Genomic DNA, 54595 nt, shown 5'->3' with positions numbered 1-54595 from the left:
CATAAGCAAAACAGAGTTACATTATTATTATTATTATTATTCATTATTATTAGCATTAATAAGATTCCCCTTACATTGCTAATAGGAAAGACATAAATGGATGTAGGGAAGAAACATGTTTACAATTTAAAGTGTTTTAGAGATGTTGTAAGTATGTATGTGAAGGGTACAATGGGGCTAATCCCACAATGATTTAAAACAATTTGACAAATTCAAATAAGAGGCTGAGAAGGATGTTCAGCTTCAGCAATCGGCTCTCGTGGGGTCTAATTTTGCCATTTTTTGCCTTTCTTCTGTTTCCCATGCGTTGTCTGCAGGGGCACCTTCACCACATTGCCATTTGATGTGGACACCTTCACACTGCCTGCTTCGAGATCATTTATGTTGAGGTGTTCCACTAATAATTTGTCCACTTTAGTTTCAGCAATGTCCCAATTAACAGCATTCAGCTGGAATTCACTGTCTACAACTTCTATCTCCAAATCCATCATTTCCAATTCAAATACTGAATTAAAACCCCTCTCTGCAGTCTCCTCCAATTTGACTTCTCCAATTTCTATTCCTACAATTTCAAATTTACCATTACTTTGATTTACATCATCAAGCTCAAACTGGCAGAGGTCGACCAATACGGCTTCTATTTTCAGCCTGTCTTGGTGGTCGTCTGCAGGCTTTATGGAGACTGTCCTTTCATTTAACACAAAGACCTCTAACCCATGCACGTCTAACCCCTTATCCTCCCCAGGCTGGTTGGTGGGTGGAGTTGCTGGGGAGCACTCTTTTGCTTCACCCCAGCAGATGATTTCATCCCATTTGTCCCAGGCTGCCCAATACACATCATCCGTCCAGCTAACTGCCTTGGCAATTGCCTTTCGGTTGTGTCACACGTTCAAACTGTCAGCCTGGTCAGAGGGTGATTCTGCTGGGGAGCACAGCTCTTCCTCATCTCCCCGGTCAATCACCTCTCCCCACTTGTCCCATGTTGCCCAGTACTGGTCATCACTCCAGCTGACAGCTTTCGCCATTCGTCTGATTCTGAATGAGGAAAAACAACATACAGGTAATGCAATGGAGCTGTCAGTCACTCCTGACACATGGAATACAGGTCAGGACTGATTGGCTGAAGAGTCCTCACACCTGGGTTTGAACAGCTGACCTACAGGTTATCCCAAAAACCTGCATACACACCGGCCCTTTGCGGATAAGATTGGTCACCCCTGTTTTAGGGGTTAGGGTAAGGATTTTAGGGGGTTTTTTGGGGCTAGCGTTAGGGCTATCTATTAGCACTATCCTCCTGACTCTCAGGCTTTTGTTTGGTGTGCATGTGTTATTTACTTTAGCCATTTAGGATTAGTAGGACCTCATAATCATAAAAACCAAACATTTTTTTGAACAATTAATAGTTTTAAACAAAAATGATGTCCTTATATGAGGACGTAGGGTCTCAGGAGGTTAAGGTAGCCTAACTCGACAAAGTACTGTAGCTCAACTCGACAGAACACCGGAACCATCCGCATCTGAATGTAACATGAAAGCGCAGGAAAGCACATGCAGAAAACTTAAATATCAATACGAAACTATATAGCTAACTTGCACATAAAATTTTGATAGAATTAACGCAGTAGCCCGAAACAGTAAACATATTTTAATATACATGCAAGTTTGACAGATACTAAATAATAAGATCATTTATACGATAATATGGGAGCAGAAACTTAACGTACCTCGCCATCTTGGTCCAGAAATGGAAGTGAGGCTGCGTGTTTCAAACTGGCAGCGTACGTCCCACATGCCATATGATGCCTAATACGTAACCAAGCAAAGCGGCCATAATGTGATTAAATAATAACATACCAATAATTCGCGTTGTTATGTAATAATAAGAACAGAATTCTATAAGATGAATTTTAAAGATTAGTATACAACAGCATAAAAATGATGACACTGAAAGTTTGATTAATCACACGATCAGCTCTGGATAATATCAAACAATGACTTAAAGAGACACGTGAAATGAAGTGATAAATACACGTGAAATATAAAGTGATATCGGTATGTCAAAACGTTATGTTACGCACACCGCCCAACAATTCAAGAAGCTGTAGCTAGATTAAGGCCGTATTCACAATTTACCCGTGTGCCTTATACTGTAACCGAGCACGATTATCCCCGGCTGGTCTGCACTCTCCACATTGCACTTAATGATCCTGGCCTGAGCGATTTTTTGTGTTGAAGAAAACGAGCGAAGGGAAGTGCTGTGGCATAACTGACTGAAATTCATGATTAATGCCTTTATTTTACGGCTTATCTGGAGTCGTTTTGAGCACGATGTCACACATAGATTAATTGACTATGCAATGCAGCGATTTTTATTTATTGACATTTACCAAAGAGTTTTTGCAGACTAGCTGCATGTTATACCGCCATTGAAAAGGTACCATGCTACCGCATTTTTGAAAGCTGTTGTGTATTACATTTCATTAGTACAGGTGTTTTGACATTATAGCATACCTATCAGAATAGCACACTCTCAGTTAAAGCGCATGCGTAGAACAGAATTACATGTCCGCTAGCTCATAAATGTAGCATATTGCTGCAAGAATTTTCGACAGAAAGTAAGCAATTATGCTTTCCGGTTATTACGTGCAGTTACAGTTATAATAATAATTGATACTTTTATTGATCCCTGTGGGGAAATTGTCTTCTTTACACCTCCCTCAATTTGCTCTTTATAAATCAAGCACTATGTGAAAGACAGTCACCTGTGTGGGCCCCCAGGAAGCTGGGTGTTAAGGGCCTTGCTAAAGGACGTGCTGAGGTTGGGTTTGGACCGGTGACCTTCTGATTACAGGCACAAGGACTTAGCCCATGTACTGAGCCACACCCCCCCCCCCCCCCAGTTGTGTATTAGTAGCATTTATGATGTTTCTCTAATGTGAGCTAGTACATAACCCAGCTAGTACCAACCGTTGCAACAATACTCTAGTTTTCTGTCATACTCATTGTTTTATTTTCTTGCATTGTCCATTTTTGTTCATAGTCTTTAATATTCCAAATAACGACAATTTCAGATAACTACTGGAACAATGAGTTCTGGAGGGGAGCAAGCTCCGTTACATGCTATAGATATGTTGATCTGATACCTTTCCGTATCAGATTGTTACCACTGTTAAAAACCACAGGTATTTTATTCTGATTGTATGTATTTCCTTATTAGGACATAGGGCTGGACAATAATGCGATATCAATATATATCGCGATAGAATTTTTTTCAATAACGGCGATACGATTTTTAAACACATTTCCAATATTTCGATATACATTTGAATATACCAAATGTATAGAGGGAACCGCCAAATTCCCCTTTGTCTTAGCATTTTCTCATCGGTTATGTCGATTCTTTTATGTCGCCGAACCCTAATATCTTGAGCACAAAAGAGGGCCAAAATCGCCACTTAACATCGGTTATCTCCATCCCCAGGACGATTCGCCGGCTTTTAAAAATGTATCACAAGTGCTAAACAGCGCGTATTCAAATCGCATTTGCATGGTAATTTGCTGAACAACGCAGCTGTGAAACGCGATCCAGGTAAAACTTTTTTAGACAGCATAAATCATATTGAAGCATTTGTTTTCAAGCAGACTGTTAAAAGCAAAAGCAACAAAGCATTTTAGACTTTGTAAAGAAACCATAGTAACCCCGTGTATGATACTTTTCAGAGCTGTGTCAGAGGGAAATGACTCGTGAATTTAATTTTGACACTGGTTAGCTTTTTGTGAAAACGACAAGGCTAAGTACACCCCGCAGGTTTTTTGTGATTTTGTGAGCGATCTTTGTGTTTTCAATGTTAGAGAATATAATTAAAGGTTTGTATCTAGAAACAACGGTGGTTTTTATTGTATACTGGTAAATCTCTGCTGTTAGTTGGTGCACATATGCCTTTTGTTAAGCAATGTATGTCGGGGCCGGCTCTACACTGGGGCAAGAAGGGGCAACGCCCCCTTAAGCAAACGTCCTGCCCCCTTAAATCAAACTTTTAGAAGTTGAGGAAGAAAATAATAATTACCCACAAACTGAATATGGACAAGATTTACTACAGTAGCTGAAAAATCCATTGAAAAAGGCACAAACGAGATGATAAGTTTCACTTCTTGTTCGCTCTTTCCCTCCGCGTTCTGTTTGTGCGCGGGCTCACGCGGCACTCGGCAGAGATCCCCCACTCACCCTCCCCCCAGCTAAACATCCAATCACTGTTAGTATGCAAATGAGCCAGTTTCTCAGTAGGCAGGGCAGAGCGAAATGAGCTGCGCGATTGCGGGAGGTTTAGAGGAAGCAGCAATCTCTCTCGTCAAAATCATCATTTTGTCTATTTGGGGGGGGGGTCTTGATCGGGGGGTACTGTACTGATCGGGGGGGGGGGGGGGGGGGAGGTCTTAACATTTTTCTTTTTTTTTTTTTTTAAAGAAAGAACCTCACCTTGTAGGAAAATTTTATTTAAAACGATTTCAGACACCCCTAGTGTGGACCGTACCATTTTAACCACCTCGGTAACCCTAAGAGCTACACCAGCAGAAGCTTAGCCTTCAGGTGGGACACCCAAGTTGGACAGGTCTTAGGGTAGAGGCCTGACAAAGTGCAATCCAATTACATGACAAAAACAGTTATCCAGAGCACCACCCCACCCCTTTCCCGCCTTTGTCGCCACCATGTGCCCCCTTCACATTTCTGTCTGCCCCCTCATATATGCATGTCTAGAACCGGCCCCGATGTATGTACATATTTATAGCATGCCGATCGCGTCAAACAAATCGCGGCAATGCCAAAAACACCAAAAACCCGTGCATGTACATCCTCAGTTATTAACGCACATAAATAAATTTCAAGCACATGCTAATATATTGCTGCCATATTGGTTTTCGGTTATCTCGATCATCGGTTATCTCGACACTTTTTGGCAACCCCCTAGGCCAGCGACATAACCGGGTTCGACTGTATATGAATAATCAGCCTGTTCTAGTTTAAATGGAAATATATTATTGTTAATAAGCTGAGTCTGAGAGTTTTATTTATCTGATAGTTTATTTCACATTTCTTTTTTGTAAAGGCTAAATACAAATAAAAATTGAACCTTTTTTTTTGTACTGTTTTTATAAAAAAAAAATGATATAATTTTAATAGGAGGAGCCCGGAGGTATTATAGACTTTGCAAATTCAGTTTGCAGACATCCATTGTGTGTGTCCTCGGCAGTTTTTTCCTGAGGCTTTTTAATATTGTCCATATCGATATCGGAATTATATCGTATCGACCAAAATTAAGAAATATATCGTGATATAAATTTTTGCCATATCGTCCAGTCCTATTAGGACACATTAGTTACTCCTGTTAAAAAATCAGTTTATTCTGACATTGTAAATTTCCTGAAGAGTTTACCCTCTTTAAAATGATGGAGTTCCACTTGTGCCAAAAATATGCTGATATGCATATGAGCTTTCCGTTTCTGCCAAAAATATGTAAACAGCACACAGTCCATGTCGGCTGAGCATGTGACAAAGCATTTTTCTGTGACGACTCTATTTTGTCAATGAGTTTGTCTGTGGAGCCCCTGAAGGAACCAAAAGGTGTCTGCTAATTAGATACCCAGGAATAAACTGTGTGGCCCCTGCCCAAGCATTGCTGCCCAAACAGCAGTCTCCTCCTTATGCCGCCGAGGGAGGAGTAGCAACTGGTTCCCCTGCCCCTTCCCCTCTCCCCCCTGCAGATGAGGATCATAACCATTCAGCGCCCGACTCCACCTCCTTATCAGTGACGACGTGCCGCGGTCAAAAACTCAGGCAGTAGGACGAGGCAGAAAAAATTCTTGCCCCTATGTTGTTATTTACAAATCCTCAAGAGGGAGATAACTTTGGTCATCTGACACTGTAGATGAAGGAGTTGAAGGACATTGTCAGTGACCTGCTGGATCCCAGGCAGAACAGACCTCGCTATGTGGCAGCCCTTCTGATACAGGTCGCCCCGCGCATGGACTGGATGATGATGCATCAGTTTAAGCAGGAGCCTAGTAAATCCTGCGAGTGCTACACCGAACGACTGATGGCAGCTTTCTCCAACTACAGTGGGATGGACCGCCCAGCGAACCAAGAGTGTATGTGATGTAAAATACACTAAGAGAGCTCAGTTCCTTTAAAGAGAGGTACTTATAATACTCTGTATTAGTTTTCGTGAGCTGTCCTCTTAAAAAGTACAACACCAGTACTCCATATTCAAATTGTCCCATGAAAAACTACAACCTCCAAACATCAAACTACATGCTTCTATGTCACCTACACTTCAGACTTCATCCTCAAAATCAAAGCAGTATTAACACAAGCAACATCCATCACTTAAAGCCAATATAAGTCTGCTACAACTGGACTTATATCTAAGCAAAACAAACATTTTATGTTCAAGTTTTCTTAAAACTACTGAAACAAATAAATGGCTGCCCTACAGTTCCGCTGTTTTGTTTGTCACCCTGAATTATGTCCTTCATAGTGTGGAAAAAACCGAAGGCTGAGGAATGTTACGTAACACAGCTAGAATGCAATAACTCTCTCTGGTGTAATTCACTGTGTGGTCTTAAGTGTGGTGTCTTCTTCATAACACTCCCTAACTCTTGTATTCATGACCATGAGATAGGGTGGGCTGCTTTTCTTCCTTGCTTTGGCTAGTATTCCTCCCTTTCCTCCCCAGCCTTGGTTGGTGGTTCAGGCAGCATCACCTTGTTTTAGTAGACCCAGGTGCCATACATTTTGAAAGTAGGCTCAAGTGCACAAAATGTTCTAGCAGAAGTCTTAGACAAACTCTGAATTACAAAGTAATCTGACTCCTTCTGAAGCTGTGAGAAATTGTTCATCTGTATTTGCTGCATTGTCACTTGTTGATCTGCGTGTGCCCTGCTCCAGCAGTAAAGGGGAGATCGCGTGCAGAGCTGGTTTTCTGTAGGTCTGAGTAAAAATAAAATATCCTCTTCATACAGGAACCAAGTCTATGGCTGGAAATTTCTGCAACAGAGCCATTTAGTTATTTCTAGAAAAACATATAGAGCCAATGAAGGAACCTGATGTCATAGTAACACAGGTCACTATCCGTGGTGCTGAATTCTCTACTAGATGGGCTGGTGCTGAATGAATAGGACAGCTGGCCAACGTGTCTGTGTTCTTCCACTGACTGGCACCCTGACAACGAGGGGGAAAAATTCATACAGTAAATTAGTTAACAATAATTAGTAATCACCTATAGTTCTCATTTATCATGATGTAAAATTCAAAAACCATTTCTGACTATTAATCTGCACATTTTAATAATTTAATTAATATTACCTAAATTGTTTATCATTTTCTGCAATCACTGTGCGTTAAAGCAAGTTTTAAAACTAGCTGTGAAATTGTTGATGCTGTTGTTGATCTGAATGTTGCTGACGGAGCCTTAGGATACGTCTTCATACAGATGAGTGAGGGGATGGATGCACTATTCTATGGAGGCCTCTGAAGAGAAAAAATTATCCCAATTTTATATTGAGAGGGATGGTTAATTCCATTTTAATGCAGACTGCGTTAAAAGTCCCAGTTCTGCCGTTGATCTTTTGCATGCATGCTATCATGTATTAGTTTACTATGTATTTTGATCACATGTCAAACTAAAGAATTTTTGGTCGTATTTTTGTTCCTAATTTTGAAGTAATTGTAAAATAAAAATGTTGTTCTTTTCCGCCGCCATGCTTCGTCTTACTTGTGAAGGTTATGCTTGCATTGAACTTGCTTTGTAGACAGTAAGATCCTGCCGGCATTAATTCTGCACTGTGTGGTAATTTTGAGAAATTGCGCACGTTTCTTATCCCGTCAGAATCGGTATAACTAACGCCATGCGAATGTGTCTTAGCGCAGAGTTTAGAATATTTACGGTTTCCGGTCAATGAAGGCAGTTTGAAATAAAACAAAAACGTTTAAACTTTCTGGATGCGCAAACTCTCGCTCTTGGCAAGATGGTGCAGATAGTCGAGATAAAGGACTGTTATTCGATGAGAATTCGAATCCATCACTCCTTAAACATGGAGAACATGGATCCAGAAGGTATTAATGATTATAATGATTAAATGATAATAAAGTTGTAGCTCCTGGTATGTGACAAACGAAATGAACGGCCAAGTCTGCATTGGCCTAATGCTTGTTAGTTTTGAGGTAAAGCTGATAAGTAACACATTTGGTTTTCGAGGTAAAATAACCGACCGGTTGAATAATTCAAGTTTTATCTACAGAAATGAATGTATTTAGAACTGCAAACGGATACATTGGAAGCGGAGTTTTAAAATGAGAAAATGTAACGATGTGATAGGAAATGCCGTTCGTTATACTCCCCTTCTGTCTCCCATTCTTGCTCATCTTGTTTAAATAATAAGAAAATGAAAAGCAAGATCACTGTTAGTGACAAAAGTGCAGGACTAAATGTGTTTCATTTAATATTTATTCATTTGGATATGTGTGAGAGTAAGCGTATGCATGGATGTTGTCTTCTGGTTTAGCTTTCTTAGCTTTATCGGTAATTCACATTATTTCATTTATCTGACAATCTGAAGCCCATGGACTAATTTTAAACGGATTTTGTAGTAGAGTATTTATCCAGTTATTGTCATGTTCTTATATATCTCTCTGTGTTCCATTTTGTCCCAGTTCATGAGTTTTTGGAGGACAAGTTCATCTCCATTCTGGTCGTGAACTTCGAGAGGAGCCCACTGACCATGGAGAACTTGCAGTCTCTGGCCCTCAGTGTCCCTTCATTTTATTGGCGGCTCACTGGGGAGGAGCTGGATCCCAGCCTATTGCACGTAGCACCTGCACGACTGCAAGTGGTACATCATGGTACAGAGACTGGTGTCCAGCATGGGGATGGAGAATCACCAGCTGAGGAGGATGACCATTACGGACAGGAGCTGCCATCATCCAGCTCTATAAGGGAGGCTTCCCCTGCAGCTCCAGCATCCACGACTGAGGATACTAATGGGCTTCCTGAGGCTCTCCCCTTGGCCTGGGGTGAAGATGAGCCCTCATCTCCATCCTTATCTGTGCCTTCTGACACTCAACCTGGAAGTCAGATTGAGCCAGAACATTCTGAGCCCTCCAGCTCCACCTTCTGGATCCCTGTGGGCCCTAACAGCACGTGGCAGCAGCTTGAGATCGAAGGCCGCAACTACCTGCGGAAGCTGGATGAGCTCAGCATCTCCGATGGACTCTGGAGCATTACGGACTACGGTGATGATCACACCGTGGTCATGTCCGTGCATGTCTCCGTGCATGTGAGCAGTTCTCTGCGAACATGGGGCGTGAGGCAGGAGGAGAGGCCTCCTCAGAGGCCCGCTGGCACCAGACAGAGGAAGCGCAAGGCCGAGCCCGACGACACCAGCGGCTCAAGTTCTCCTCCACCGCACAAGAGGCCCATGCGCTTCTGACTTGATTCCATGTTTTTACGCTGTAAGTTACATTTTTATTTCAACATAATTAGAAGATCCCGCAGGAAAATATTAGTCAGTTACTTAATAAATGACCAAAAAGTAGTTGAATAGGACAGCTGGCCAACGTGTCTGTGTGCTTCCACTGACTGGCACCCTGACATATAATGATTTTTAACAACGAGGGGGAAAAATTCATACAGTAAATTAGTTAACAATAATTAGTAATCACCTATAGTTCTCATTTATCATAATGTAAAATTGAAAAACCTTTTCTGACTATTAATCTGCACAATTTAATAATTTAATTAATAGTACCTAATTTGTTTATCATTTTCTGCAATCACTGTGCGTTTAAGCAAGTTTTAAAACTAGCTGTGAAATTGTTGATGCTGTTGTTGATCTGAATGTTGCTGACAGAGCCTTAGGATACGTCTCTATACACATGAGTGAGGGGATGAATGCACTATTCTATGGAGGCCTCTGAAGAGAAAAAAATTATCCCAATTTTATATTGAGAGGGATGGTTAATTCCTTTTTAATGCAGACAACGTTAAAAGTCCCTGTTCTGCCGTTGATCTTTTGCATGCATGCTATCATGTATTAGTTTACTCTGTATTTTGATCACATGTCAAACTAAAGAATTTTTGGTCGTATTTTTGTTCCTAATTTTGAAGTAATTGTAAAATAAAAATGTTGTTCTTTTCCGCCGCCATGCTTCGTCTTACTTGTGAAGGTTATACTTGCATTGAACTTGCTTTGTAGACAGTAAGATCCTGCCGGCATTAATTCTCCACTGTGTGGTAATTTTGAGAAATTGCGCACGTTTCTTATCCCGTCAGAATCGGTAAAACTAACGCCATGCGAATGTGTCTTAGCGCAGAGTTTAAAATATTTACGGTTTCCGGTCAATGAAGGCAGTTTGAAATAAAACAAAAACGGTTAAACTTTCTGGATGCGCAAACTCTCGCTCTTGGCAAAATGGTGCAGATAGTTGAGATAAAGGACTGTTACTCGATGAGATTTCGAATCCATCACTCCTTAAACGTGGAGAACATGGATCCAGAAGGTATTAATGATTATAGTGATTAAATGATAATAAAGTTGTAGCTCCCGGTATGTGACATACGAAATGAACGGCCAAGTCTGCATTGGCCTAATGCTTGTTAGTTTTGAGGTAAAGCTGATAAGTAACACCTTTGGTTTTCGAGGTAAAATAACCGACCTGTTGAATAATTCAACTTTTATCTACAGAAACAAATGTATTTTGAACTGCAAACGGATACATTGGAAGCAGAGTTTTAAAATGAGAAAATGTAACGATGTGATAGGAAATGCCGTTCGTTATACTCCCCTTCTGTCTCCCATTCTTGCTCATCTTGTTTAAATAATAAGAAAATGAAAAGCAAGATCACTGTTAGTGACAAAAGTGCAGGACTAAATGTGTTTCATTTAATATTTATTCATTTGGATATGTGTGAGAGTAAGCGTATGCATGGATGTTGTCTTCTGGTTTAGCTTTCTTAGCTTTATCGGTAATTCACATTATTTCATTTATCTGACAATCTGAAGCCCATGGACTCATTTTAAACTGATTTTGTAGTAGAGTATTTATCCAGTTATTGTCATGTTCTTATATATCTCTCTGTGTTCCATTTTGTCCCAGTTCATGAGTTTGTGGAGGACAAGTTCATCTCCATTCTGGTCGTGAACTTCGAGAGGAGCCCACTGACCATGGAGAACTTGCAGTCTCTGGCCCTCAGTGTCCCTTCATTTTATTGGCGGCTCACTGGGGAGGAGTTGGATCCCAGCCTATTGCACGTAGCACCTGCACTACTGCAAGTGGTACATCATGGTACAGAGACTGGTGTACAGCATGGGGATGGAGAATCACCAGCTGGGGAGGATGACCATTACGGACATGAGCTGCCATCATCCAGCTCTATAAGGGAGGCTTCCCCTGCAGCTCCAGCATCCACGACTGAGGATGCTAATGGGCTTCCTGAGGCTCTCCCCTTGGCCTGGGGTGAAGATGAGCCCTCATCTCCATCCTTATCTGTGCCTTCTGACACTCAACCTGGAAGTCAGATTGAGCCAGAACATGCTGAGCCCTCCAGCTCCACCTTCTGGATCCCTGTGGGCCCTAACAGCACGTGGCAGCAGCTTGAGATCGAAGGCCGCAACTACCTGCGGAAGCTGGATGAGCTCAGCATCTCCGATGGACTCTGGAGCATCACGGACTACGGTGATGATCACACCGTGGTCATGTCCGTGCATGTCTCCGTGCATGTGAGCAGTTCTCTGCGAACATGGGGCGTGAGGCAGGAGGAGAGGCCTCCTCAGAGGCCCGCTGGCACCAGACAGAGGAAGCGCAAGGCTGAGCCCGACGACACCAGCGGCTCAAGTTCTCCTCCACCGCACAAGAGGCCCATGCGCTTCTGACTTGATTCCATGTTTTTACGCTGTAAGTTACATTTTTATTTCAACATAATTAGAAGATCCCGCAGGAAAATATTAGTCAGTTACTTAATAAATGACCAAAAAGTAGTTGAATAGGACAGCTGGCCAACGTGTCTGTGTGCTTCCACTGACTGGCACCCTGACATATAATGATTTTTAACAACGAGAGGGAAAAATTCATACAGTAAATTAGTTAACAATAATTAGTAATCACCTATAGTTCTCATTTATCATAATGTAAAATTGAAAAACCTTTTCTGACTATTAATCTGCACAATTTAATAATTTAATTAATAGTACCTAATTTGTTTATCATTTTCTGCAATCACTGTGCGTTTAAGCAAGTTTTAAAACTAGCTGTGAAATTGTTGATGCTGTTGTTGATCTGAATGTTGCTGACAGAGCCTTAGGATACGTCTCTATACACATGAGTGAGGGGATGGATGCACTATTCTATGGAGGCCTCTGAAGAGAAAAAAATTATCCCAATTTTATATTGAGAGGGATGGTTAATTCCTTTTTAATGCAGACAACGTTAAAAGTCCCTGTTCTGCCGTTGATCTTTTGCATGCATGCTATCATGTATTAGTTTACTTTGTATTTTGATCACATGTCAAACTAAAGAATTTTTGGTCGTATTTTTGTTCCTAATTTTGAAGTAATTGTAAAATAAAAATGTTGTTCTTTTCCGCCGCCATGCTTCGTCTTACTTGTGAAGGTTATGCTTGCATTGAACTTGCTTTGTAGACAGTAAGATCCTGCCGGCATTAATTCTCCACTGTGTGGTAATTTTGAGAAATTGCGCACGTTTCTTATCCCGTCAGAATCGGTAAAACTAACGCCATGCGAATGTGTCTTAGCGCAGTGTTTAAAATATTTACGGTTTCCGGTCAACGAAGGCAGTTTGAAATAAAACAAAAACGGTTAAACTTTCTGGATGCGCAAACTCTCGCTCTTGGCAAAATGGTGCAGATAGTTGAGATAAAGGACTGTTACTCGATGAGATTTCGAATCCATCACTCCTTAAACGTGGAGAACATGGATCCAGAAGGTATTAATGATTATAGTGATTAAATGATAATAAAGTTGTAGCTCCCGGTATGTGACAGACGAAATGAACGGCCAAGTCTGCATTGGCCTAATGCTTGTTAGTTTTGAGGTAAAGCTGATAAGTAACACCTTTGGTTTTCGAGGTAAAATAACCGACCTGTTGAATAATTCAACTTTAATCTACAGAAACAAATGTATTTTGAACTGCAAACGGATACATTGGAAGCAGAGTTTTAAAATGAGAAAATGTAACGATGTGATAGGAAATGCCGTTCGTTATACTCCCCTTCTGTCTCCCATTCTTGCTCATCTTGTTTAAATAATAAGAAAATGAAAAGCAAGATCACTGTTAGTGACAAAAGTGCAGGACTAAATGCGTTTCATTTAATATTTATTCATTTGCATATGTGTGAGAGTAAGCGTATGCATGGATGTTGTCTTCTGGTTTAGCTTTCTTAGCTTTATCGGTAATTCACATTATTTCATTTATCTGACAATCTGAAGCCCATGGACTCATTTTAAACTGATTTTGTAGTAGAGTATTTATCCAGTTATTGTCATGTTCTTATATATCTCTCTGTGTTCCATTTTGTCCCAGTTCATGAGTTTGTGGAGGACAAGTTCATCTCCATTCTGGTTGTGAACTTCGAGAGGAGCCCACTGACCATGGAGAACTTGCAGTCTCTGGCCCTCAGTGTCCCTTCATTTTATTGGCGGCTCACTGGGGAGGAGTTGGATCCCAGCCTATTGCACGTAGCAACTGCACGGCTGCAAGTGGTACATCATGGTACAGAGACTGGTGTCCAGCATGGGGATGGAGAATCACCAGCTGAGGAGGATGACCATTACGGACAGGAGCTGCCATCACCCAGCTCTAGAAGGGAGGCTTCCCCTGCAGCTCCAGCATCCACGACTGAGGATGCTAATGGGCTTCCTGAGGCTCTCCCCTTGGCCTGGGGTGAAGATGAGCCCTCATCTCCATCCTTATCTGTGGCTTCTGACACTCAACCTGGAAGTCAGATTGAGCCAGAACATGCTGAGCCCTCCAGCTCCACCTTCTGGATCCCTGTGGGCCCTAACAGCACGTGGCAGCAGCTTGAGATCGAAGGCCGCAACTACCTGCGGAAGCTGGATGAGCTCAGCATCCCCGAGGGACTCTGGGGCATTACGGACTACGGCGATGACCACACCGTGGTCATGTCCGTGCATGTCCCCGTGCATGTGAGCAGTTCTCTGCGAACATGGGGCATGAGGCAGGAGGAGAGGCCTCCTCAGAGGCCCGCTGGCACCAGTCAGAGGAAGCGCAAGGCCGAGCCCGACGACACCAGCGGCTCAAGTTCTCCTCCACCGCACAAGAGGCCCATGCGCTTCTGACTGGATTCCATGTTTTTACGCTGTAAGTTACATTTTTATTTCAACATAATTAGAAGATCCCGCAGGAAAATATTAGTCAGTTACTTAATAAATGACCAAAAAGTAGTTGAATAGGAAAGCTGGCCAACGTGTCTGTGTGCTTCCACTGACTGGCACCCTGACATATAATGATTTTTAACAACGAGGGGGAAAAATTCATACAGTAAATTAGTTAACAATAATTAGTAATCACCTATAGTTCTCATTTATCATAATGTAAAATTGAAAAACCTTTTCTGACTATTAATCTGCACAATTTAATAATTTAATTAATATTACCTAATTTGTTTATCATTTTCTGCAATCACTGTGCGTTTAAGCAAGTTTTAAAACTAGCTGTGAAATTGTTGATGCTGTTGTTGATCTGAATGTTGCTGACAGAGCCTTAGGATACGTCTCTATACACATGAGTGAGGGGATGGATGCACTATTCTATGGAGGCCTCTGAAGAGAAAAAAATTATCCCAATTTTATATTGAGAGGGATGGTTAATTCCTTTTTAATGCAGACAACGTTAAAAGTCCCTGTTCTGCCGTTGATCTTTTGCATGCATGCTATCATGTATTAGTTTACTCTGTATTTTGATCACATGTCAAACTAAAGAATTTTTGGTCGTATTTTTGTTCCTAATTTTGAAGTAATTGTAAAATAAAAATGTTGTTCTTTTCCGCCGCCATGCTTCGTTTTACTTGTGAAGGTTATGCTTGCATTGAACTTGCTTTGTAGACAGTAAGATCCTGCCGGCATTAATTCTCCACTGTGTGGTAATTTTGAGAAATTGCGCACGTTTCTTATCCCGTCAGAATCGGTAAAACTAACGCCATGCGAATGTGTCTTAGCGCAGAGTTTAAAATATTTACGGTTTCCGGTCAATGAAGGCAGTTTGAAATAAAACAAAAACGGTTAAACTTTCTGGATGCGCAAACTCTCGCTCTTGGCAAAATGGTGCAGATAGTTGAGATAAAGGACTGTTACTCGATGAGATTTCGAATCCATCACTCCTTAAACGTGGAGAACATGGATCCAGAAGGTATTAATGATTATAGTGATTAAATGATAATAAAGTTGTAGCTCCCGGTATGTGACATACGAAATGAACGGCCAAGTCTGCATTGGCCTAATGCTTGTTAGTTTTGAGGTAAAGCTGATAAGTAACACCTTTGGTTTTCGAGGTAAAATAACCGACCTGTTGAATAATTCAACTTTTATCTACAGAAACAAATGTATTTTGAACTGCAAACGGATACATTGGAAGCAGAGTTTTAAAATGAGAAAATGTAACGATGTGATAGGAAATGCCGTTCGTTATACTCCCCTTCTGTCTCCCATTCTTGCTCATCTTGTTTAAATAATAAGAAAATGAAAAGCAAGATCACTGTTAGTGACAAAAGTGCAGGACTAAATGTGTTTCATTTAATATTTATTCATTTGGATATGTGTGAGAGTAAGCGTATGCATGGATGTTGTCTTCTGGTTTAGCTTTCTTAGCTTTATCGGTAATTCACATTATTTCATTTATCTGACAATCTGAAGCCCATGGACTCATTTTAAACTGATTTTGTAGTAGAGTATTTATCCAGTTATTGTCATGTTCTTATATATCTCTCTGTGTTCCATTTTGTCCCAGTTCATGAGTTTGTGGAGGACAAGTTCATCTCCATTCTGGTCGTGAACTTCGAGAGGAGCCCACTGACCATGGAGAACTTGCAGTCTCTGGCCCTCAGTGTCCCTTCATTTTATTGGCGGCTCACTGGGGAGGAGTTGGATCCCAGCCTATTGCACGTAGCACCTGCACGACTGCAAGTGGTACATCATGGTACAGAGACTGGTGTACAGCATGGGGATGGAGAATCACCAGCTGGGGAGGATGACCATTACGGACATGAGCTGCCATCATCCAGCTCTATAAGGGAGGCTTCCCCTGCAGCTCCAGCATCCACGACTGAGGATGCTAATGGGCTTCCTGAGGCTCTCCCCTTGGCCTGGGGTGAAGATGAGCCCTCATCTCCATCCTTATCTGTGGCTTCTGACACTCAACCTGGAAGTCAGATTGAGCCAGAACATGCTGAGCCCTCCAGCTCCACCTTCTGGATCCCTGTGGGCCCTAACAGCACGTGGCAGCAGCTTGAGATCGAAGGCCGCAACTACCTGCGGAAGCTGGATGAGCTCAGCATCTCCGATGGACTCTGGAGCATCACGGACTACGGTGATGATCACACCGTGGTCATGTCCGTGCATGTCTCCGTGCATGTGAGCAGTTCTCTGCGAACATGGGGCGTGAGGCAGGAGGAGAGGCCTCCTCAGAGGCCCGCTGGCACCAGACAGAGGAAGCGCAAGGCTGAGCCCGACGACACCAGCGGCTCAAGTTCTCCTCCACCGCACAAGAGGCCCATGCGCTTCTGACTTGATTCCATGTTTTTACGCTGTAAGTTACATTTTTATTTCAACATAATTAGAAGATCCCGCAGGAAAATATTAGTCAGTTACTTAATAAATGACCAAAAAGTAGTTGAATAGGACAGCTGGCCAACGTGTCTGTGTGCTTCCACTGACTGGCACCCTGACATATAATGATTTTTAACAACGAGAGGGAAAAATTCATACAGTAAATTAGTTAACAATAATTAGTAATCACCTATAGTTCTCATTTATCATAATGTAAAATTGAAAAACCTTTTCTGACTATTAATCTGCACAATTTAATAATTTAATTAATAGTACCTAATTTGTTTATCATTTTCTGCAATCACTGTGCGTTTAAGCAAGTTTTAAAACTAGCTGTGAAATTGTTGATGCTGTTGTTGATCTGAATGTTGCTGACAGAGCCTTAGGATACGTCTCTATACACATGAGTGAGGGGATGGATGCACTATTCTATGGAGGCCTCTGAAGAGAAAAAAATTATCCCAATTTTATATTGAGAGGGATGGTTAATTCCTTTTTAATGCAGACAACGTTAAAAGTCCCTGTTCTGCCGTTGATCTTTTGCATGCATGCTATCATGTATTAGTTTACTTTGTATTTTGATCACATGTCAAACTAAAGAATTTTTGGTCGTATTTTTGTTCCTAATTTTGAAGTAATTGTAAAATAAAAATGTTGTTCTTTTCCGCCGCCATGCTTCGTCTTACTTGTGAAGGTTATGCTTGCATTGAACTTGCTTTGTAGACAGTAAGATCCTGCCGGCATTAATTCTCCACTGTGTGGTAATTTTGAGAAATTGCGCACGTTTCTTATCCCGTCAGAATCGGTAAAACTAACGCCATGCGAATGTGTCTTAGCGCAGTGTTTAAAATATTTACGGTTTCCGGTCAACGAAGGCAGTTTGAAATAAAACAAAAACGGTTAAACTTTCTGGATGCGCAAACTCTCGCTCTTGGCAAAATGGTGCAGATAGTTGAGATAAAGGACTGTTACTCGATGAGATTTCGAATCCATCACTCCTTAAACGTGGAGAACATGGATCCAGAAGGTATTAATGATTATAGTGATTAAATGATAATAAAGTTGTAGCTCCCGGTATGTGACAGACGAAATGAACGGCCAAGTCTGCATTGGCCTAATGCTTGTTAGTTTTGAGGTAAAGCTGATAAGTAACACCTTTGGTTTTCGAGGTAAAATAACCGACCTGTTGAATAATTCAACTTTAATCTACAGAAACAAATGTATTTTGAACTGCAAACGGATACATTGGAAGCAGAGTTTTAAAATGAGAAAATGTAACGATGTGATAGGAAATGCCGTTCGTTATACTCCCCTTCTGTCTCCCATTCTTGCTCATCTTGTTTAAATAATAAGAAAATGAAAAGCAAGATCACTGTTAGTGACAAAAGTGCAGGACTAAATGCGTTTCATTTAATATTTATTCATTTGCATATGTGTGAGAGTAAGCGTATGCATGGATGTTGTCTTCTGGTTTAGCTTTCTTAGCTTTATCGGTAATTCACATTATTTCATTTATCTGACAATCTGAAGCCCATGGACTCATTTTAAACTGATTTTGTAGTAGAGTATTTATCCAGTTATTGTCATGTTCTTATATATCTCTCTGTGTTCCATTTTGTCCCAGTTCATGAGTTTGTGGAGGACAAGTTCATCTCCATTCTGGTTGTGAACTTCGAGAGGAGCCCACTGACCATGGAGAACTTGCAGTCTCTGGCCCTCAGTGTCCCTTCATTTTATTGGCGGCTCACTGGGGAGGAGTTGGATCCCAGCCTATTGCACGTAGCAACTGCACGGCTGCAAGTGGTACATCATGGTACAGAGACTGGTGTCCAGCATGGGGATGGAGAATCACCAGCTGAGGAGGATGACCATTACGGACAGGAGCTGCCATCACCCAGCTCTAGAAGGGAGGCTTCCCCTGCAGCTCCAGCATCCACGACTGAGGATGCTAATGGGCTTCCTGAGGCTCTCCCCTTGGCCTGGGGTGAAGATGAGCCCTCATCTCCATCCTTATCTGTGGCTTCTGACACTCAACCTGGAAGTCAGATTGAGCCAGAACATGCTGAGCCCTCCAGCTCCACCTTCTGGATCCCTGTGGGCCCTAACAGCACGTGGCAGCAGCTTGAGATCGAAGGCCGCAACTACCTGCGGAAGCTGGATGAGCTCAGCATCCCCGAGGGACTCTGGGGCATTACGGACTACGGCGATGACCACACCGTGGTCATGTCCGTGCATGTCCCCGTGCATGTGAGCAGTTCTCTGCGAACATGGGGCATGAGGCAGGAGGAGAGGCCTCCTCAGAGGCCCGCTGGCACCAGTCAGAGGAAGCGCAAGGCCGAGCCCGACGACACCAGCGGCTCAAGTTCTCCTCCACCGCACAAGAGGCCCATGCGCTTCTGACTGGATTCCATGTTTTTACGCTGTAAGTTACATTTTTATTTCAACATAATTAGAAGATCCCGCAGGAAAATATTAGTCAGTTACTTAATAAATGACCAAAAAGTAGTTGAATAGGAAAGCTGGCCAACGTGTCTGTGTGCTTCCACTGACTGGCACCCTGACATATAATGATTTTTAACAACGAGGGGGAAAAATTCATACAGTAAATTAGTTAACAATAATTAGTAATCACCTATAGTTCTCATTTATCATAATGTAAAATTGAAAAACCTTTTCTGACTATTAATCTGCACAATTTAATAATTTAATTAATATTACCTAATTTGTTTATCATTTTCTGCAATCACTGTGCGTTTAAGCAAGTTTTAAAACTAGCTGTGAAATTGTTGATGCTGTTGTTGATCTGAATGTTGCTGACAGAGCCTTAGGATACGTCTCTATACACATGAGTGAGGGGATGGATGCACTATTCTATGGAGGCCTCTGAAGAGAAAAAAATTATCCCAATTTTATATTGAGAGGGATGGTTAATTCCTTTTTAATGCAGACAACGTTAAAAGTCCCTGTTCTGCCGTTGATCTTTTGCATGCATGCTATCATGTATTAGTTTACTCTGTATTTTGATCACATGTCAAACTAAAGAATTTTTGGTCGTATTTTTGTTCCTAATTTTGAAGTAATTGTAAAATAAAAATGTTGTTCTTTTCCGCCGCCATGCTTCGTTTTACTTGTGAAGGTTATGCTTGCATTGAACTTGCTTTGTAGACAGTAAGATCCTGCCGGCATTAATTCTCCACTGTGTGGTAATTTTGAGAAATTGCGCACGTTTCTTATCCCGTCAGAATCGGTAAAACTAACGCCATGCGAATGTGTCTTAGCGCAGAGTTTAAAATATTTACGGTTTCCGGTCAATGAAGGCAGTTTGAAATAAAACAAAAACGGTTAAACTTTCTGGATGCGCAAACTCTCGCTCTTGGCAAAATGGTGCAGATAGTTGAGATAAAGGACTGTTACTCGATGAGATTTCGAATCCATCACTCCTTAAACGTGGAGAACATGGATCCAGAAGGTATTAATGATTATAGTGATTAAATGATAATAAAGTTGTAGCTCCCGGTATGTGACAGACGAAATGAACGGCCAAGTCTGCATTGGCCTAATGCTTGTTAGTTTTGAGGTAAAGCTGATAAGTAACACCTTTGGTTTTCGAGGTAAAATAACCGACCTGTTGAATAATTCAACTTTTATCTACAGAAACAAATGTATTTTGAACTGCAAACGGATACATTGGAAGCAGAGTTTTAAAATGAGAAAATGTAACGATGTGATAGGAAATGCCGTTCGTTATACTTCCCTTCTGTCTCCCATTCTTGCTCATCTTGTTTAAATAATAAGAAAATGAAAAGCAAGATCACTGTTAGTGACAAAAGTGCAGGACTAAATGTGTTTCATTTAATATTTATTCATTTGGATATGTGTGAGAGTAAGCGTATGCATGGATGTTGTCTTCCGGTTTAGCTTTCTTAGCTTTATCGGTAATTCACATTATTTCATTTATCTGACAATCTGAAGCCCATGGGCTCATTTTAAACTGATTTTGTAGTAGAGTATTTATCCAGTTATTGTCATGTTCTTATATATCTCTCTGTGTTCCATTTTGTCCCAGTTCATGAGTTTGTGGAGGACAAGTTCATCTCCATTCTGGTCGTGAACTTCGAGAGGAGCCCACTGACCATGGAGAACTTGCAGTCTCTGGCCCTCAGTGTCCCTTCATTTTATTGGCGGCTCACTGGGGAGGAGTTGGATCCCAGCCTATTGCACGTAGCAACTGCACGGCTGCAAGTGGTACATCATGGTACAGAGACTGGTGTCCAGCATGGGGATGGAGAATCACCAGCTGAGGAGGATGACCATTACGGACAGGAGCTGCCATCACCCAGCTCTAGAAGGGAGGCTTCCCCTGCAGCTCCAGCATCCACGACTGAGGATGCTAATGGGCTTCCTGAGGCTCTCCCCTTGGCCTGGGGTGAAGATGAGCCCTCATCTCCATCCTTATCTGTGGCTTCTGACACTCAACCTGGAAGTCAGATTGAGCCAGAACATGCTGAGCCCTCCAGCTCCACCTTCTGGATCCCTGTGGGCCCTAACAGCACGTGGCAGCAGCTTGAGATCGAAGGCCGCAACTACCTGCGGAAGCTGGATGAGCTCAGCATCCCCGAGGGACTCTGGGGCATTACGGACTACGGTGATGACCACACCGTGCTCATGTCCGTGCATGTCTCCGTGCATGTGAGCAGTTCTCTGCGAACATGGGGCATGAGGCAGGAGGAGAGGCCTCCTCAGAGGCCCGCTGGCACCAGTCAGAGGAAGCGCAAGGCCGAGCCCGACGACACCAGCGGCTCAAGTTCTCCTCCACCGCACAAGAGGCCCATGCGCTTCTGACTGGATTCCATGTTTTTACGCTGTAAGTTACATTTTTATTTCAACATAATTAGAAGATCCCGCAGGAAAATATTAGTCAGTTACTTAATAAATGACCAAAAAGTAGTTGAATAGGACAGCTGGCCAACGTGTCTGTGTGCTTCCACTGACTGGCACCCTGACATATAATGATTTTTAACAACGAGGGGGAAAAATTCATACAGTAAATTAGTTAACAATAATTAGTAATCAAGTATAGTTCTCATTTATCATAATGTAAAATTCAATAACCTTTTCTGACTATTAATCTGCACAATTTAATAATTTAATTAATATTACCTAATTTGTTTATCATTTTCTGCAATCACTGTGCGTTTAAGCAAGTTTTAAAACTAGCTGTGAAATTGTTGATGCTGTTGTTGATCTGAATGTTGCTGACAGAGCCTTAGGATACGTCTCTATACACATGAGTGAGGGGATGGATGCACTATTCTATGGAGGCCTCTGAAGAGAAAAAAATTATCCCAATTTTATATTGAGAGGGATGGTTAATTCCTTTTTAATGCAGACAACGTTAAAAGTCCCTGTTCTGCCGTTGATCTTTTGCATGCATGCTATCATGTATTAGTTTACTCTGTATTTTGATCACATGTCAAACTAAAGAATTTTTGGTCGTATTTTTGTTCCTAATTTTGAAGTAATTGTAAAATAAAAATGTTGTTCTTTTCCGCCGCCATGCTTCGTCTTACTTGTGAAGGTTATACTTGCATTGAACTTGCTTTGTAGACAGTAAGATCCTGCCGGCATTAATTCTCCACTGTGTGGTAATTTTGAGAAATTGCGCACGTTTCTTATCCCGTCAGAATCGGTAAAACTAACGCCATGCGAATGTGTCTTAGCGCAGAGTTTAAAATATTTACGGTTTCCGGTCAATGAAGGCAGTTTGAAATAAAACAAAAACGGTTAAACTTTCTGGATGCGCAAACTCTCGCTCTTGGCAAAATGGTGCAGATAGTTGAGATAAAGGACTGTTACTCGATGAGATTTCGAATCCATCACTCCTTAAACGTGGAGAACATGGATCCAGAAGGTATTAATGATTATAGTGATTAAATGATAATAAAGTTGTAGCTCCCGGTATGTGACAGACGAAATGAACGGCCAAGTCTGCATTGGCCTAATGCTTGTTAGTTTTGAGGTAAAGCTGATAAGTAACACCTTTGGTTTTCGAGGTAAAATAACCGACCTGTTGAATAATTCAACTTTAATCTACAGAAACAAATGTATTTTGAACTGCAAACGGATACATTGGAAGCAGAGTTTTAAAATGAGAAAATGTAACGATGTGATAGGAAATGCCGTTCGTTATACTCCCCTTCTGTCTCCCATTCTTGCTCATCTTGTTTAAATAATAAGAAAATGAAAAGCAAGATCACTGTTAGTGACAAAAGTGCAGGACTAAATGCGTTTCATTTAATATTTATTCATTTGCATATGTGTGAGAGTAAGCGTATGCATGGATGTTGTCTTCTGGTTTAGCTTTCTTAGCTTTATCGGTAATTCACATTATTTCATTTATCTGACAATCTGAAGCCCATGGACTCATTTTAAACTGATTTTGTAGTAGAGTATTTATCCAGTTATTGTCATGTTCTTATATATCTCTCTGTGTTCCATTTTGTCCCAGTTCATGAGTTTGTGGAGGACAAGTTCATCTCCATTCTGGTCGTGAACTTCGAGAGGAGCCCACTGACCATGGAGAACTTGCAGTCTCTGGCCCTCAGTGTCCCTTCATTTTATTGGCGGCTCACTGGGGAGGAGTTGGATCCCAGCCTATTGCACGTAGCAACTGCACGGCTGCAAGTGGTACATCATGGTACAGAGACTGGTGTCCAGCATGGGGATGGAGAATCACCAGCTGAGGAGGATGACCATTACGGACAGGAGCTGCCATCACCCAGCACTAGAAGGGAGGCTTCCCCTGCAGCTCCAGCATCCACGACTGAGGATGCTAATGGGCTTCCTGAGGCTCTCCCCTTGGCCTGGGGTGAAGATGAGCCCTCATCTCCATCCTTATCTGTGGCTTCTGACACTCAACCTGGAAGTCAGATTGAGCCAGAACATGCTGAGCCCTCCAGCTCCACCTTCTGGATCCCTGTGGGCCCTAACAGCACGTGGCAGCAGCTAGAGATCGAAGGCCGCAACTACCTATGGAAGCTGGATGAGCTCAGCATCCCCGAGGGACTCTGGGGCATTACGGACTATGGTGATGACCACACCGTGGTCATGTCCGTGCATGTCTCCGTGCATGTGAGCAGTTCTCTGCGAACATGGGGCATGAGGCAGGAGGAGAGGCCTCCTCAGAGGCCCGCTGGCACCAGTCAGAGGAAGCGCAAGGCCGAGCCCGACGACACCAGCGGCTCAAGTTCTCCTCCACCGCACAAGAGGCCCATGCGCTTCTGACTGGATTCCTTGTTTTTACGCTGTAAGTTACATTTTTATTTCAACATAATTAGAAGATCCCGCAGGAAAATATTAGTCAGTTACTTAATAAATGACCAAAAAGTAGTTGAATAGGACAGCTGGCCAACGTGTCTGTGTGCTTCCACTGACTGGCACCCTGACATATAATGATTTTTAACAACGAGGGGGAAAAATTCATACAGTAAATTAGTTAACAATAATTAGTAATCACGTATAGTTCTCATTTATCATAATGTAAAATTCAATAACCTTTTCTGACTATTAATCTGCACAATTTAATAATTTAATTAATATTACCTAATTTGTTTATCATTTTCTGCAATCACTGTGCGTTTAAGCAAGTTTTAAAACTAGCTGTGAAATTGTTGATGCTGTTGTTGATCTGAATGTTGCTGACAGAGCCTTAGGATACGTCTCTATACACATGAGTGAGGGGATGGATGCACTATTCTATGGAGGCCTCTGAAGAGAAAAAAATTATCCCAATTTTATATTGAGAGGGATGGTTAATTCCTTTTTAATGCAGACAACGTTAAAAGTCCCTGTTCTGCCGTTGATCTTTTGCATGCATGCTATCATGTATTAGTTTACTCTGTATTTTGATCACATGTCAAACTAAAGAATTTTTGGTCGTATTTTTGTTCCTAATTTTGAAGTAATTGTAAAATAAAAATGTTGTTCTTTTCCGCCGCCATGCTTCGTCTTACTTGTGAAGGTTATACTTGCATTGAACTTGCTTTGTAGACAGTAAGATCCTGCCGGCATTAATTCTCCACTGTGTGGTAATTTTGAGAAATTGCGCACGTTTCTTATCCCGTCAGAATCGGTAAAACTAACGCCATGCGAATGTGTCTTAGCGCAGAGTTTAAAATATTTACGGTTTCCGGTCAATGAAGGCAGTTTGAAATAAAACAAAAACGGTTAAACTTTCTGGATGCGCAAACTCTCGCTCTTGGCAAAACGGTGCAGATAGTTGAGATAAAGGACTGTTACTCGATGAGATTTCGAATCCATCACTCCTTAAACGTGGAGAACATGGATCCAGAAGGTATTAATGATTATAGTGATTAAATGATAATAAAGTTGTAGCTCCCGGTATGTGACAGACGAAATGAACGGCCAAGTCTGCATTGGCCTAATGCTTGTTAGTTTTGAGGTAAAGCTGATAAGTAACACCTTTGGTTTTCGAGGTAAAATAACTGACCTGTTGAATAATTCAACTTTAATCTACAGAAACAAATGTATTTTGAACCGCAAACGGATACATTGGAAGCAGAGTTTTAAAATGAGAAAATGTAACGATGTGATAGGAAATGCCGTTCGTTATACTCCCCTTCTGTCTCCCATTCTTGCTCATCTTGTTTAAATAATAAGAAAATGAAAAGCAAGATCACTGTTAGTGACAAAAGTGCAGGACTAAATGTGTTTCATTTAATATTTATTCATTTGGATATGTGTGAGAGTAAGCGTATGCATGGATGTTGTCTTCTGGTTTAGCCTTCTTAGCTTTATCGGTAATTCACATTATTTCATTTATCTGACAATCTGAAGCCCATGGACTCATTTTAAACTGATTTTGTAGTAGAGTATTTATCCAGTTATTGTCATGTTCTTATATATCTCTCTGTGTTCCATTTTGTCCCAGTTCATGAGTTTGTGGAGGACAAGTTCATCTCCATTCTGGTCGTGAACTTCGAGAGGAGCCCACTGACCATGGAGAACTTGCAGTCTCTGGCCCTCAGTGTCCCTTCATTTTATTGGCGGCTCACTGGGGAGGAGTTGGATCCCAGCCTATTGCACGTAGCAACTGCACGGCTGCAAGTGGTACATCATGGTACAGAGACTGGTGTCCAGCATGGGGATGGAGAATCACCAGCTGAGGAGGATGACCATTACGGACAGGAGCTGCCATCACCCAGCTCTAGAAGGGAGGCTTCCCCTGCAGCTCCAGCATCCACGACTGAGGATGCTAATGGGCTTCCTGAGGCTCTCCCCTTGGCCTGGGGTGAAGATGAGCCCTCGTCTCCATCCTTATCTGTGGCTTCTGACACTCAACCTGGAAGTCAGATTGAGCCAGAACATGCTGAGCCCTCCAGCTCCACCTTCTGGATCCCTGTGGGCCCTAACAGCATGTGGCAGCAGCTTGAGATCGAAGGCCGCAACTACCTGCGGAAGCTGGATGAGCTCAGCATCCCCGAGGGACTCTGGGGCATTACGGACTACGGTGATGACCACACCGTGGTCATGTCCGTGCATGTCCCCGTGCATGTGAGCAGTTCTCTGCGAACATGGGGCATGAGGCAGGAGGAGAGGCCTCCTCAGAGGCCCGCTGGCACCAGTCAGAGGAAGCGCAAGGCCGAGCCCGACGACACCAGCGGCTCAAGTTCTCCTCCACCGCACAAGAGGCCCATGCGCTTCTGACTGGATTCCATGTTTTTACGCTGTAAGTTACATTTTTATTTCAACATAATTAGAAGATCCCGCAGGAAAATATTAGTCAGTTACTTAATAAATGACCAAAAAGTAGTTGAATAGGACAGCTGGCCAACGTGTCTGTGTGCTTCCACTGACTGGCACCCTGACATATAATGATTTTTAACAACGAGGGGGAGAAATTCATACAGTAAATTAGTTAACAATAATTAGTAATCACGTATAGTTCTCATTTATCATAATGTAAAATTCAATAACCTTTTCTGACTATTAATCTGCACAATTTAATAATTTAATTAATATTACCTAATTTGTTTATCATTTTCTGCAATCACTGTGCGTTTAAGCAAGTTTTAAAACTAGCTGTGAAATTGTTGATGCTGTTGTTGATCTGAATGTTGCTGACAGAGCCTTAGGATACGTCTCTATACACATGAGTGAGGGGATGGATGCACTATTCTATGGAGGCCTCTGAAGAGAAAAAAATTATCCCAATTTTATATTGAGAGGGATGGTTAATTCCTTTTTAATGCAGACAACGTTAAAAGTCCCTGTTCTGCCGTTGATCTTTTGCATGCATGCTATCATGTATTAGTTTACTCTGTATTTTGATCACATGTCAAACTAAAGAATTTTTGGTCGTATTTTTGTTCCTAATTTTGAAGTAATTGTAAAATAAAAATGTTGTTCTTTTCCGCCGCCATGCTTCGTCTTACTTGTGAAGGTTATACTTGCATTGAACTTGCTTTGTAGACAGTAAGATCCTGCCGGCATTAATTCTCCACTGTGTGGTAATTTTGAGAAATTGCGCACGTTTCTTATCCCGTCAGAATCGGTAAAACTAACGCCATGCGAATGTGTCTTAGCGCAGAGTTTAAAATATTTACGGTTTCCGGTCAATGAAGGCAGTTTGAAATAAAACAAAAACGGTTAAACTTTCTGGATGCGCAAACTCTCGCTCTTGGCAAAACGGTGCAGATAGTTGAGATAAAGGACTGTTACTCGATGAGATTTCGAATCCATCACTCCTTAAACGTGGAGAACATGGATCCAGAAGGTATTAATGATTATAGTGATTAAATGATAATAAAGTTGTAGCTCCCGGTATGTGACAGACGAAATGAACGGCCAAGTCTGCATTGGCCTAATGCTTGTTAGTTTTGAGGTAAAGCTGATAAGTAACACCTTTGGTTTTCGAGGTAAAATAACTGACCTGTTGAATAATTCAACTTTAATCTACAGAAACAAATGTATTTTGAACCGCAAACGGATACATTGGAAGCAGAGTTTTAAAATGAGAAAATGTAACGATGTGATAGGAAATGCCGTTCGTTATACTCCCCTTCTGTCTCCCATTCTTGCTCATCTTGTTTAAATAATAAGAAAATGAAAAGCAAGATCACTGTTAGTGACAAAAGTGCAGGACTAAATGTGTTTCATTTAATATTTATTCATTTGGATATGTGTGAGAGTAAGCGTATGCATGGATGTTGTCTTCTGGTTTAGCCTTCTTAGCTTTATCGGTAATTCACATTATTTCATTTATCTGACAATCTGAAGCCCATGGACTCATTTTAAACTGATTTTGTAGTAGAGTATTTATCCAGTTATTGTCATGTTCTTATATATCTCTCTGTGTTCCATTTTGTCCCAGTTCATGAGTTTGTGGAGGACAAGTTCATCTCCATTCTGGTCGTGAACTTCGAGAGGAGCCCACTGACCATGGAGAACTTGCAGTCTCTGGCCCTCAGTGTCCCTTCATTTTATTGGCGGCTCACTGGGGAGGAGTTGGATCCCAGCCTATTGCACGTAGCAACTGCACGGCTGCAAGTGGTACATCATGGTACAGAGACTGGTGTCCAGCATGGGGATGGAGAATCACCAGCTGAGGAGGATGACCATTACGGACAGGAGCTGCCATCACCCAGCTCTAGAAGGGAGGCTTCCCCTGCAGCTCCAGCATCCACGACTGAGGATGCTAATGGGCTTCCTGAGGCTCTCCCCTTGGCCTGGGGTGAAGATGAGCCCTCGTCTCCATCCTTATCTGTGGCTTCTGACACTCAACCTGGAAGTCAGATTGAGCCAGAACATGCTGAGCCCTCCAGCTCCACCTTCTGGATCCCTGTGGGCCCTAACAGCATGTGGCAGCAGCTTGAGATCGAAGGCCGCAACTACCTGCGGAAGCTGGATGAGCTCAGCATCCCCGAGGGACTCTGGGGCATTACGGACTACGGTGATGACCACACCGTGGTCATGTCCGTGCATGTCCCCTTGCATGTGAGCAGTTCTCTGCGAACATGGGGCATGAGGCAGGAGGAGAGGCCTCCTCAGAGGCCCGCTGGCACCAGTCAGAGGAAGCGCAAGGCCGAGCCCGACGACACCAGCGGCTCAAGTTCTCCTCCACCGCACAAGAGGCCCATGCGCTTCTGACTGGATTCCATGTTTTTACGCTGTAAGTTACATTTTTATTTCAACATAATTAGAAGATCCCGCAGGAAAATATTAGTCAGTTACTTAATAAATGACCAAAAAGTAGTTGAATAGGACAGCTGGCCAACGTGTCTGTGTGCTTCCACTGACTGGCACCCTGACATATAATGATTTTTAACAACGAGGGGGAGAAATTCATACAGTAAATTAGTTAACAATAATTAGTAATCACGTATAGTTCTCATTTATCATAATGTAAAATTCAATAACCTTTTCTGACTATTAATCTGCACAATTTAATAATTTAATTAATATTACCTAATTTGTTTATCATTTTCTGCAATCACTGTGCGTTTAAGCAAGTTTTAAAACTAGCTGTGAAATTGTTGATGCTGTTGTTGATCTGAATGTTGCTGACAGAGCCTTAGGATACGTCTCTATACACATGAGTGAGGGGATGGATGCACTATTCTATGGAGGCCTCTGAAGAGAAAAAAATTATCCCAATTTTATATTGAGAGGGATGGTTAATTCCTTTTTAATGCAGACAACGTTAAAAGTCCCTGTTCTGCCGTTGATCTTTTGCATGCATGCTATCATGTATTAGTTTACTCTGTATTTTGATCACATGTCAAACTAAAGAATTTTTGGTCGTATTTTTGTTCCTAATTTTGAAGTAATTGTAAAATAAAAATGTTGTTCTTTTCCGCCGCCATGCTTCGTCTTACTTGTGAAGGTTATACTTGCATTGAACTTGCTTTGTAGACAGTAAGATCCTGCCGGCATTAATTCTCCACTGTGTGGTAATTTTGAGAAATTGCGCACGTTTCTTATCCCGTCAGAATCGGTAAAACTAACGCCATGCGAATGTGTCTTAGCGCAGAGTTTAAAATATTTACGGTTTCCGGTCAATGAAGGCAGTTTGAAATAAAACAAAAACGGTTAAACTTTCTGGATGCGCAAACTCTCGCTCTTGGCAAAACGGTGCAGATAGTTGAGATAAAGGACTGTTACTCGATGAGATTTCGAATCCATCACTCCTTAAACGTGGAGAACATGGATCCAGAAGGTATTAATGATTATAGTGATTAAATGATAATAAAGTTGTAGCTCCCGGTATGTGACAGACGAAATGAACGGCCAAGTCTGCATTGGCCTAATGCTTGTTAGTTTTGAGGTAAAGCTGATAAGTAACACCTTTGGTTTTCGAGGTAAAATAACCGACCTGTTGAATAATTCAACTTTAATCTACAGAAACAAATGTATTTTGAACTGCAAACGGATACATTGGAAGCAGAGTTTTAAAATGAGAAAATGTAACGATGTGATAGGAAATGCCGTTCGTTATACTCCCCTTCTGTCTCCCATTCTTGCTCATCTTGTTTAAATAATAAGAAAATGAAAAGCAAGATCACTGTTAGTGACAAAAGTGCAGGACTAAATGTGTTTCATTTAATATTTATTCATTTGCATATGTGTGAGAGTAAGCGTATGCATGGATGTTGTCTTCCGGTTTAGCTTTCTTAGCTTTATCGGTAATTCACATTATTTCATTTATCTGACAATCTGAAGCCCATGGACTCATTTTAAACTGATTTTGTAGTAGAGTATTTATCCAGTTATTGTCATGTTCTTATATATCTCTCTGTGTTCCATTTTGTCCCAGTTCATGAGTTTGTGGAGGACAAGTTCATCTCCATTCTGGTCGTGAACTTCGAGAGGAGCCCACTGACCATGGAGAACTTGCAGTCTCTGGCCCTCAGTGTCCCTTCATTTTATTGGCGGCTCACTGGGGAGGAGTTGGATCCCAGCCTATTGCACGTAGCAACTGCACGGCTGCAAGTGGTACATCATGGTACAGAGACTGGTGTCCAGCATGGGGATGGAGAATCACCAGCTGAGGAGGATGACCATTACGGACAGGAGCTGCCATCACCCAGCTCTAGAAGGGAGGCTTCCCCTGCAGCTCCAGCATCCACGACTGAGGATGCTAATGGGCTTCCTGAGGCTCTCCCCTTGGCCTGGGGTGAAGATGAGCCCTCGTCTCCATCCTTATCTGTGGCTTCTGACACTCAACCTGGAAGTCAGATTGAGCCAGAACATGCTGAGCCCTCCAGCTCCACCTTCTGGATCCCTGTGGGCCCTAACAGCACGTGGCAGCAGCTTGAGATCGAAGGCCGCAACTACCTATGGAAGCTGGATGAGCTCAGCATCCCCGAGGGACTCTGGGGCATTACGGACTACGGCGATGACCACACCGTGGTCATGTCCGTGCATGTCCCCGTGCATGTGAGCAGTTCTCTGCGAACATGGGGCATGAGGCAGGAGGAGAGGCCTCCTCAGAGGCCCGCTGGCACCAGTCAGAGGAAGCGCAAGGCCGAGCCCGATGACACCAGCGGCTCAAGTTCTCCTCCACCGCACAAGAGGCCCATGCGCTTCTGACTGGATTCCATGTTTTTACGCTGTAAGTTACATTTTTATTTCAACATAATTAGAAGATCCCGCAGGAAAATATTAGTCAGTTACTTAATAAATGACCAAAAAGTAGTTGAATAGGACAGCTGGCCAACGTGTCTGTGTGCTTCCACTGACTGGCACCCTGACATATAATGATTTTTAACAACGAGGGGGAGAAATTCATACAGTAAATTAGGGATGCACCGAATGTTCGGCAACCGAAATTATTTGGCCGAAAATTGCCAAAAAAAGCACTTTCGGTGTTCGGCCGAATAAGTAAAAAGGCAGAATAAATTTTGCCGAACAATGACGTTTTTAATGACGCGATCAAATAGTAACCCGGTTAGAGTGAGAGGCGCGCGCTTTATGCAGCAAACATGTCAGCAGTGTGGAAGCACTTTAAAGTGTCAGAGAAAGAGGCAAAAACGGCCGTTTGCAGACTCTGTTCTGCTGAATTGTCCAGAGGGGGTGCATCTGCAAAAACGTACACCACTTCAAGTTTAATTTATCACTTAAAATCAAGACACCCCGAACATCATGCAGAGTACGAGAAAGACACGGCGGCGGCTACGGCAACAGCAGCAGCGAAAAGGAAAGTAGCTCCTCCCAGTCCTAGCAAATTTTTACTATTTAATTATTGTAATGGTGAAAAAATTGGCAAAATAAATGGAAAAAAATGCGAAACACCGCGTTCGGTATTCGGTATTCGGCCTTCGGCCAAGCATTTCATTATTATTCGGCTTCGGCTTCGGCCAAGAATTTCATTTCGGTGCATCCCTACAGTAAATTAGTTAACAATAATTAGTAATCACGTATAGTTCTCATTTATCATAATGTAAAATTCAATAACCTTTTCTGACTATTAATCTGCACAATTTAATAATTTAATTAATATTACCTAATTTGTTTATCATTTTCTGCAATCACTGTGCGTTTAAGCAAGTTTTAAAACTAGCTGTGAAATTGTTGATGCTGTTGTTGATCTGAATGTTGCTGACAGAGCCTTAGGATACGTCTCTATACACATGAGTGAGGGGATGGATGCACTATTCTATGGAGGCCTCTGAAGAGAAAAAAATTATCCCAATTTTATATTGAGAGGGATGGTTAATTCCTTTTTAATGCAGACAACGTTAAAAGTCCCTGTTCTGCCGTTGATCTTTTGCATGCATGCTATCATGTATTAGTTTACTCTGTATTTTTATCACATGTCAAACTAAAGAATTTTTGGTCGTATTTTTGTTCCTAATTTTGAAGTAATTGTAAAATAAAAATGTTGTTCTTTTCCGCCGCCATGCTTCGTCTTACTTGTGAAGGTTATACTTGCATTGAACTTGCTTTGTAGACAGTAAGATCCTGCCGGCATTAATTCTCCACTGTGTGGTAATTTTGAGAAATTGCGCACGTTTCTTATCCCGTCAGAATCGGTAAAACTAACGCCATGCGAATGTGTCTTAGCGCAGAGTTTAAAATATTTACGGTTTCCGGTCAATGAAGGCAGTTTGAAATAAAACAAAAACGGTTAAACTTTCTGGATGCGCAAACTCTCGCTCTTGGCAAAATGGTGCAGATAGTTGAGATAAAGGACTGTTACTCGATGAGATTTCGAATCCATCACTCCTTAAACGTGGAGAACATGGATCCAGAAGGTATTAATGATTATAGTGATTAAATGATAATAAAGTTGTAGCTCCCGGTATGTGACAGACGAAATGAACGGCCAAGTCTGCATTGGCCTAATGCTTGTTAGTCTTGAGGTAAAGCTGATAAGTAACACCTTTGGTTTTCGAGGTAAAATAACCGACCTGTTGAAAAATTCAACTTTTATCTACAGAAACGAATGTATTTTGAACTGCAAACGGATACATTGGAAGCAGAGTTTTAAAATGAGAAAATGTAACGATGTGATAGGAAATGCCATTCGTTATACTCCCCTTCTGTCTCCCATTCTTGCTCATCTTGTTTAAATAATAAGAAAATGAAAAGCAAGATCACTGTTAGTGACAAAAGTGCAGGACTAAATGTGTTTCATTTAATATTTATTCATTTGGATATGTGTGAGAGTAAGCGTATGCATGGATGTTGTCTTCTGGTTTAGCTTTCTTAGCTTTATCGGTAATTCACATTATTTCATTTATCTGACAATCTGAAGCCCATGGACTCATTTTAAACTGATTTTGTAGTAGAGTATTTATCCAGTTATTGTCATGTTCTTATATATCTCTCTGTGTTCCATTTTGTCCCAGTTCATGAGTTTGTGGAGGACAAGTTCATCTCCATTCTGGTCGTGAACTTCGAGAGGAGCCCACTGACCATGGAGAACTTGCAGTCTCTGGCCCTCAGTGTCCATTCATTTTATTGGCGGCTCACTGGGGAGGAGTTGGATCCCAGCCTATTGCACGTACTGTAGCAACTGCACGGCTGCAAGTGGTACATCATGGTACAGAGACTGGTGTCCAGCATGGGGATGGAGAATCACCAGCTGAGGAGGATGACCATTACGGACAGGAGCTGCCATCACCCAGCTCTAGAAGGGAGGCTTTCCCTGCAGCTCCAGCATCCATGACTGAGGATGCTAATGGGCTTCCTGAGGCTCTCCCCTTGGCCTGGGGTGAAGATGAGCCCTCATCTCCATCCTTATCTGTGGCTTCTGACACTCAACCTGGAAGTCAGATTGAGCCAGAACATGCTGAGCCCTCCAGCTCCACCTTCTGGATCCCTGTGGGCCCTAACAGCACGTGGCAGCAGCTTGAGATCGAAGGCCGCAACTACCTGCGGAAGCTGGATGAGCTCAGCATCCCCGAGGGACTCTGGGGCATTACGGACTACGGTGATGACCACACCGTGCTCATGTCCGTGCATGTCTCCGTGCATGTGAGCAGTTCTCTGCGAACATGGGGCGTGAGGCAGGAGGAGAGGCCTCCTCAGAGGCCCGCTGGCACCAGTCAGAGGAAGCGCAAGGCCGAGCCCGACGACACCAGCGGCTCAAGTTCTCCTCCACCGCACAAGAGGCCCATGCGCTTCTGACTGGATTCCATGTTTTTACGCTGTAAGTTACATTTTTATTTCAACATAATTAGAAGATCCCGCAGGAAAATTTTAGTCAGTTACTTAATAAATGACCAAAAAGTAGTTGAATTGGACAGCTGGCCAACGTGTCTGTGTGCTTCCACTGACTGGCACCCTGACATATAATGATTTTTAACAACGAGGGGGAAAAATTCATACAGTAAATTAGTTAACATTAATTAGTAATCAAGTATAGTTCTCATTTATAATAATGTAAAATTCAATAACCTTTTCTGACTATTAATCTGCACAATTTAATAATTTAATTAATATTACCTAATTTGTTTATCATTTTCTGCAATCACTGTGCGTTTAAGCAAGTTTTAAAACTAGCTGTGAAATTGTTGATGCTGTTGTTGATCTGAATGTTGCTGACAGAGCCTTAGAATACGTCTCTATACACATGAGTGAGGGGATGGATGCACTATTCTATGGAGGCCTCTGAAGAGAAAAAAATTATCCCAATTTTATATTGAGAGGGATGGTTAATTCCTTTTTAATGCAGACAACGTTAAAAGTCCCTGTTCTGCCGTTGATCTTTTGCATGCATGCTATCATGTATTAGTTTACTCTGTATTTTGATCACATGTCAAACTAAAGAATTTTTGGTCGTATTTTTGTTCCTAATTTTGAAGTAATTGTAAAATAAAAATGTTGTTCTTTTCCGCCGCCATGCTTCGTCTTACTTGTGAAGGTTATACTTGCATTGAACTTGCTTTGTAGACAGTAAGATCCTGCCAGCATTAATTCTCCACTGTGTGGTAATTTTGAGAAATTGCGCACGTTTCTTATCCCGTCAGAATCGGTAAAACTAACGCCATGCGAATGTGTCTTAGCGCAGAGTTTAAAATATTTACGGTTTCCGGTCAATGAAGGCAGTTTGAAATAAAACAAAAACGGTTAAACTTTCTGGATGCGCAAACTCTCGCTCTTGGCAAAACGGTGCAGATAGTTGAGATAAAGGACTGTTACTCGATGAGATTTCGAATCCATCACTCCTTAAACGTGGAGAACATGGATCCAGAAGGTATTAATGATTATAGTGATTAAATGATAATAAAGTTGTAGCTCCCGGTATGTGACAGACGAAATGAACGGCCAAGTCTGCATTGGCCTAATGCTTGTTAGTTTTGAGGTAAAGCTGATAAGTAACACCTTTGGTTTTCGAGGTAAAATAACCGACCTGTTGAATAATTCAACTTTTATCTACAGAAACAAATGTATTTTGAACTGCAAACGGATACATTGGAAGCAGAGTTTTAAAATGAGAAAATGTAACGATGTGATAGGAAATGCCGTTCGTTATACTCCCCTTCTGTCTCCCATTCTTGCTCATCTTGTTTAAATAATAAGAAAATGAAAAGCAAGATCACTGTTACAGGGCTAGACATAAGGATTTAGGAGGGCACAGCCACTTTGGCCTTGGCTATTCATATTTTTTCTAGGGCACAAGGCCATTAAGCCTGGGCACAAGGCCAAAATCTGGAAATTTCATAGGACACCTCGGGCCTTGTGGAGGAATTTTATTTCCATAAAGGATGCACTTTTTTATTTTCAAAAAAGCAGAAACTTTCCAAAAAGGAATTGGGTCAATACTGAGTCACTAATTACCAATTACTGTAATTACCAAGTTTAGACAACCTACGCAATACGACCTTCGATTTGAGACAGAATATATATATTTATAGATATATATAGCTTTATTTCAAAAAACAAAATCCAACAATAAAGGAGCCGTCAATATTTTTGTATTTGTTTGCTCAGAACACCCGTATTCTTTTAGTGTACATGACAATTGACTTGACGTTCGTTTTTTGCACACTGCACGCTACCAGTCCTATATCCTCCCAGCAGAGCTTGGTACTTCTCTGAGTCAAATCTGCTCTGCCTCGGCAAATGTTTTTTTACAACACCATCTGACACTTACCTGAACAAAGTAGATAATTTGCAACATTTTGCGGCAGTAGCCGCGAGTTCAGCTTGCTTTCTTTTACGTTCTCGATCTTTGCGAGGCATGGTGACAGCATAAGCAGCAGACGACAACTACACGATGATTACCGAAGAGGACACCTATCTGTTATTCGGATACCGTCGGATGGCTTTTCCAATCAAAAACGTAACCCCCGATGATGCACCATTGTCATTGCTGTGGCTCCATAGTAGGCTGGACGATACATACCGTACCAGCCAATCATGCGACGAACATGTACATGATCGTATTAGTCCAGAATTCATTGCGGTTCATTCAGTAGTTGGGAATTACGAGATGTGCGGGTCGACCTTGTTTCTCGTATCGAAGGTTGGGTTCGGGTTCAGTACAGATGCATCGATTGTTGACGAGGTAAAGTGGACCGTGTCGTGCGCAAGTCTTTTGTGTAATGAACGTTACTTTCGGTAAAAAGGGGGCATACGACCAGACACACATTAAAGGCAGGCCAATCTTGGCCGTAAGGTACTTCAATTTTGACGAGGCGTGCGGCCAATTTTGAAAGGCACGACGGCCATTGGCCGCGGTGCCGCGGCTTATGTCTAGCCCTGCTGTTAGTGACAAAAGTGCAGGACTAAATGTGTTTCATTTAATATTTATTCATTTGGATATGTGTGAGAGTAAGCGTATGCATGGATGTTGTCTTCTGGTTTAGCTTTCTTAGCTTTATCGGTAATTCACATTATTTAATTTATCTGACAATCTGAAGCCCATGGACTCATTTTAAACTGATTTTGTAGTAGAGTATTTATCCAGTTATTGTCATGTTCTTATATATCTCTCTGTGTTCCATTTTGTCCCAGTTCATGAGTTTGTGGAGGACAAGTTCATCTCCATTCTGGTCGTGAACTTCGAGAGGAGCCCACTGACCATGGAGAACTTGCAGTCTCTGGTCCTCAGTGTCCCTTCATTTTATTAGTTGGATCCCAGCCTATTGCACGTAGCAACTGCACGGCTGCAAGTGGTACATCATGGTACAGAGACTGGTGTCCAGCATGGGGATGGAGAATCACCAGCTGAGGAGGATGACCATTACGGACAGGAGCTGCCATCACCCAGCTCTAGAAGGGAGGCTTCCCCTGCAGCTCCAGCATCCACGACTGAGGATGCTAATGGGCTTCCTGAGGCTCTCCCCTTGGCCTGGGGTGAAGATGAGCCCTCATCTCCATCCTTATCTGTGGCTTCTGACACTCAACCTGGAAGTCAGATTGAGCCAGAACATGCTGAGCCCTCCAGCTCCACCTTCTGGATCCCTGTGGGCCCTAACAGCACGTGGCAGCAGCTTGAGATCGAAGGCCGCAACTACCTGCGGAAGCTGGATGAGCTCAGCATCCCCGAGGGACTCTGGGGCATTACGGACTACGGTGATGACCACACCGTGGTCATGTCCGTGCATGTCTCCGTGCATGTGAGCAGTTCTCTGCGAACATGGGGCGTGAGGCAGGAGGAGAGACCTCCTCAGAGGCCCGCTGGCACCAGTCAGAGGAAGCGCAAGGCCGAGCCCGACGACACCAGCGGCTCAAGTTCTCCTCCACCGCACAAGAGGCCCATGCGCTTCTGACTGGATTCCATGTTTTTACGCTGTAAGTTACATTTTTATTTCAACATAATTAGAAGATCCCGCAGGAAAATATTAGTCAGTTACTTAATAAATGACCAAAAAGTAGTTGAATAGGACAGCTGGCCAACGTGTCTGTGTGCTTCCACTGACTGGCACCCTGACATATAATGATTTTTAACAACGAGGGGGAGAAATTCATACAGTAAATTAGTTAACAATAATTAGTAATCACGTATAGTTCTCATTTATCATAATGTAAAATTCAATAACCTTTTCTGACTATTAATCTGCACAATTTAATAATTTAATTAATATTACCTAATTTGTTTATCATTTTCTGCAATCACTGTGCGTTTAAGCAAGTTTTAAAACTAGCTGTGAAATTGTTGATGCTGTTGTTGATCTGAATGTTGCTGACAGAGCCTTAGGATACGTCTCTATACACATGAGTGAGGGGATGGATGCACTATTCTATGGAGGCCTCTGAAGAGAAAAAAATTATCCCAATTTTATATTGAGAGGGATGGTTAATTCCTTTTTAATGCAGACAACGTTAAAAGTCCCTGTTCTGCCGTTGATCTTTTGCATGCATGCTATCATGTATTAGTTTACTCTGTATTTTGATCACATGTCAAACTAAAGAATTTTTGGTTGTATTTTTGTTCCTAATTTTGAAGTAATTGTAAAATAAAAATGTTGTTCTTTTCCGCCGCCATGCTTCGTCTTACTTGTGAAGGTTATGCTTGCATTGAACTTGCTTTGTAGACAGTAAGATCCTGCCGGCATTAATTCTCCACTGTGTGGTAATTTTGAGAAATTGCGCACGTTTCTTATCCCGTCAGAATCGGTAAAACTAACGCCATGCGAATGTGTCTTAGCGCAGAGTTTAAAATATTTACGGTTTCCGGTCAATGAAGGCAGTTTGAAATAAAACAAAAACGGTTAAACTTTCTGGATGCGCAAACTCTCGCTCTTGGCAAAACGGTGCAGATAGTTGAGATAAAGGACTGTTACTCGATGAGATTTCGAATCCATCACTCCTTAAACGTGGAGAACATGGATCCAGAAGGTATTAATGATTATAGTGATTAAATGATAATAAAGTTGTAGCTCCCGGTATGTGACAGACGAAATGAACGGCCAAGTCTGCATTGGCCTAATGCTTGTTAGTTTTGAGGTAAAGCTGATAAGTAACACCTTTGGTTTTCGAGGTAAAATAACCGACCTGTTGAATAATTCAACTTTAATCTACAGAAACAAATGTATTTTGAACTGCAAACGGATACATTGGAAGCAGAGTTTTAAAATGAGAAAATGTAACGATGTGATAGGAAATGCCGTTCGTTATACTCCCCTTCTGTCTCCCATTCTTGCTCATCTTGTTTAAATAATAAGAAAATGAAAAGCAAGATCACTGTTAGTGACAAAAGTGCAGGACTAAATGTGTTTCATTTAATATTTATTCATTTGGATATGTGTGAGAGTAAGCGTATGTATGGATGTTGTCTTCTGGTTTAGCTTTCTTAGCTTTATCGGTAATTCACATTATTTCATTTATCTGACAATCTGAAGCCCATGGACTCATTTTAAACTGATTTTGTAGTAGAGTATTTATCCAGTTATTGTCATGTTCTTATATATCTCTCTGTGTTCCATTTTGTCCCAGTTCATGAGTTTGTGGAGGACAAGTTCATCTCCATTCTGGTTGTGAACTTCGAGAGGAGCCCACTGACCATGGAGAACTTGCAGTCTCTGGCCCTCAGTGTCCCTTCATTTTATTGGCGGCTCACTGGGGAGGAGTTGGATCCCAGCCTATTGCACGTAGCAACTGCACGGCTGCAAGTGGTACATCATGGTACAGAGACTGGTGTCCAGCATGGGGATGGAGAATCACCAGCTGAGGAGGATGACCATTACGGACAGGAGCTGCCATCACCCAGCTCTAGAAGGGAGGCTTCCCCTGCAGCTCCAGCATCCACGACTGAGGATGCTAATGGGCTTCCTGAGGCTCTCCCCTTGGCCTGGGGTGAAGATGAGCCCTCATCTCCATCCTTATCTGTGGCTTCTGACACTCAACCTGGAAGTCAGATTGAGCCAGAACATGCTGAGCCCTCCAGCTCCACCTTCTGGATCCCTGTGGGCCCTAACAGCACGTGGCAGCAGCTTGAGATCGAAGGCCGCAACTACCTGCGGAAGCTGGATGAGCTCAGCATCCCCGAGGGACTCTGGGGCATTACGGACTACGGTGATGACCACACCGTGGTCATGTCCGTGCATGTCTCCGTGCATGTGAGCAGTTCTCTGCGAACATGGGGCGTGAGGCAGGAGGAGAGACCTCCTCAGAGGCCCGCTGGCACCAGTCAGAGGAAGCGCAAGGCCGAGCCCGACGACACCAGCGGCTCAAGTTCTCCTCCACCGCACAAGAGGCCCATGCGCTTCTGACTGGATTCCATGTTTTTACGCTGTAAGTTACATTTTTATTTCAACATAATTAGAAGATCCCGCAGGAAAATATTAGTCAGTTACTTAATAAATGACCAAAAAGTAGTTGAATAGGACAGCTGGCCAACGTGTCTGTGTGCTTCCACTGACTGGCACCCTGACATATAATGATTTTTAACAACGAGGGGGAGAAATTCATACAGTAAATTAGTTAACAATAATTAGTAATCACGTATAGTTCTCATTTATCATAATGTAAAATTCAATAACCTTTTCTGACTATTAATCTGCACAATTTAATAATTTAATTAATATTACCTAATTTGTTTATCATTTTCTGCAATCACTGTGCGTTTAAGCAAGTTTTAAAACTAGCTGTGAAATTGTTGATGCTGTTGTTGATCTGAATGTTGCTGACAGAGCCTTAGGATACGTCTCTATACACATGAGTGAGGGGATGGATGCACTATTCTATGGAGGCCTCTGAAGAGAAAAAAATTATCCCAATTTTATATTGAGAGGGATGGTTAATTCCTTTTTAATGCAGACAACGTTAAAAGTCCCTGTTCTGCCGTTGATCTTTTGCATGCATGCTATCATGTATTAGTTTACTCTGTATTTTGATCACATGTCAAACTAAAGAATTTTTGGTTGTATTTTTGTTCCTAATTTTGAAGTAATTGTAAAATAAAAATGTTGTTCTTTTCCGCCGCCATGCTTCGTCTTACTTGTGAAGGTTATGCTTGCATTGAACTTGCTTTGTAGACAGTAAGATCCTGCCGGCATTAATTCTCCACTGTGTGGTAATTTTGAGAAATTGCGCACGTTTCTTATCCCGTCAGAATCGGTAAAACTAACGCCATGCGAATGTGTCTTAGCGCAGAGTTTAAAATATTTACGGTTTCCGGTCAATGAAGGCAGTTTGAAATAAAACAAAAACGGTTAAACTTTCTGGATGCGCAAACTCTCGCTCTTGGCAAAACGGTGCAGATAGTTGAGATAAAGGACTGTTACTCGATGAGATTTCGAATCCATCACTCCTTAAACGTGGAGAACATGGATCCAGAAGGTATTAATGATTATAGTGATTAAATGATAATAAAGTTGTAGCTCCCGGTATGTGACAGACGAAATGAACGGCCAAGTCTGCATTGGCCTAATGCTTGTTAGTTTTGAGGTAAAGCTGATAAGTAACACCTTTGGTTTTCGAGGTAAAATAACCGACCTGTTGAATAATTCAACTTTAATCTACAGAAACAAATGTATTTTGAACTGCAAACGGATACATTGGAAGCAGAGTTTTAAAATGAGAAAATGTAACGATGTGATAGGAAATGCCGTTCGTTATACTCCCCTTCTGTCTCCCATTCTTGCTCATCTTGTTTAAATAATAAGAAAATGAAAAGCAAGATCACTGTTAGTGACAAAAGTGCAGGACTAAATGTGTTTCATTTAATATTTATTCATTTGGATATGTGTGAGAGTAAGCGTATGTATGGATGTTGTCTTCTGGTTTAGCTTTCTTAGCTTTATCGGTAATTCACATTATTTCATTTATCTGACAATCTGAAGCCCATGGACTCATTTTAAACTGATTTTGTAGTAGAGTATTTATCCAGTTATTGTCATGTTCTTATATATCTCTCTGTGTTCCATTTTGTCCCAGTTCATGAGTTTGTGGAGGACAAGTTCATCTCCATTCTGGTTGTGAACTTCGAGAGGAGCCCACTGACCATGGAGAACTTGCAGTCTCTGGCCCTCAGTGTCCCTTCATTTTATTGGCGGCTCACTGGGGAGGAGTTGGATCCCAGCCTATTGCACGTAGCAACTGCACGGCTGCAAGTGGTACATCATGGTACAGAGACTGGTGTCCAGCATGGGGATGGAGAATCACCAGCTGAGGAGGATGACCATTACGGACAGGAGCTGCCATCACCCAGCTCTAGAAGGGAGGCTTCCCCTGCAGCTCCAGCATCCACGACTGAGGATGCTAATGGGCTTCCTGAGGCTCTCCCCTTGGCCTGGGGTGAAGATGAGCCCTCATCTCCATCCTTATCTGTGGCTTCTGACACTCAACCTGGAAGTCAGATTGAGCCAGAACATGCTGAGCCCTCCAGCTCCACCTTCTGGATCCCTGTGGGCCCTAACAGCACGTGGCAGCAGCTTGAGATCGAAGGCCGCAACTACCTGCGGAAGCTGGATGAGCTCAGCATCCCCGAGGGACTCTGGGGCATTACGGACTACGGTGATGACCACACCGTGGTCATGTCCGTGCATGTCTCCGTGCATGTGAGCAGTTCTCTGCGAACATGGGGCGTGAGGCAGGAGGAGAGACCTCCTCAGAGGCCCGCTGGCACCAGTCAGAGGAAGCGCAAGGCCGAGCCCGACGACACCAGCGGCTCAAGTTCTCCTCCACCGCACAAGAGGCCCATGCGCTTCTGACTGGATTCCATGTTTTTACGCTGTAAGTTACATTTTTATTTCAACATAATTAGAAGATCCCGCAGGAAAATATTAGTCAGTTACTTAATAAATGACCAAAAAGTAGTTGAATAGGACAGCTGGCCAACGTGTCTGTGTGCTTCCACTGACTGGCACCCTGACATATAATGATTTTTAACAACGAGGGGGAGAAATTCATACAGTAAATTAGTTAACAATAATTAGTAATCACGTATAGTTCTCATTTATCATAATGTAAAATTCAATAACCTTTTCTGACTATTAATCTGCACAATTTAATAATTTAATTAATATTACCTAATTTGTTTATCATTTTCTGCAATCACTGTGCGTTTAAGCAAGTTTTAAAACTAGCTGTGAAATTGTTGATGCTGTTGTTGATCTGAATGTTGCTGACAGAGCCTTAGGATACGTCTCTATACACATGAGTGAGGGGATGGATGCACTATTCTATGGAGGCCTCTGAAGAGAAAAAAATTATCCCAATTTTATATTGAGAGGGATGGTTAATTCCTTTTTAATGCAGACAACGTTAAAAGTCCCTGTTCTGCCGTTGATCTTTTGCATGCATGCTATCATGTATTAGTTTACTCTGTATTTTGATCACATGTCAAACTAAAGAATTTTTGGTTGTATTTTTGTTCCTAATTTTGAAGTAATTGTAAAATAAAAATGTTGTTCTTTTCCGCCGCCATGCTTCGTCTTACTTGTGAAGGTTATGCTTGCATTGAACTTGCTTTGTAGACAGTAAGATCCTGCCGGCATTAATTCTCCACTGTGTGGTAATTTTGAGAAATTGCGCACGTTTCTTATCCCGTCAGAATCGGTAAAACTAACGCCATGCGAATGTGTCTTAGCGCAGAGTTTAAAATATTTACGGTTTCCGGTCAATGAAGGCAGTTTGAAATAAAACAAAAACGGTTAAACTTTCTGGATGCGCAAACTCTCGCTCTTGGCAAAATGGTGCAGATAGTTGAGATAAAGGACTGTTACTCGATGAGATTTCGAATCCATCACTCCTTAAACGTGAAGAACATGGATCCAGAAGGTGTTAATGATTATAGTGATTAAATGATAATAAAGTTGTAGCTCCCGGTATGTGACAGACGAAATGAACGGCCAAGTCTGCATTGGCCTAATGCTTGTTAGTTTTGAGGTAAAGCTGATAAGTAACACCTTTGGTTTTCGAGGTAAAATAACCGACCTGTTGAATAATTCAACTTTAATCTACAGAAACAAATGTATTTTGAACTGCAAACGGATACATTGGAAGCAGAGTTTTAAAATGAGAAAATGTAACGATGTGATAGGAAATGCCGTTCGTTATACTCCCCTTCTGTCTCCCATTCTTGCTCATCTTGTTTAAATAATAAGAAAATGAAAAGCAAGATCACTGTTAGTGACAAAAGTGCAGGACTAAATGTGTTTCATTTAATATTTATTCATTTGGATATGTGTGAGAGTAAGCGTATGCATGGATGTTGTCTTCTGGTTTAGCTTTCTTAGCTTTATCGGTAATTCACATTATTTCATTTATCTGACAATCTGAAGCCCATGGACTCATTTTAAACTGATTTTGTAGTAGAGTATTTATCCAGTTATTGTCATGTTCTTATATATCTCTCTGTGTTCCATTTTGTCCCAGTTCATGAGTTTGTGGAGGACAAGTTCATCTCCATTCTGGTCGTGAACTTCGAGAGGAGCCCACTGACCATGGAGAACTTGCAGTCTCTGGCCCTCAGTGTCCCTTCATTTTATTGGCGGCTCACTGGGGAGGAGTTGGATCCCAGCCTATTGCACGTAGCAACTGCACGGCTGCAAGTGGTACATCATGGTACAGAGACTGGTGTCCAGCATGGGGATGGAGAATCACCAACTGAGGAGGATGACCATTACGGACGGGAGCTGCCATCACCCAGCTCTAGAAGGGAGGCTTCCCCTGCAGCTCCAGCATCCACGACTGAGGATGCTAATGGGCTTCCTGAGGCTCTCCCCTTGGCCTGGGGTGAAGATGAGCCCTCATCTCCATCCTTATCTGTGGCTTCTGACACTCAACCTGGAAGTCAGATTGAGCCAGAACATGCTGAGCCCTCCAGCTCCACCTTCTGGATCCCTGTGGGCCCTAACAGCACGTGGCAGCAGCTTGAGATCGAAGGCCGCAACTACCTATGGAAGCTGGATGAGCTCAGCATCCCCGAGGGACTCTGGGGCATTACGGACTACGGTGATGACCACACCGTGCTCATGTCCGTGCATGTCTCCGTGCATGTGAGCAGTTCTCTGCGAACATGGGGCGTGAGGCAGGAGGAGAGGCCTCCTCAGAGGCCCGCTGGCACCAGTCAGAGGAAGCGCAAGGCCGAGCCCGACGACACCAGCGGCTCAAGTTCTCCTCCACCGCACAAGAGGCCCATGCGCTTCTGACTGGATTCCATGTTTTTACGCTGTAAGTTACATTTTTATTTCAACATAATTAGAAGATCCCGCAGGATAATATTAGTCAGTTACTTAATAAATGACCAAAAAGTAGTTGAATAGGACAGCTGGCCAACGTGTCTGTGTGCTTTCACTGACTGGCACCCTGACATATAATGATTTTTAACAACGAGGGGGAAAAATTCATACAGTAAATTAGTTAACAATAATTAGTAATCAAGTATAGTTCTCATTTATCATAATGTAAAATTCAATAACCTTTTCTGACTATTAATCTGCACAATTTAATAATTTAATTAATATTACCTAATTTGTTTATCATTTTCTGCAATCACTGTGCGTTTAAGCAAGTTTTAAAACTAGCTGTGAAATTGTTGATGCTGTTGTTGATCTGAATGTTGCTGACAGAGCCTTAGGATACGTCTCTATACACATGAGTGAGGGGATGGATGCACTATTCTATGGAGGCCTCTGAAGAGAAAAAAATTATCCCAATTTTATATTGAGAGGGATGGTTAATTCCTTTTTAATGCAGACAACGTTAAAAGTCCCTGTTCTGCCGTTGATCTTTTGCATGCATGCTATCATGTATTAGTTTACTCTGTATTTTGATCACATGTCAAACTAAAGAATTTTTGGTCATATTTTTGTTCCTAATTTTGAAGTAATTGTAAAATAAAAATGTTGTTCTTTTCCGCCGCCATGCTTCGTCTTACTTGTGAAGGTTATACTTGCATTGAACTTGCTTTGTAGACAGTAAGATCCTGCCGGCATTAATTCTCCACTGTGTGGTAATTTTGAGAAATTGCGCACGTTTCTTATCCCGTCAGAATCGGTAAAACTAACGCCATGCGAATGTGTCTTAGCGCAGAGTTTAAAATATTTACGGTTTCCGGTCAATGAAGGCAGTTTGAAATAAAACAAAAACGGTTAAACTTTCTGGATGCGCAAACTCTCGCTCTTGGCAAAACGGTGCAGATAGTTGAGATAAAGGACTGTTACTCGATGAGATTTCGAATCCATCACTCCTTAAACGTGGAGAACATGGATCCAGAAGGTATTAATGATTATAGTGATTAAATGATAATAAAGTTGTAGCTCCCGGTATGTGACAGACGAAATGAACGGCCAAGTCTGCATTGGCCTAATGCTTGTTAGTTTTGAGGTAAAGCTGATAAGTAACACCTTTGGTTTTCGAGGTAAAATAACCGACCTGTTGAATAATTCAACTTTAATCTACAGAAACAAATGTATTTTGAACTGCAAACGGATACATTGGAAGCAGAGTTTTAAAATGAGAAAATGTAACGATGTGATAGGAAATGCCGTTCGTTATACTCCCCTTCTGTCTCCCATTCTTGCTCATCTTGTTTAAATAATAAGAAAATGAAAAGCAAGATCACTGTTAGTGACAAAAGTGCAGGACTAAATGTGTTTCATTTAATATTTATTCATTTGGATATGTGTGAGAGTAAGCGTATGCATGGATGTTGTCTTCTGGTTTAGCTTTCTTAGCTTTATCGGTAATTCACATTATTTCATTTATCTGACAATCTGAAGCCCATGGACTCATTTTAAACTGATTTTGTAGTAGAGTATTTATCCAGTTATTGTCATGTTCTTATATATCTCTCTGTGTTCCATTTTGTCCCAGTTCATGAGTTTGTGGAGGACAAGTTCATCTCCATTCTGGTCGTGAACTTCGAGAGGAGCCCACTGACCATGGAGAACTTGCAGTCTCTGGCCCTCAGTGTCCCTTCATTTTATTGGCGGCTCACTGGGGAGGAGTTGGATCCCAGCCTATTGCACGTAGCAACTGCACGGCTGCAAGTGGTACATCATGGTACAGAGACTGGTGTCCAGCATGGGGATGGAGAATCACCAACTGAGGAGGATGACCATTACGGACGGGAGCTGCCATCACCCAGCTCTAGAAGGGAGGCTTCCCCTGCAGCTCCAGCATCCACGACTGAGGATGCTAATGGGCTTCCTGAGGCTCTCCCCTTGGCCTGGGGTGAAGATGAGCCCTCATCTCCATCCTTATCTGTGGCTTCTGACACTCAACCTGGAAGTCAGATTGAGCCAGAACATGCTGAGCCCTCCAGCTCCACCTTCTGGATCCCTGTGGGCCCTAACAGCACGTGGCAGCAGCTTGAGATCGAAGGCCGCAACTACCTATGGAAGCTGGATGAGCTCAGCATCCCCGAGGGACTCTGGGGCATTACGGACTACGGTGATGACCACACCGTGCTCATGTCCGTGCATGTCTCCGTGCATGTGAGCAGTTCTCTGCGAACATGGGGCGTGAGGCAGGAGGAGAGGCCTCCTCAGAGGCCCGCTGGCACCAGTCAGAGGAAGCGCAAGGCCGAGCCCGACGACACCAGCGGCTCAAGTTCTCCTCCACCGCACAAGAGGCCCATGCGCTTCTGACTGGATTCCATGTTTTTACGCTGTAAGTTACATTTTTATTTCAACATAATTAGAAGATCCCGCAGGATAATATTAGTCAGTTACTTAATAAATGACCAAAAAGTCGTTGCTGCAGTATATATTCCATAAATTTACTGCAGTTTTATGAGTCCTTATAAAGTAATAACTGTAAGCGTTCTTTAAGTATGAAAGAGTTTAGTACCCCTGCAGCGGACGGGCACGTGTCCCCATAATTATAACTTTAGGTTACATTTCTGCATGACTTAGTATTCAGTAAGTACCAGGTAGTGTTGGGTGGTACTCACGTCTCGTATTTACCATTTATATCAGTCTTCAAAGTCTTTAGATAATTAAGGTTGGTCTTGGTTGTTTTCTTGCCTGGAGAAACAGACTTTTGATGCCATGACGCCACAGCAGCACAACAGATGTCAGTACGGTGGAGGTAAGAGTTTGAAACGTTCATCAGCCTCTCAGCCACGCATCTCGCCTGGATACGGGATTCAGCTTTTATTCTTCTGTATTACTCCCTAAGTCCCTCACTCTGCACAATCTCTATACCGTTTGCTTTATAGGAGGGAGGAGCAGCACAAATGCAGCTGACAGACGTAAAGCCATGTGCTGGCAGCAGATGCTTCGCACCCCTTAATAGCGGATCTGTTGCTGGTAAGACTGTCTGTGCTGCCTGGCATCTCAGTAACCAGGTGAAACTCCCCAGGCAAGGTAAGGATCATATTGTGTTGAGTTTGTGAGTTTCCTGTGTGTAAAGACAGTTTTAGGGTCAGTATGGAGCCTGGCACAGGCATGAGCTGGGGAGACGTGACCAAAGACTCATTCACAGTCTGCACTGTTACTCTTGTGTGTCTTTTCATTCAAATCTCTTTCCCCACAGTGTCCATCATCTTGAGCAGCACCGGCTGTGATTTAGCATGAAGGATGCCTGTTCAGTTTTCCACCTGAACAAGTGCCCTCTGGACCCAGGTGTGCACTACATGAGCACTTTATGTTCCTGACTCCTTATCAGCGTTTACATTTACATTCTCAGCCAGTATTTAATCTGTAAAGTTCCACTCGGTGAGATTTATACAGACACGAATAAAGAGCACAGTCAAAGGATGTTTTTGCTTCTGCCTCATTTAACAGGCTATTCCCAATTTCCCTCTGGGTCTGTGTTTTCACCTCTTGAATGCTGGGATTTGTAGGCCCCGAGGTGCTGCCAGCGAGGGTGAGAGGGTTCAGAGATGGAGGAAGCCAGGGTGTTGCTGCAGTCCAGCAGTCAGAGCCACATTAACGCAGGTACACCCCCTCAGTATGTGTCTTGTATGCATATCAGATCTGGCTGAACATAGTCCTCCAAAGCTGTAGTGTAATCCTGGTCAACCTCTGGGGTTAGTTGCTCTGTTGGCCTGTGGAAAAATGGGTACTCTTAATGTATTCTGTGTGTTTTGCAGGAATATTTCCAGGCACTCTGCACCAACCTGGCTCACCTGGACAATAAAATCTGTTATATCAGGCTGCTGCTTGTGGACTACAGCTGAGCCTTCAACAGAATCATTCCATGCTGGCTCACGGCTAAGCTCCTGAACTTGGGGTCAGCTCTTCACCATGTACTGTAACTGGATTCTGGACTTTCTCACCGGCAGACTCCCAACAAGTGTGCATTGGTGGGAAGAACTCTTCCTCCATCATCACCAACACGGGCAACCCCGCAGGGCAGTGTGCTGAGCCCCCTGCTCTACTCCATCTTCACCCACGACTGCGTAACCAAGTTTCGCTCCAACTCCATCTTGAAGCTGCTGACGACACCACCGTCATTGGTCTGATCTGCAACGATGATGAGGAGGTCAGAGATCCTGAAGGATGCTGTCGAGATAACAACCTCACCGTCAACGTTAGCAAAACCAAGTAGCTGATCCTGGACTTTGACAAGCAGGTGACTCTCCAAAGTCCTAGCTACATCGCAGAGGATGGTGTGGAGCAGATCAACAGGGTCAAGTTCCTCGGGCACACAGCTTCCAAGACATCGTCTTCACACACTGTCTGACATGACACTAACATTTCCTCACACTGCCACTATTACCTCATGCTGTACCGTTGCTGTGTCTGTCTATGTTGTTTCCATTACTTTAATTTTATTTATATTGTTTTATCACTGGTGCTCTCTGTTTATACTGTTGACGTTAGGGCTGCCACTACCGACTATTGTTTTTTTTTGTTTTTTGTTTTTTTTCTCTCATCAGCAGCGAGTTACAGCAGCTCTGTCCTGTTTATTGTTTTGTTTGGTGTGTTTTAATGTTTATTTTTTTGTTTTTCTCTCATTTTTTTAAAACCTTCATGGGGTGAGGGACCACGTGACGCTCAGTGGTGCATGGCGGCGTTTTAGTCTCGCTCCCCAAGTCCTACCGCCGGTTTCCCGTTTTTTTGAATGTCTATCAGGCACTTTTATTTTGGTTTACTTTGCTGAACTCATCCGCATAACTTTACTGCTATTATGGATCACTCTGGGCGCAGAACACCTCCTCAATCTTCGACCGCAAGTCCGGCGAAGAAAGCACAAAACCATGTGCGGGCATGTTGCGTCAGCGCTGGCAACATGGCGGGCAGCGCTGACGCGCTGAGTTCGGATGTTTGCAGGTTAAAAGAGTTTGTTAAGGAGCAGATCGAGTCTCTCCATACAAACCTGCCGTCCTCCTTCCAGAGGAATTTTACAGATCTGAGGGCTGATGTCGGCGATCTGAAGGTGGAGCAGCAAAAGCTCGGTAAATCTTTTGAGTAAATCTTTTGAGTTGTTTCAAGGCCAAGTCCAGAAACACGAAATTGAACTGGGGTTCAATTTCGAAGTTGGTCTCCTTCGTAATAAGCTTGCCGAGCAAGAGGATAGGGAGCGGAGAAATAATATCAGGATCGTCGGGGTTCCGGAAGACGTGGAGAAGGGCAACTTACTGCGGTTTTTGGATCTTCAGTGGACGAAGTGGTTTCCGGGTCTTGCCAACTTCAGTCCCGAAGTGATGAGGGCTCATCGGGTGTCTGCCGGCAGTGGCGATGGTTTGCGCCCGCACCCCATTGTTCTGAATCTCCTACGCTACACCGAACGGCAGATTATACTGCAGGAGGCTCGGAGATCGCCGGTTCGTTTCGAGGGACGAAAAATCCTTTTTTTCGCCGATTACAGCGCCCAGACGGCCCGAGCTCGCAAGGCTATGTCCCCCGTTTTGAAGAAGGCTCGGGAAGCTGGTGTTCCTGCTTTTCTGTTGTACCCGACTAAAGTTCGCCTTTCTTTTGCGGGTAACCAGTGGTTTTTTACCGACCCAGAAGAAGCTCTTCAGGCAATCGGCGCTTTCACCTCCACCGGTTCCTGGCCAATTTAATATGCCTATTCGGTCTGCTTTGTTGTTTGCCTGTTATAATATTGCGGTCACACTGTGCGTGTGGAGTATATAAATCGGGTGCTTTTCTGTTAACGATTTTGTGTCTGTTCTATAGTTGATTTTGCTTTGTAGTTTACGCCGGGGGTAGCCGGCGGGCTTGAGTATTCACGCATGCCTTATCCCCTGCGTGTCACGCGCTGGCTTTTGGCCCCGCGCTGTTCTGGGGGGATGGGGGGGAGGGGGGTGTTTTGTGGTTATTTTGCCTTGGGGTTCGCGCCCTTCGGCTCATTGGATGATGGTGTTCTGTCTTATGGGGTGTTAGGGGTTTGTATTACTGGAGCTTATTTGTTTATGGGTTGTCTGTTTTCACTAATTCCTTCTCTAACGATGTGCTACTCTATTGACGTCTCCCTCTTTGTCTCTCTCTCTCCAGTATTGTGCTGTGGATCTATGTCTTTTATAGCTGCTGATGGCTAACTTAGTTATGGCTACCTGGAACGTGAGGACGCTTTCGACCCCTCAGAAGCGCTCTAGTGTCACAGACATTTTGTTTAGAAATAGGGTGGACATTTTTTGCAGGAGACACATTTGGAGTGCATTGGTGCATTTGGACCAAGCGCATGAGGCTCGTATCGCCAGGGTGCGGGCCGAACGCAATGGTTTACTTTTGCGTAAGGCTGAATTTCTTGTACATCGCACTAGGACACGGTATTACGCTAGTGGAGCTAAGCCTGGTAAGTTGTTGGCGCTTAGGCTCCGCCAGTGTGACACTTTTCAAGTGTAAAATTCAAGGATGGAGCTGTAACCACCAACCCTTCTGAAATTAATGACCGTTTTCTTGATTTCTATAAGGATCTCTACTTATCCGACAGCCCTCCATCTCAGACAGCCCTGGACTCGCCTTTTTCCCTGGCTTCTCTCTCTATACTTGCTCAGCAGGATGCCTTACTACTGGAAGCCCCCATTACATTTTGTGAGCTCACTGAGGCCCTTAAGTCATTTTCTAAGAATAAAGCTCCTGGGATGGATGGTATTCAAGCTGAGGTGCTGCTCACCTTCTGGGCACAGTTAGCCTCCCCTCCGTTTCGTATGCTGTCCTCCGCCATACGCTCCTCTCAGCTCCACCCCGCTTTAAATTCTGTGATAATCTCTTTGCTTTTAAAACAGGGCAAAGACTCTGCTGATTGTTCCAGCTACCGTCCCCTATCTTTAATGAACTCTGATGTTAAGCTATTGGCTAAGGTGTTGGCTCGCCGCCTTCAGTTAATGATAGCTAAGATTGTACATCCCGATCAGACTGGTTTTATTTCAGCTCGCTACGCAGCCGACAATATGCGTCGTCTTCTGCATATTGTTAAAAATGATTATTCTTCCTCTCCTCCCACTGCTCTTTTCTCATTGGATGCCGAGAAGGCCTTTGACAGGCTTAATTGGAGTTTCCTCTGGGAAATTTTTTTTTTGCCCCGCTTAAATTTCTTAAGTGCTATGCTTCCTTTGCCGCCCCCTTCCCACTTTTTGAAAGATGCCCGGTCGACAGTAACGTCCTTTCTCTGGAATGCCCGCAAGCCTCGCATAAGGTACTCCTTTCTTACTCTTTCTAGAGATGATGGGGGTCTCGCTCTACCGGAATATGAATGGTACCACTGGTCCTTTGTTCTCCGTTCGGTCTGGCACTGGCTTCAGCCTCCCCCATCACCGCCTTCCTGGTTTCCAATAGAGGAGAATCTGGCGCGTCCGCATCAGCTGCAACATCTCCCTTTTCTCTCCCTGAAAGCTAAGGCAGCTAAACCTGTGCTAGGCTCAATTGTGTCTTATGCTGTGCAGATTTTCCATCGGGTCGAGAAGCGCACTGGCTCTGTCCCTGTCTGGCACTCAAATACACCAGTATTTCTTAATAGAGCGCTTAACATTGGTGGTCAGCCCATCACAAACTCCCGGTGGATCTCGTCCGGAATCCGTGTTTTGGGTGATCTATTTGATGACTCTGGCCTCCTCACGTTCCAGGCTCTCAGCTCTAAATTTCCTATCCCTCCTTCTTCCTTCTTTTTCTTTCTACAACTGCGATCTGTCTTCAGAACATGTGGGATTTCCTTCTCTGCTCCTTTGCCTATTCACCCCTTTTGCAAATTTGTGGCTTCCCTGTCCAAATCTAATAGACCAGTCTCCACGCTGGACATGTTTTTGCGTAATGCTGGTCAGGTTATTCCACCTGTTGCCCGTAAATGGGGTGATATCTCTTCTCCTTCTCCATTGTGCTGGCGCACCATTTTTAAAAATATTAAGCGGGCTTCTAGAAATCCCAATCACCAGCACGTTCAGTTTAGTTTTGTGCACAGGATGTACTGTACTCCACGATTGCGCTTCGCTATGGCTCTCGATCCTGATACCCTTTGTAAATTGTGCCCACTTAGAGCCCTTGGTATGTTCTGGGAATGTCCACCTGTGGCCGCTCTTTGGTATGCGGTCTCCTCCTTTCTTTCTGATCTGCTGGATGTGACTGTCCCTTGTTCTCCTCAATCTCTGTTACTCTTAGAGTTCTCTCTCCTTTCTTTTTCCCCTTCTCAGCAACAGACGATTTCTTTATCCTCTGTCGCTGCAAAGCTTCTGTTGGTCTCAAGGTGGAAAGACCCGAGTCGTTGCACTTTCATAGTCTGGAGGGCTTCCCTTTACAATCTGATCATGTTGGAGCTGTCTGCTGCTTGAATAAATGGTGCCTCAGACGTTACTATCAAAAATTGGGAGCGTAATGCTTCACTTGTACTACAGTACATTGAGGAGAGCACATCACCTATTGTGTCTGGTTAATTTCTTATGTTCTTATGTTCTGGTACGGTTATGTAGATATGCTATATGGCAATATATTTGGTGTGTGTGTTGTTTATCTATGTGGATGTCTGGGGGTGTGCATGCATTTGCATTTATAGGTGTATGTGTTTTATTTATTATTGCTGTATGTATATTACTGTGTATGTATATAGATGTATATTCTTTTGTTTCCTTTAATGTCTTGCTCCGGTGGGGGGGGTTTGGTTCTGGTGTTTTTTTTGTTTTGTATGTTGAACAGTTTTTGATGTGTCACTTTTTTGTGCATTGTAGTAAAACCCAATAAAAAATTGGTTGCAAAAAAAAAAACCAGAATGATCATTTAAAAAAAACAAAACCTTTATGAGGTTGTGCAAAGAGGGGTACGACTTTCATCACGTTTGCACTTCTCTACATCATTTTTGGCCAATTTTTTTAGTCTTAATGGCGGTGTCATCTGAGAACTTCTTTTTATAAAATGCATATTATGTTTAAAAAAATTCCAGCTTTATGGTTTCAGGACAGAACAGCCACTCTGTTATGATGAACATTACGGTATTTTGAGTG

At 42.7% G+C, this 54595-nt stretch overlaps 1 protein-coding gene across 12 annotated transcripts; it reads left to right on the top strand.

The window, feature by feature from the left end:
- Positions 1-7994: 7994 nt before the first annotated feature.
- Positions 7995-50868, top strand: LOC111841375 (uncharacterized). 12 transcript variants are annotated; one of them, XM_072708388.1, is made up of 20 exons: positions 7995-8110; positions 11150-11947; positions 13592-14389; positions 16034-16831; positions 18476-19273; positions 20918-21715; positions 23360-24157; positions 25802-26599; positions 28244-29041; positions 30686-31483; positions 33723-34525; positions 37336-38115; positions 39760-40557; positions 42202-42999; positions 44644-45441; positions 47086-47883; positions 48252-48303; positions 48434-48839; positions 49061-49154; positions 49310-50868. In XM_072708388.1, exons 1-2 carry the CDS (start codon positions 8023-8025, stop codon positions 11923-11925), a joined length of 864 nt encoding a protein of 287 aa, XP_072564489.1. In that variant the 5' UTR covers positions 7995-8022; the 3' UTR covers positions 11926-11947; positions 13592-14389; positions 16034-16831; positions 18476-19273; positions 20918-21715; positions 23360-24157; positions 25802-26599; positions 28244-29041; positions 30686-31483; positions 33723-34525; positions 37336-38115; positions 39760-40557; positions 42202-42999; positions 44644-45441; positions 47086-47883; positions 48252-48303; positions 48434-48839; positions 49061-49154; positions 49310-50868. The 12 variants fall into 12 exon arrangements, with proteins under 12 accessions (XP_072564489.1, XP_072564488.1, XP_072564491.1 ...); XM_072708387.1 differs by having other exon boundaries at positions 48246-48303; XM_072708394.1 differs by lacking the exon at positions 7995-8110 and adding an exon at positions 9159-9505 and having other exon boundaries at positions 48246-48303.
- Positions 50869-54595: the final 3727 nt, after the last annotated feature.

Source organism: Paramormyrops kingsleyae, unplaced genomic scaffold (assembly GCF_048594095.1).
Source record: "Paramormyrops kingsleyae isolate MSU_618 unplaced genomic scaffold, PKINGS_0.4 ups83, whole genome shotgun sequence".
Taxonomy (NCBI): Eukaryota; Metazoa; Chordata; class Actinopteri; order Osteoglossiformes; family Mormyridae; genus Paramormyrops; species Paramormyrops kingsleyae.
This window is presented reverse-complemented; position numbering and strand designations above follow the sequence as displayed.

Coding starts and splice junctions, on each gene's coding strand:
- LOC111841375 (XM_072708390.1), top strand. CDS start 8,023: ATGGTGCAGATAGTCGAGATAAAGGACTGTTATTCGATGAGAATTCGA. Junction 8,111..11,149: donor GGAGAACATGGATCCAGAAG/GTATTAATGATT, acceptor ATTTTGTCCCAG/TTCATGAGTTTGTGGAGGAC.